Below are 72,089 nucleotides of genomic sequence, written 5' to 3'. Positions count from 1 at the left end.
TGGTTTTCGTTCTGGTTTTTCTACAGAGACTACCTTGTTAGGGGTTACAGAGAATTTACGTAAGCTTTTGGATAATGGTGACACAGTGGCACTGATTTTGTTGGATCTCAGTGCCCCTTTCGACACCATTTCACATTCCATCCTTATAAAAACATTATTTGACGTGGGCATAGGTGGGCCAGCTTTGGGTTGGCTGAGCTTGAGAAACGTACATTTCAAATTTTCTCTAACTCTGCTACCTCTAAACAACATATGTCTCCTTACGGTGTACCCTAAGGCTCTGTTTTGAGCCCACTTCTTTTTAATCTTTATGTTAATCAATTATCTTTTATAGCAGAACAGGAAGGCCTCACACTTTTCACTTACGCCGACGATTCCCAGATCGCATTCTCTCTCTCTAACACTGCTCAGGACTCGCCATCTCGCCTGCAGCTAGGGTTGAGGAGAATTGCTGACTCGATGAATCTCAATTTTTTAAAGCTTAATGGCGATAAAACTGAGGTGTTAATATTGGGCCGACATCATGACTTATGGTCTTCGAAACATTGGCCCACGGAAATGGGCTCGCTCCCTTGTCCATCTGATCATGTACGTAATCTAGGCTTCGTGATTGATAAAACTTTGACTATGCAAAACCAAGTCAACAAGGTCTCGGCCACATGTTTTTTCATTTTACGTTGGCTAAAAAAAATTCTGTGGATGTTGCCTGAAGACTCAAAAATCCGTAGACCATGCGCTCATACCCTCACGGTTAGACTACGGAAACATTATTTTCTTAGGGGCAAAGAAAGATGTAATAGGGCGATTGCAGTTAGTACAAAATGCAGCAGCGAGATTGTTGTGCAAACTACCTCGCTCTAGCCATATTTCAGGTCCTTTGCGTAGTCTTCATTAGCTCAAAATAGATAGCCGTATTAAATTTAAGACACTTACCTACATGTTTAAAATCAAAGCTGACCTGGCCCCCCCATTTCCTTAAGTCCCTTGTTCACATACATGTACCCTCCCGGAATCTGAGATCCTGCCCATTTGGCCTATTTTGTAGTGCCTAAAATTAGGTTAACCATAATGGGAGGAAGATCTTTCGCTCTGCTAGGACCCACTTTGTGGAATTCCCTGCCATTTCACATACGAACTTAAACGAATTTTGTGAAGTTTCGCAGAGCTACTAAAACTTGGCTTTTTAATCAGTAACTCTTTTGCAGTTGAAATGGAGATTTAATAGAACCTGCCTGTTCAGCGCCGGGAAACCCTTTTTGGGTAGCTGTTGCGCTTAATAAATTTAAATAATAATAATAATAATAATAATAATAATAATAATAATAATAAAAAGGTAAAAAAATAATTCCTTAATTCAAACAGACACTCACTGTGATCCTTGTCAAAAATCTTTAAGCCACACATGTTATCAAAAAAACATTTAGCATGGTAAATCATTTTACACACAGAGCACAACCCATTTAAATGAACACTACACTACAATGCAGAAACCTGACTCATTTTCAAAATACAACAGGAATGAAGCCCAATATGCTTGTTATGCTTCCCAAAACTGCAAACAGCACTCTCTCTATATTACTCACCTTTAAAATCGCTTTTGAAAATATAGAACAGTGTCAAACACACAGTAGATTTTCTTAAGCAGAATCTCTGAAATGCACCTCAGACACTGAAACCAGAAATGGCACACTTTCCCACTCTTTCTTCACACATATTTCAGGTCTTAACCAATGAAATCTCTTCCCACACTATTTCAAAACTAAACTAACATTTCAATTGTTTCTACATTCCCACAATTTCAAACCCACATAATATTCACCCATCCCCCTAGTGCTCATTCAACCTGTCACCATGGTAACTCCCACCTAAGGAAGAACAGAGTTTAAAAGTTAATTATACTTTGTTGCAAATGAATCCACCAAGGTTGTTAGAGCTTTCAAAATAACAGCTAATCATCTGCAATGTTCCTTTCAATGACCTTTTATGAACCAATAGAATTGCTTCTTTTAAAAAACAAACCATGCACCCTTATATGCTCTTTTCCATTTTCAGAAAGCACCAATAATTTCTTAAGCTTCAAGTGCAGTGAATGTCCTCCTCTTTTTTTTCTACAATGCAAGCTTTCCAACTGCCATTTCATTTACAGCCCTCATCTGAGTACAACCAGACCTGCCTTGAAGATGCCTTCAGTATTGGTTGTAGGACACAGTTTTGTATTCTGGTCTAAAAGGTATGGAACAAACAGAGGAATTTTAAACCGTGATTTACCAAATGTGGATATTTTATGGATTGGCCAGAGAGGATTGAGATGTCATTAATTGATACCATTGGTGAAATCCTTCATGCATCTCCCACATCCTGACCTTATAATTGTGCACTGTGGTGGAAATGACTTATGCACTTTGACTGGGGTTGGTCTGGAAATGCTATTGAAGGACATCTTTGGACAATTGATGTCACTTTTTCCTCAAACTGCCTTTGTCTATTCCATTATATGCCAAATACAAAAATGGAATCGGTCCAATCAATTTTGTCCACAGATTGAGAAAGCAAGGAAACATGTAAATAAATCTGTTTCTGCATACATGAGCGACTATGGAATGTGTTGTATATACCACAACAACTTGCGTTACAACATGCAAGGCATCTATAGGACAGATGGTGTACATTTCACTGATGAAGGGAACAGAGTCTATCTCTGTAACATCAGACTCTGCATTGGTACTTACTTGTAGGTACCCAAAAAAACACAATGAACACAACAGCTCTTTTTAGAGCCAACTAACATGTAAACACTTAAATATAATTTTTAACTTTATTTTTTGTATACATTTTAACCGAGGTCCGCGCACCGAGCACTCACCGTGCACTCCCCTTGCGCGGACCTATCGTGTTTTCTGTTATTTTTTTTTTAAAGACATTATTTTTAACATTAGGAGACCTTGAACGACCCCCTGAGAAGGCATAAGGGGTCAGGGACATTCTACCCTACCCCCTTCCCACGTTTTTAAGTAATATTTTTCACTCTTTTCTGAAACCACAAAATGGCGGCGATAGGGTTCGCACACCGTGCGTTTACCGAGCACTCACGGTGCGCGGACCTAGTGCAATTTAAAAAAAACAAACAAAAAAAACTAAATGGAAATGGACATCGTCTCCTCTGTAGATACCTTGTATGTTGTAATGCAAGTTATTGTGGTGTATTGAATCCATACTATAGTCTTTCAGGAAAGCAGAAACAGATTTGTTGACATGATTCCTTCCTTTCTCAATGTGTGGTCAGAATTGGCATAGGGGATCATGAGTTCCTACTCTGGTGAACCACACTTGCTGTTCTATATACTTACTTATGTTGTAAACTAGTGCATCAGAGACAGTCAGTGACAGAAAGGATACAGGACATGCAGAACACAAAATTGTATCACTTTGCTACTACCTCATAAATTACATTTAAATAAGTATAATTTTCAAAAAAAAAATTATTTACTAAATTAAAATTTATTTATCAGAATTTTCAAAATCTAAAAGAACTTGTAGGATTTCTTCATCAGAAATTTCATCCATCAAAGTGTCTGAAAATGATTTGTCAAACTCTACAACGTCTACACATTCCATTAATTCCATATCTAGTGTTTCATCAAAAAAATCTGCCATGGTATCTGCTTCATGTTCTTCTTGATTTGTTTCATCTATAGGATCAATATACACCTCAGAATAAGTTGCCTCAGTAAACGTTGCTGTTATTTCAAAGAAGATGTTGGTAGGCTCCTCATTTTCATTCATCATTTTATGTTAGTGTACTATTAAAAGAAAGAGAAACAGCGCTTACTGCATGATTTCCTGCTCTGGTGAGACACACTTGCTGTTCTTTAAACTTACTTATGTTGCAATCTTCTGCATCAGAGACAGACAGTGAGAGAAAGGACGCAGGACATAAAGAAGAGATGTCAAATACACATTTAAGAAAATTTTGGGGAAGAACGGAAGTATTTATGAGTAAACTTACTATGTAACACAAAACATTATCAGTTTGCTACTACCTCATGAATTTCATTTAGTTAAGTATAAATTCTCATACAATATTTATTTACTAAACTTACTTTTTTTTGTTGGGAATGATCGTCTAAGATTGCATCGTCAGCAATGTCAATATTGAAAATCTCCCAAAAAGAATCCTCAAACTCAATGAACTCCAAAGCTTCCATTAAATCTGAATCCAAGGATTCATCAAAGAAATCGTCCATGCCATCTCCTCCATCATAAAGCTCTCCTTCAGGATTACTCTCATCAACAGGAACATCCTCAATAACAGTCACAAAAATGTCTATAACGATGTCAAATGACTCTTCATTTTCAACCAATATTGATGTAAGTGTACTATTAAAAGAAAGAAAAAGACAGTGAGATGTTGCAGGGTAAGAGTGAGATAGGGCAGAGAAAAACTATTAAATTCTATAAGAAGAGTTACTACTGTGTAAATCTCACACCAGAAATTGGACACCAAAATGTCCACACAAAAGTACCTCAGACACTATAGTCACAAAATGGCCGTGTTTCCCTGGACAATGTATAGTATCAAGAATTAGAAATATAAAGCACTGCATCTGATGTTGCCCTACTCAATCCATAAGTATAACAGAAAAACATTAAATAACTAACAGAAAACATTTTTCCTATTAACTTAAAGTGAACAACAGAGTTCTCCTTACAAATTAACAACTCACCTTCTAGAAAACTGTTGTACAGTAAATTCTTTCTCAATCTCACACCTCAGAAGTATACCTCAAACACCAAAATCTCAAAATGGCTGTGTTTCCCTCTCATTTTTCATACATATTCAAATACCCAGCCAATCACATTTCATCACACACAAAATCAAAACCAAAGAAACATTTTAATTGGTTCAAGTTATCAACACATTCAAACTCAACCTACCCCCAATGCTCTCTACCAATTACCATACTAACTCTCCACAAAACACCTACCTAAACCCAAAGGTGAAAGAGTCATCACTCAATGTTGCACTCAACCAACATCTAAACTGTTATTTTACTGTATTTCTTTTTTGTCTTTTTGAGCCGCGGTCCGCGCACGGTGCGCGGACCCCGGGATTTTTTACATTTTTTTTTAAAAAATGTCAACCTTCTGGGTCCTTTACAGACACCATGACAAAACCTAGGGGGCTCAGGAATCTCTACCATGCCTCCTTGTCAACTATTACACTTCTGTTTACAACCACTATCACCTGCCACAAAAACAAGATGGCAGACAACACTTCCTCATTTCGACTGAATGGATTGTTGACAGACGTCCAACAGCCAATCAGAATTCCGCACGCGCACGCTAAGGTCCGCGCACGTGCAAGAACAGTGCAAGGATGGTGCAAGCCCGTGCGCGCACCGTGACCCGCCTATAGATATATAATTTGAAAAAAGTCGATTTTCTCAACAATTACTGGAGTGATTTTTACCAAATATACAAAATAAATTATTGCATATCAGTCTTTACAATTTTGCCAAGTTTGCAGTAATTCCATTCAGCCGTTCGGGCTGTAGCTGTGTCTAAAGGTCCAATGCAAAATTGCATTGGACTCATTTTCACATTCAATTTTCTCAAAAACTACTGGAAGGATTTACACCAAACATTCAAAAGGCACTGCTCCATACCAGGCTCTACCATTTTGCCAAGTTTGGTGTAATTCCGTTCAGCCGTTCGACCTGTAGCCTTGTCAGAATGTCCCTATGGAAATTAACATGGGGAAAACATGTTTTGGGACCCCCTTTTTTCTCGGCCCCCGCTTGACGAATCCCCCGGAACTTTAAGGGAAAGAGCGGAGCGCAGCGAGACAAATTTAAGGAAAATTACAGGCAGATCCCTCAATCAGCGCCAAAGTTATTCCCAATAGAATGTTCGCCATTTCCTATGGTAACTAGGTCCTAACTATAAATACCTACCAGTAGGTAATATATATATTCACTGACAAAGCTATAGGTTTCAGGCACGTTATAGTTAGAAATTATCATTTAAAAAACCTTTGAAATTCACTGAAAAAAAACATAGGTTTCAGGCACGTTCTGGTTATAAATTAGCATTTAAAAAAACCTTAATAATTCACTGAAAAAACATACTTTTCAGGGACGTTATAGATAGAAAATAGCATTAAAAAACCTTAGAAATTCACTGAAAAAAACATAGGTTTCATGGACGTTATAGTTAGTTGAACATTACACTCATAGAAAACTATAGAAATTCCCCTGTTTTAGTTGATTGAGCTAAATATAACTCGGGCCCAGGCACTGCACTGCTGATGACATCGATATTACATCATTCATGACATGGTCAGTGACATCACTGATGACATCACTGATGACATCTCAAATGACATCTTAAATGACATCACTGATGATATCACTGATAAAATGTAAATATGTTTTATATATATAGGCTAATGTGTATTGAAGAATGAATGGGTGTATAAGAGTCAGGATGGTTGGATGGTTAGTAGCTGTGTGACTGACTGTATAAGTGAGTGATTAATTGTGTCTTGCTTAATGCATGTGTTACCGACTAATACAGATATTCACTCAGTTTAGGTTGTCAGTTGTTGTGTAAGCGGTTGCATGGTTTGGTTAGCAGCTAAATGAGGATCTATATGAGGTATTGATTGCTTGTCTGAGTATCTGTACGGGTGCCAAAGTGTCTGTGTGGTTGGGTGGTTGGGTGACTGTGCATATATGTGTGACTGGATAATTCACTGGGTATATGTGTTCAAGTCTGTATCTTGGAAGGGCTGTATGGCTGGTGAGTGTGTGTATGAGTGTCTTGGTGAGTGAATTGATGCCTCAGTGGTACATGTGTGAGTAACTGCATATGTGAAAGGCAGTAAATATGAGTGTTGGTCTGTATAAATGACTATATGTGAGAGTGAGTGATTGTGAGAGTGCCTGTATGGATCAGTGTGTGCTTGTATTAGTTATTGTATTAGACTGTAAGTATGGGGTAGTATATGTTTAAATAAGTGTTGTGGTATGTTTATAACTGTACAGGTGAGTATAACTGTACAGGTGATTCATTATTTCCATTACTGACTAGGTATGTGAATAACTCTATGAATGAGAGGCGGTGTGTGAGTGTCTAACTAGATATGTGACTGGATATGATAATGCTGTATTGATGGCTGACTGTATGTATGAGTGACTGTAAGGGTAAATAAATGGATGGATGTGTGTGTAGACCTAGGAATTAGTGAGTGGATATGTACTAACTGGTATTGGTGTGTTCATGGCTTCGAATATTATAGTCTATATTTTAGAGTGGCTGTATCAAGTGTTATATTAGGGTCTGATGAGGTGCATCAGATTTTCATGTGGATGACGTCATCAGTGATGTCTTTTCAGATGTCATCAGTGATGTCACTGACCATGTCATGAATGATATAATATGTGACGTCATCAGCAGTGCATTGCGGGGGAGCAAGTTATAGTTAGCTCAACTAACTATAACAGGGGAATTTCTATAGTTTTCTACAAGTGAAATATCCAACTAACTATAACGGCCCGGAAACCTATGATTTCTTTTTAAATGCTAATTCATAACTATAACGTCCCTGAAACCAATGGTTTTTTCAGTGAATTTCAAATGTTTTTTAAATGCTAATTTCTAATTATAATGTTCAATAAACCTATCTTTTTTTCTGTGTTTTTTAATTATCATCCCATTCTCAACCTTGTGAAAACTGCAAATATCACCACTTTTCCATCGATACATTTCGCTATTGATATCCGAAGTAGGCATTCCCGTGCTATAAAAACATGAGAACACCACTTCCCCATATTTTCAACTACCAGCCAAATCTGCAATGTGATCCAAAAAGTAGGCGATAAGCCGAGTTAGCAGTAACAAGTTAACATCAAAGTTTAACTGGTGTAAGGAGGTCAACTATCTACTGTGTGAATTGGACCCGACTCACTGCCACATCTAAAGACCAACACATGGTAGAGCTACTGATCATGCAGCTCCGACACCCAACAAGGCCACAACACCCAATGCCACCACCACCAGAACCTCCCCCCCGGATCATCCCCCCACTACCTCCGAGGCAGCACAAAACAGGACAACGGACCTTACCAAAACGCCGTGGCCCCTCAGCCACAGCCACACAATAGATGAATGTTGGGAGATGTGGCAACCACCTATATATAAAGGACGCAAGTCGCCCATCAATAATAATGCACACAATACCAAGTGTAATGCTGATGTGCTGCACAGACCTCACTATGCTAAGCAAAACCCTCTCAATGTGGAGATATACAATTGATACTTGTAGTTTAGTGCACAGTGGATGCAACCATGTTACCTCAGGCAGTGGGGAAGATCTCGGTCATGTAGCTGTGTTGTCCCCCCTGAAAGCGGAAATTGAGTGGGCCACTCCAGTGTAGGAGTATGAATAAATAGGCCAGGCCATGGGCATGGTTCACTTGTGGGAAGACCAACGAGTCTGCCAGAACAGCGGCCCTCACCATGGCATGTGGCTGTCATCATGAGTGCGGACCTCCTCGACACAGGCCCCCTGCAAACTCAGTGGCACAGGTCCGCAGACTTATGTCTGTATCGGCAACTGCCTTCGATCTACACTGCGACTTATTAAGGCAGACTTCATTAGACAAAAGACATTTCTCCCAGTGCGACCCGTCTGGACCACGTATCATCGCAGGCTGCATGCACGCTGTGTGCTTCAGGTGCTACTAACTCACTGCACCATAAGTCATCGCCACATGGCCTTATCAAGGCAGGATTCATTAGACAAAAGACATTGCTCCCAGTGCGGCCCACCGGGACCACGTATCATCGCAGGGTGCGCACATGCTGAGTACTCCAGGTGCCACTAACTGTGCATCTCAACTCAACACCACGTGGCTGTGCACCCATCCTGACCGCTGCCTCTGCCCTACACTGGGGTTACACGTTTCCCAACTCAAGATTAGTAGCAACGCAAATTGTGTAAGGGACTATAATGGGTTCACCAGTAATCCCGAAATTTGCATACTGCTCTCCCGCTCGTCACAGAAAAACGTCCGGACACTCGTGCAAGGTGAAAATAGAGTCTTTAATGGCTCCACAAACAACGCGTTTCGGCTTTCGCCTTGATCACGCTTTCCACAAGTACATTCAAACAGCCATTTAAATAGTGCAAATAATAAACATGAAAAAGAGGACTGTCACAGAAAGTGTTTTCCAAGTGCAAACATAGCGGCCATTTTAACAGTGTGAAATACTCATAAAGTGCATGCATAGCGGTCCTTTAGCCATGGTAAATAATTAATTGCTAAATACAATCAATCTCAATTGTTGTTGCATATTAGAACCATTTCATAAATGACTTTGTCACCAATGAACAAATGATGCGAGAAATACTTAGTTTATCTGAACATACCAGCCATACATTTTAGATGCAATTTAGCCCAAGTGGCAATCACCAATTAGATCGTACCCATTGTAATTCGAATAGACAGTACATAATTGCTTACATCTCATTTACCCCTAGTAACAATGATACAATCAGAGTCCTGCCCCAGTGGTCAATTGCAATGATGGCAACCTTGAATCTTGATTGAACATTAGAACAAACATGGTGACTGTCAAAATAAAACTGCAAAACATACTTATGACCCAATGTGACAGACCTCCTTCCTAAAAGAAAAAAATAATAAAGGACTAAAATTCAGAATGTTTCATAAAAGAAACAGACATACCGTTTATACAAGTCAGATCCCACAAAATATCTAATTGTGCAAATGTACAGCTAACTCCTCACTTGAGTTTAATCCCATAGGCATATATATCAGAAATCCTTGTCTGCATGCTTGCATCTCATTCATGGAGAACGAACAAGAGTGGACCCAAGTTCGGTGCATAAAGTGTTTATTCTGCGCTCCCACCAATTCCACCATAACTCGTTTAAGTCGTTGCCGGCCTTGATCACATGACAACGCTGAATGGTTGGATCCCCCAATTTAAAGTGACAGTGCTCAATATGCAGGACATATTGGCTATCCTCATAGTAAATGCTTACATAAATGCATTATAAGGGCTCCAGGAGGTGGGCCATGTGTCCCCCATCCCATAATTTCTAAAGCCCCGGGGCAGTGTGGGGGGCTTGAACCCCTCATACTAATTATAATTATATTATAGCCCCAGGGAGGTGGCAGTCCCAAGGGTTTGGGGGGCTCATGAGGCCCCCCCACCCAATTTTAACAAAGCCCAGTGGAGATAGCGGTCCCCGTGGCAGGGTGTTCATAACGGATCCCCAAATTTTAATATTTAGTGCCCCAGGGAGGTGGTGGTCACCGGGGCAGTACAAGCCCCCCACACTAATTATTATATATAGCCCTTGGGAGGTGGCGGCCCCCGCTTCATAATTTGGAATTGCCCCAGGACCTGGGGCACTAGGGGGCTTAAGTAAAACAAATTGCTTCATTTTTTTTTTCTTTCCTGGATTTGTGCACCCAGCGCAACTTCAGTTGATTTGTAAAAAGCAGGCCTAGGGGGTAAGGATGTTTCCACCCTGCCCCCTTTTCTTGTGTTTCATCTTTTTTTCACCCTTTTTCTTGTGACTCGGTTACCGAGGAGTATTGGCAGCCAATCAGAGGGAAGCTCGTGCCCGGAAGGAGTTGAGACTCTTCCTCTGTGCTCAGATATCGATATTTTTATTTTTTCAAATTGCTCAGCAACTACTGAACGGATTTATACCATTTAAAAAAAAGGCGCTTTCTAAACCAAGAGCTGCCTTTTTGGCAAATGTGGTGTTATTCCGTTCCGCAGTTCGGCCTGAAGCCTGTTTCCAAATTTTCCTATGGAAATTAACATGGAGAAAACGCGTTTTGGCCCCCGCTTGACGAATCAACCAGAATCTTTGATTACAAGAGCTAACTGGAGCGCCCCATTCGTTTGAATAATTTCTCCAAGATTCGTCAAACGGCGTCAAAGTTCTCGCCAAATCAAAAACCTTTCCTATGGAAACTAGGTTCTAACTATCACAACCGAACCCTTGGACTTCCCATCCAAGGGTAAGAATGGAGATCGAATCCATATTCCGTGCTCAGTAAGTGTCTTTATTAGAAGCCTTCAATCCACCATGACCGCCATGATGCGTTTCCTCCTACAATGGCCTTGAGCACATGACGTGCTCTTGTACTCACATTACCATTTTAAAGTGCTCAGTCACGGTCACAGTCACAGTGTGAGGCGATGCAAGATATTGTACAATCTCACAATCTCACAATCGGCCGTGGCTAAAATGTGTCAAAATCCATCGCCGCCGACAATCTCCTCTGCTCCGCGATCTCCCGGACTCAACTCGAATGCTTCACGCTGCTCTCAGTGGTCCACCATAGGGAAATATTTTGAAGAGGAAGTAGTGAGTGAGTAGTAGAGAGCAGTAGAGAGTGAGTAGTAGAGAGTAGTAGAGAGAGAGTAGCAGAGAGTGAGTAGTAGAGAGTAGTAAAGTGAGTAGTAGAGAGTGAGTAGTAGAGAGTGAGTAGTAGCGAGTAGTAGAGAGTGAGTAGTAGAGAGTAGTAGAGAGCGAGTAATAGAGAGCAAGTAGTAGAGAGTGTGTAGAAGAGAGAGAGTAGTAGAGAGTGAGTAGTAGTGAGTAGTGGAGTAGTAGAGAGTGAGTAGTAGAGAGTAGTAGAGTGTAGTAGAGAGTGAGTAATAGAGTGAGAAGTAGAGAGTAGTAGAGAGTGAGTAAGAGAGAGACTAGTGTAGTATGAGTAGTAGAGAGAGTAGTAGAGAGTAGTAGAGTAATACAGAGTGAGTAGTAGAGAGTAGAAGAGAGCGAGTAGTAGAGAGTGAGCAGTGGATAGTGAGTAGTAGAGAGCGAGTAGTAGAGGGTGAGTAGTAAAGAGTAGTAGAGAGTGATTAGTAGAGAGAGTAGTAGAGAGTGAGTAGTAGAGATTGAGTAGTAGAGAGAGTAGTAGAGTGAGTAGTAGAGAGTGAGTAGTAGGGAGTAGTAGAGAGAGTATCAGAGAGAGAGTAGTAGAGAGTGAGTAGTAGAGCGTAGCAGAGAGTGAGTAGTAGAGATAGTAGAGAGTGAGTAGTAGAGAGTGAGTAGAAGAGAGTGAGTAGTAGAGAGAGAGTAGTATAGAGTGAGTAGTAGAGAGAGAGAAGTAGAGAGTGAGTAGTATAGAGTGAGTAGTAGAGAGAGAGAAGTAAAGAGTGAGTAGTAGAGAGTAGTAGAGAGGGATTAGTAGAGAGTAGTATAGAGTGAGTATTAGAGAGTGAGTAGTAGAGAGAGAGTAGTAGAGAGTAGTAGAGAGTGAGTAGTGGAGAGTAGTGGAGTAGTAGAGAGTGAGTACTAGAGAGTAGTAGAGAATGAGTAGTAGAGTGAGTAGTAGAGAGTGAGTAGTAGAATGAGTAGTAGAGAGTAGTAGAGAGCGTGTAGTAGAGAGCAGGTAGTAGAGAGTGTGTAGTAGAGAGTGAGTAGTAGAGATTGAGTAGTAGAGAGAGTAGTAGAGTGAGTAGTAGAGAGTGAGTAGTAGAGCATAGCAGAGAGTGAGTAGTAGAGATAGTAGAGAGTGAGTAGTAGAGAGTGAGTAGAAGAGAGTGAGTAGTAGAGAGAGAGTAGTATAGAGTGAGTAGTAGAGATAGAGAAGTAGAGAGTGAGTAGTAGAGAGTAGTAGAGAGGGAGTAGTAGAGAGTAGTATAGAGTGAGTATTAGAGAGTGAGTAGTAGAGAGAGAGTAGTAGAGAGTAGTAGAGAGTGAGTAGTGGAGAGTAGTGGAGTAGTAGAGAGTGAGTACTAGAGAGTAGTAGAGAATGAGTAGTAGAGTGAGTAGTAGAGAGTGAGTAGTAGAATGAGTAGTAGAGAGTAGTAGAGAGCGTGTAGTAGAGAGCAAGTAGTAGAGAGTGTGTAGTAGAGAGTGAGTAGTAGAGAGTATAGGGATTGAGTAGTAGGGAGAGTAGTAGAGAGTGAGAATTGGAGAGAGTAGTAGAGAATAGTAGAGTACTGCAAAAGTGAGTTGTAGAGTGAGTAGTAGAGAGTAGTAAAGAGCGAGTAGTAGAGAGTGAGGAGTAGAGAGTAGTGGAGAGTGAGTAGTAGAGAGTAGTAGAGAGTGAGTAGTAGAGAGTGAGAAGTAGAGAGTAGTAGAGAGTGAGTAGTAGAGAGAGAGTAGTAGAGATTAGTAGAGTAGTCGAGAGTGAATAGTAGAGAGTAGTGGAGTAGTAGAGAGTGAGTAGTAGAGAGTAGTACAGAATGAGTAGTAGAGTGAGTAGTAGAGAGTGAGTAGTAGAGTGAGTAGTAGAGAGTATTAGAGAGGGGGTAGTAGAGAGCAAGTAGTAGAGAGTGTGTAGTAGAGAGTGACTAGGAGAGAGTAGTAGAGAGTGAGTAGTAGAGAGAGTAGTAGAGAGTGAGAAGTAGAGAGTTGAAGAGTGCTAGAGAGTGAGTAGTATAATGAGTAGTAGAGAGTAGTAGAGAGTGAGTAGGGGAGAGGGAGTAGTATAGAGTGAGTAGTAGATTTTGAGTATTAGAGAGCAGGAGAGAGTGAGTAGTAGAGAGAGAGTAGTAGAGAGTGAGTAGTAGAGAGTAGTAGGGAGTGAGTAGTAGAGAGAGAATAGTAGAGAGTGAGTAGTAGAGTAGTAGAGAGTGAGTGGTAGAGAGTAGTAGAGTCTATAGTAGAGAGTAGTAGAGAGTGAGTAGTAGAGAGAGTAGTAGAGAGAGAGTAGTAGAGAGTGAGTAGTAGAGAGTGTGTAGTAAAGAGTAGTAGAGAGCCAGTAGTAGAAAGTGAGTAGTGGAGAGTGAGTAGTAGAGAGCAGTAGAAAGTGAGTAGTAGAGAGTGATTATTAGAAAGTGAGTAGTAGAGAGTGAATATGAGATATTGAGTGGTAGAGAGAGATTAGTAGAGAGTGAGTAGTAGAGAGTAGTAGAGTGAGTAGTAGAGAATGAGTAGCAGAGATAGAGTAGTAGAGAGTAGTAGAGAGTGAGAAGTAGAGTAGAAGTGAGTGAATGATACAGAGTAGTAGAGTGAGTAGTAGAGATTGAGTAGTAGGGAGTGAGTAGTAGAGAGTAGAAGTAGAGATTAGTAGAGAGTGAGTAGTAGAGAGAGAGTAGTAGAGAGTGAGTAGTAGAGAGTGAGTAGTAGAGAGTAGTTGAGAGTGAGTATGAGAGAGTGAGTAGTAGAGAGTAGTATAGAGTGAGTAGTAGAGAGTTGTAGAGTAGTAGAGAGTAAGTAGAAGAGAGTAGTAGAGAGTGAGTAGTGAAGAGAGAGCAGTAGATTGTAGTAGAGTAGTAGAGAGTAGTCAGTCTGTGTCAGTCAGTGTCAGTCATTGACAGTCAGTCAGTGTCAGTCAATCAGTGTCAGTCAGTGTCAACCAGTGTCAATCAGTGTCAGTCAGTCAGTGTCAGTCAATCAGTGTAAGTCAGTGTCAGTCAGTGTCAGTCAGTCAGTGTCAGTCAATCAGTGTCAGTCAATGTCAGTCAGTCATTGTCAGCCAATCAGTGTCAGTCAGTGTCAGTGTCAGTCAATGTCAGAGTTAGTCAATCAGTTTCAGTCAGTGTCAATCAGTCAGTGTCAGTCAGTCAGTGTCAGCTAGAGCAGCTCTGCTGAGCTGGTTCTCTGGCTCTAAAGCAGCTCTGCTGACCTGGTTCTCTCCCTCTACAGCAGCTCTGCTGACCTGGTTCTCTCGCTCTAAAGCAGCTCTGCCTACCCGGTTCTATGGCTCTGAAGCAGTTCTGCTGATATGGTTCTCTGGCTCTACAGCAGGTCTGCTGACCTGGTTCTCTGGCTCTAGAGCAGCTCTTCTGACCTGGTCCCTTGGCTCTAAACAGCTCTGCTGACCTGGTTCTCTCCCTCTACAGCAGCTCTGCTGACCTGGTTCTCTCGCTCTAAAGCAGCTCTGCCTACCCGGTTCTATGGCTCTGAAGCAGCTCTGCTGATATGGTACTCTGGCTCTAGAGCAGCTCTGCTGACCTGGTTCTCTCCCTCTAGAGCAGCTCTGCTGACCTGGTTCTCTGGCTCTACAGCAGGTCTGCTGACCTGGTTCTCTGGCTCTAGAGCAGCTCTTCTGACCTGGTCCCTTGGCTCTAAACAGCTCTGCTGACCTGGTTCTCTCCCTCTACAGCAGCTCTGCTGACCTGGTTCTCTCGCTCTAAAGCAGCTCTGCCTACCCGGTTCTATGGCTCTGAAGCAGCTCTGCTGATATGGTACTCTGGCTCTAGAGCAGCTCTGCTGACCTGGTTCTCTCCCTCTAGAGCAGCTCTGCTGACCTGGTTCTCTCCCTCTAAAGCAGCTCTACTGACCTGGTTTCTCTTGCTCTACATCATCTCTGCTGACCTGGTTCTATGGTTTTAAAGCAGCTCTGCTGACCTGGTTCTATGGTTTTAAAGCAGCTCTGCTGACCTGGTTCTCTCCCTCTAGAGCAGCTCTGCTGACCTGGTTCTCTCCCTCTAAAGCAGCTCTACTGACCTGGTTTCTCTTGCTCTACATCATCTCTGCTGACCTGGTTCTATGGTTTTAAAGCAGCTCTGCTGACCTGGTTCTATGGTTTTAAAGCAGCTCTGCTGACTTGGTTCTCGTGCTCAAGAGCAGCTCTGCTGACCTGGTTCTCTGGCTCTAAAGCAGCCCTGCTGACCTGGTTCTCAGTCTCTAAAGCAGATCTGCTGACTTGGTTATCTCCCTCCAATGCAGCTCTGCTGACCTGGTTTCTCTAGCTCTACAGGACTTCTGCTGACCTGGTTCTCTGGCTCTAGAGCAGCTCTGCTGACCTAGTTATTGAGCTCTAGAGCAGCTCTGCTGACCTGGTTCTTTGGCTCTATAACAGCTCTGCTGACCTGGTTCTCTGGCTCTAAAGCAGCTCCACTGACCCGGTTCTATGGCTCTAAAGCAGTTCTGCTGACCTGTTGTTCTGGCTCTAGAGCAGCTCTGCTGACCTGGTTCTCTGGCTCTAAAGCAGCTCTGCTGACCTGGTTCTATGGCTCTAAAGCAGTTCTGCTGACCTGGTCCCTTGGCTCTAAATCAGCTCTGCTGACCAGGTTCTCTCCAACTAAAGCAGCTCTGCTGACCTGGTTCTCTCCCTCTACAGCAGCTCTACTGACCTGGTTTCTCTGGCTCTACAGCAGCTCTACTGAACTGGCTCTCTGGCTCTAGAGCAGCTCTGCTGACCTGGTTCTTAGGCTCTAGAGCAGCTCTGCTAACCTGGTTCTCTGGCTCTTAAGCAGCTCTGCTGACCTGGTTCTTTGGCTCTAAAGCAGCTCTGCTGACCTGGTTCTCTGGCTCTAGAGCAGCTCTGCTCACCTGGTTCTCTGGCTCTACAGCAGCTCGGCTGACCTGGTTATCTCACCCCTAAATCAGCTTTGCCGAACTGGTTCTCTGCCTCTAGAGCAGATCTGCTGACCTGGTTCTATGTCTCTAAAGCAGCTCTGCTGACCTGGTTATTTGGCTCTAGAGCAGTAGTAGAGTAGTAGAGAGCGAGTAGTAGAGAATAGTAGAGAGTGAGTAGTAAAGAGAGAGTAGTAGAGTGTGAGTAGTAGAGTAGTAGAGAGTAGTCAGTCAGTGTCAGTCATTGACAGTCAGACAGTGTCACTCAGTCAGTGCCAGTCAGTGTCAGTCAGTCAGTGTCAGTCAGTCGGTGTTAGTCAATCAGTGTCAGTCAGTGTCAGTCAGTGTCAGTTAATTAGTGTCAGTCAGTGTCAATGTCAGTCAGTGTCAGTGTCAGTGAATCAGTGTCAGTCAGTGTCAATAAGTCAGTGTCAGTCAGTCGGTGTCAGTCAGTCAGTGTCAGCTAGAGAAGCTCTGCTGACCTAGTTCTCTGGCTCTAGAGCAGCTCTGCTGACCTGGTTCTCTGGCTCTAAAGCAGCTCTGCTGACCTGGTTCTCTCCCTCTAAAGAGCTCTACTGATTTGGTTTTTTGGCTCTAAACCAGTTCTGCTGACCTGGTTCTCTCCCTCTAAAGCAGCTCTGCTGACCTGGTTTCTCTGCCTCTAGAGCAGCTCTGCTGACCTGGGTCTCTCGCTCTAGAGCAGTTCTGCTGACCAGGGTCTCTGGTTCTAGAGCAGGTCTGCTGACCTGCTTCCTAGGCTCTATAGCAGCATTGCTGACCTGGTTCTCTGGCTCTAAATCAGCTCTGCTGACCTTGTTCTCTGCCTCTAGAGCAGCTCTGCTGACCTGGTTCTCTAGTTGTCGAGCAGCTCTGCTGCCCTGGTTCTCGCCCTCTAGAGCAGCTCTGCTGACCTAGATCTTGGGCTCCAGAGCAGCTCTTGTGACCTGGTTCTCTGGCTCTAAAGCAGCTCTGCTGACCTAGTTCTCTGGCTCTAAAGGCTCTGACCATGCAAATGTTTAGTTTTGTTTGATATGTACTACTTTCAAGGTAAGAATAAGTAATCCGAACACTATCTATGACAACTACAATCAGCTGTGCACTATATATATATAAACCTCTAATCAGCTACTTAGTAAAGTACTACCCATGCAACCTAGGAATCCTCCTGTCTGTCCCGTCCACTTCTCCAATCACCCATCCAGCACTATCTACGTATCCTATCACTCTGCAATACCTAAGCTCTTATAAGTTCAACATGTACTCTCTTTGCAGCACTGAAATTATTCTAGTTACTAGTCATGTACCTAAGGAATGACTAAGCCAGTAAAGCTAGTACCGCTATAATATTCTGTGCACTATGCATGCAGACCTCAAATCAGCTACATAGCATTGATTTAGACTTTTAAATACTCCGTTAGTACCTATACAGTCTAGGAATACTTCTGTCTGTCCCATGCACTTCTCCATTCAACCATCCAACACTATCTACGTATCCTATCACTCTGCCAATAACTAAGCACTAATAAATTTAGCATGCACTCTCTTTGTAGCACCGACATTTCTCCAGTTATTAGTCAAATACTTAAGGAATGGGGTAGTCACTAACAAGTGCAGGGACAAAATGTTGTACACTATGCATGCAGACCTTTAACCAGCTACATACTATTGATACACTCTTCTAAATACCCAGTCAGTACCTATTCAGTCTAGGAATCCTTCTGTCTGTCCCATGCACTTCTCCATTCACCCATCAAGCACTATCTACGTATCCTATCACTCCCCCAATACCTAAGCACTTATAAATTCAGCACACACTTTCTTTGCAACACTGAAATTACTCCAGTTATTAGTCGTATACTTAAGGAATGGGGTAGTCACTAACAAGTGCAGGTACAATATTTTGTACACTATGCATGCACACATCTAACCAGCTACAAACTCTTGATACGCTCTTTCAAATACACAGTTAGTACCTATGCAGTGGAGGAATCCTTCTGTCTGTCCCATGCCTTTCTCCAATCACCCATCCAGCACTATCTACTTCTCCTATTACTCCACCAATACCTAAGCACTTATAAATTCACTATACACTCTGTTTGTAATACTGCATTTATTCTAGTTACTAGTCATGAACTTATGGAATGGCCTAGCTACTAACACAAGTACAGCTATAATATTTTGTGCACTATCCAAGCAGACCTCTAACTACATACTATTGATACTCTTCTAAATACCCAATTGGTACTCATGCAGTGTAGGAATCATCCATTTTGTCCCATGCACTTCTTTAATCACTTATCTACTTATCCTATCACTCCACCAATACGTGAGCACTTATAAATTAAGTGTTCACTCTGTTTGCAGCACTGTCATCATTCCAGTTACTTGTGGTATCCTTATAAAATGACCTAGTCACCAACACAAGTACAAATACAATATTCTGTGCATAATCCCTACACATTTCTAAGCAGATACATACTATTGGTCCACTCCATTAAATACTGAAGTAGTACCCATGCAGCGTAGGATGCCTCCTGTCAGTCTCATGCAATTCTTCAATCACCCAACCAGCACTATGTTCCTATTGTATCAGTCTGCAAATACCTAAGCACTTATGGGGCAGATTTACAAGCACCCTGTGCCACCAGTACGTCACTTTTTGAAAGTAGTGATAGTGCCAGACACTTCTTCATATTTATAAGAAAAAGCCACCCTGCGTGGTTTTTCCTCTCCTTGTAAATACGACCCCTTCATACACAGAACTTTGCATTGAAAGGCCATTCCTTAGGTGTTGCTGTGGGTGTTCCCACGCAACACCCATAGAACAAGACACATCTCCAGATTTATGAGAAATCGTAAATCTGGAGATGTGTGTGAATACTGCAACGTCATAGAGTTGGGCTAGCAAGCCACAGCGAGGGGAATTATTTTCATTTCTCATAATTTTTTCCTCTTTCAATGCATGGTGCATTCCACAGCATACATTGAAAGAGGAAAATTCCTTTACTGATATTTTTTGTGCAGGAAGGTGTCCCTTCTTGCACAAAAACAATCTCCGCACAACACAGAAATACTTGCACCATGGTGCCAAGGTGCCTGTGTCACCACATGGCTGCAGTTTGTGCAGCATTGCAGAGGGAAGCACAGAGTTGCAACATATTCATGTACGTATGTCACATCCCTGTGCTTCAGAAGTGCCACAGTGCAGTGCAACTAAAGAGCTTGCAGAGTCACGCTGCAGTACTTCCTCATAAATCTTCACCTATAAATTCACCATACACTACTAATGCATTCTTTCAGTCAATCATGCTGTATACATATATTCAACCAAACTTTCACATATTACCTTGCAATTATAGTTCTTTCTTTAACCAGATATGGTAGTTCTGATAATATTTTTTTTTTCTTCTTTTTTCTTTTGTATTTTTTTTAACCAATTTTGAATTTTTTGGGGTGTTTTTTTCAAAAAATGAATAAAGAACCAATAAAACAGGAAACTTTTGCAATTACTTATCATTCCAAAAACAAAAATTAACAACGATAGTTACATGGCGCAGCACAAACTGCATCCACCGACTGCTCACCTAAGCATATGTTTCTTACACTTCACGCAGTGTTGCTCGAGAAAGGCGAATTCTGGCCTAATGTATTTTGCAGTTGTTCCTGAGGATGCTCCAGACGTACTTGCCAAAGCAGCTTGCCTCATTTCCTCTCGAGCAAGATTGAGAGGATGTGTGGTCCGCAGATTCTTGTACATAGAAGCAGTGCCACAAGAGTATTTTTTTTCACTGCCTCTTGACAGGACTCGGTCACAAATGTTACATGTCACCTTTCTCGCATTTACTTTCTTCTCTCCAAGTGGAAAAGTTAAGATTAAGATTCTGGCCTCTGTGGCCTCTGTGGACGTGGTGCCTTCTGCAAGAATTCTTCTACCTCCTGCTGCTGTCCAGATGCCATTTTGTCTGATAATTTTTGAAAAACACCAAAAAAAAAAGCAAAAAGGGTTCTTGTAGGAAAAGAGATGTCTCTCTAAAGATGCTCTAACAAGAATGATTCAAATAGGTGGGGTCCTTCAATAGTTACAGTGGGAAATGTTATGAACCAATGAAATCTTTTTTTTTGAGGTCACATGAGACCCGCGCACTCTGGGCTCACGATGCACGCACCCGACTTTGCAAAAATATATTTAAAAATAATATAAGTTTATTATAAGTACAAATATATTATTTTCATGAATATCTTTGATAATCTCTCCCCCTAATATATATATTATAGACACATATATATCATTTTAGAACATAAAATGTTTTTGTGTGCCCCAGCACGTATATGACCCGCCACCGCACAAGCGTCTCGTACTGTAAAGCGCATTTGTCACGAATGCCTGGGAGCAGGAGTCTCGGACTGGTCGCATACCAATCGCGCACATCACGTAATATTAAATGTATATGATGTAACTGAAAAACAAACACGCAGCGGTCACACACCGTATACAGATCGTTCACGACTTTTCTAAAATGGCGGCTAGAATCCGCCCTCCCACCGTGATGTGTACGCTTTGGGTACGCGACTCCGAAAAAAACATGGACATTTTTTTTTTAAAGAAAAGAATATAAATATATTACAATAAAAAATGAAAACAAAAAAAGTAATCAATATTTCAGTTTGAATTTTTTTAATTTTTTTTGCAAATTTCAGAAAAATATATAATGTTATTTAATGAATAAATAAACAGTTAAAAACTGTAATGAATCAGTACAAAAAAGGTATAACTACTATCAAACTTAAAAGAATTAGTATTTAAAAAACCTTTAAAATTCACTGAAAAAAAAACATAGGTTTCTGAGACGTTATAGTTAAAAATTAGCATTTAAAAAAGCTTTGAAATACACTGAAATGCCCATAGGTTTCAGAAACGTTATAGTTAGAAATTAGCATTAAAAAAACCTTAGAAATTCATAGAAAAAAACAAAACTCGCGGCATTGTCCTCAGCGAAATTCCCCAGAGTATTATAAATAATCGGTGAGATTCCAAAGAGTTTCACCCACCCTACCTAGCTGAAAGGTTTCATAATTTTTACACATTCCAATTATTGTTTAATATGTATCTGTGAAGTGCTGATATGGGTGCCCTTGCTTCAAATGATCACAGCCTCAAAGGTCAACTTTAGATGCCTTTGCTAACTTGGGTTTTGTGTAAACAAGTGGCAAAAAGAAAAAGCAAGGCAGCCAGTGGCCTCCTCGGAAAGAAATCTTGGGCCTTATTTATAAAGCCACTTGCGCTGCCAGAACATCACTTTTTGTTACGATCCATGGTGCAGGAGCCCCCCGCTTCATATTTACCAAGAAGCACTAAGCAACTTCTTTTGGCGTAACCCTTTCGCTGCTAGGCCTCCCCCCACCCAGTGCTAAGCCTTTTTTGGCTTTTTGGGGTAGTACGCGCTTAGGCCTCTGTAACCTTTTGACCACGTAAGATATCCACACCAAATTTGCATCCTTTTCTTCCTACATCATGGGAATTTTAATGTTTTCCAGAGTTTGTTGATTCCCCTGGAGGGGACCCAGAAATTTTCCAAAATACTGATATATTTTGTTTTTTTGTGAAAACGTGCTGCAGATGAAAGTGTCTGTTTTTTTCTGCAAATGGTATCAACAAAGGGTTTGTGGTGCTGAAATCACAATTTTCCCAACTTTCAGAGACTGACAGAGTTTTGTTAGAAAACCAACTATTTTTGCACAGTTTTGTTATTTTACTGGGGCATAGCCTATTTTTGCTTTTGCTTTCAACCACTTTCCAGTTAGTGGTAGAAATGTTTATGAAAGCAATAATGGATCCTGGAAAGCTTTACATTTCAGAAAGGTAGACAGAATTCTGAATTTACCAAGGGGTCATTTTTGTAGATCCTTCAAGTTTTTTTTTATAGAAACTAACAGTAGAAATTAGAAAAAATTGAAAATGAGTTGGAAAAAACAGCCATTTGTGCCAATGTTTTCAGTTATAACTTCTACTATGGCTAAGGCTACATTTGCTGTACCCTTTTGGTTGTGGGTATATATAAGACTTGTATGTTCGGAAAGAACCTGAGGAACTCAGAGCCAATAACTAAGCAACTTCTTGCAATGGTTTTTGTTGTGTACTGGGTATCTAGCAATTAATTTGGGAAAATATAAACAGTGAAAAATTGGAATGAACAACACCTACGTATTTCTGAGATGGGAACAAAATATAGAATGTTGAAACAGTAGCTATTTGCACATCTCTGAAATTGTAGGTACCCATAAGAGCATGTGAATTATCGGACATTTTTCAAAGTGACTTATTTTTTACACATTGTATTACATTTGGAATACAGAAATGCATCGAACGTTGATAGGTAATAACAGTTAGTCCACAAATCTGTGTTCCCCTAAGTCTTCTGATAAAAATGGTACCTCATTTGTGTGGGTAGATCTAGTGCCAGCAACAGGAAACGGCCCAAAATTCAACATGGACACACCATTTTTACAGTGAAAACTGACACTTTTTTTGCAAGTGCCTAGCTGTTGATTTTTCAACCTAGATCTGCCGGCACATAGGGAAACCTAGCAAACCTAAACATTTTAGAAAACTAAACACCAAGGGGAATCCATGATGAGGTGACTTGCCTGGCTCTCACCAGAATCTGTTACCCAGAATCCCCAGCAAAACTCAAACTTTGTCAAAACAAAATATTTTCCGCACATTTCTGTGATGGAAAGTTCTGGACTCTGCATGGATCCACAAAATTCCACACACCCTGCATTTCCCAAAGTCTCCTGATTAAAATGGTAACTCCCTTGTGAGGATAGGTTTAGTACCTACAACAGGAAATGGCTCAGAATGCAACATGGACACACCACATTTTTTACAGTGAAAGAGAATCCTTTTTTTGCAAAGTGCCTAGATGTAGATTTTGTACCCTAGCTCTGCCGGCACATAGGGAAACCTAGCAAACCTATACATTTTTGAAAACTAGACACCCATGCAAATCCACAATGGAGTGGCATGTCTGGTTTTCTCCAGGGTCTGTAACCCAGAATCCCTTGCAAACCACAAACTGTGTAAAAAAAAAACCTTTTCCTAAAATGTCTGTGATAGAAAGTTCTGGAATCTACGTTGATCCACAAAAAGTCCACCCACTCAGCATTCCCCAAAATCTTTCTATAAAAATGGTACCTCACTTGTGTGGGTAGGCCTAGTGCCTGCATCAGGAAACAGCCCAAAACGCAACGTGGACACAACACATTTTTACAGTGAAACCTGCCACTTTCTTTCCAAAGTGCTCAGCTGTGGAATTTGGACCCTAGCTCTGCTGACACCTATGGAAACCTAGAAATCCTATACATTTTTTAAAACTAGACACCCGGGCAGGTATGGCTTGTATGGATCCCCCACCGTTTTCCTACCCAGAATCCTCCACAAACCTCATATTTCTTGTGGAATCACAATGCCGGCGCAAATGTTTTATCACACAGGAAGCTCTTTCCCAGCTCCCGAGGCTGTTGGGGTTAAAGGGAATTCCTCTGGTGCCCAAACCTGAGGGATTCCCTGTGTCATGTAAGCACATGGGCACTGGTGCATCAGACAGCCTTAGACGCCCGACGCACCGAAGGGGTTAATACTGTCTCGTAAATATAATTCCCTTCGACACAGATTTCTGTGTTAAAGCGGGGTGCAATGGGTGTTGCTCGGGGAGTTCCCAGTAACATCCATGGCTTTTTGACACTACCCCTGATTTACGAGAAATTGTAAATCTGTAGCAGCGCCAAAAATGTACACCACCCAAGGGTAAGTGTAAGGGAGGCACAACGAGGCGAAATATATTTATTTCTCTTCGTTTCTCATTTTCTATGTGTGTTGCATTCTGCAGCACACATGGAAAGAGGAAAGAGTTTTTTTTAATTGTTTTTGTACAGGAAGGTTACCCTTACTGCACTAAAATATTCATCTGTGCAATGCAGGGACCCTTGAACCATGGTGCAAAGGTGCCTGCATCGGCTCACGGTAGCCCATTGTGCACCAGCGCAGTGGAAAAGGACAGGAATGCTGTATCTGATAGATATTTATTTATTTATTTATTGTACTTGTAGAGTGCGCTATCACCTCAAGAGGCATCCTGGCGCTGGCAGTCACAAAAGCAAAGAGAAAAGGCAGTTGGAGGCGGCTGAAAATTAAGGCAAGCGTGGAAAAAGCCAAGTTTTTAGCTGCCTTCTAAAAGCAGGCAGGTGATCCATCTGCCTGAGCTCCATAGGCAGGGAATTCCACAGCTTAGCCGAAGCCACACTAAATGCTCTGCCTCCAGCTCTAGATCTTTTAAACCTGGGGACAGCAACCACCCTGGCCAGGGAGGAGCGCAAATTACGGGCCGGAACATATCATGAAAACATCCGTTGAAGGCAAGCCGGACCCAGCCCATGAAGGGCTTTGAAGGTCAGACACAAGGATTTAAAGGTCACCCTCTCCCTCACTGGGAGCCAATGTAGCTGCGCCAAGGCTGTAGCAGAAGAGGATCTCGGCGGCCAACCTAAAGCCAATTTGGCAGCTGCAGACTGAAGTCTCTGAAGCCTATCCAAAAGATAGCTCGGGGACTCCAACAGAAGGGCGTTGCAGTAATCTAACCTGCTTAGCACAGTGCAACATACCACCTCTATCCGTGCCATCGGTGGTAGCAGGGGCAGGATTTTTCTCAGAGGGCGAATGATTGCCATACAGCTAGCTACCACCTTAGAGACCTGCGCCTCCAAGGAGAGATCACTATTGAACATGACACCCAGGTTCCGAACTACCCTCACCGGCTGGACCAATGTGGTGAAGTCATTTGGCCAGAAGTTATCAGGTAAGGAAGAACTTATCCTAGGCCGAGGTCTTCCCGGAGTTAAATTGCAGTGAATTGGCTTTCAGCCATTCTGCCGTGGCTCGCATGCAGCTGTGGAATTCCTCCAAGGAGGTAAAATGATTCCCCTCCAAGGACAGAATCAGCTGTGTGTCATCAGCGTAGTTGACAATTTCGATCTTAAAATGTTTGATGACCACTATTAAGGGCTTCATATAGATGTTAAAAAGAACTGGGCTAACAGCCGAGCCCTGTGGAACGCCATGCGATACAGTGGAGAAGGCTGATTGAAAAGGTGGAAGGGATACAGCCTGTTATCTGCCTTGAAGAAATGACTCACACCATTGTAGGGCATTCCCCACAACTCCAACATCTCTCAGCCTGCCCAGTAGAATATCATGGTTCACTGTGTCGAAGGCGGCAGACAGGTCGAGCAGGATCAGAACCCCTGCCTGCCCCCTGTCTGCCCGTCAAAGAAGCTCGTCCAGTACGGTCACCAGGGCCGTCTCGGTGCCATGAGATGGACGAAAGCCAAATTGCGCTTCATCCAGGAGCTTATGCTGTTCGAGATGTTTAGAGAGGATACCTGCCACCACCCGCTCTACAATCTTAGCTGGATAGGGAAGAAGCAAAATCGGCCTAAAGTTCTTAAGAGAGTCCGGATCAAGGGAGGGCTTTTTTAGTAAAGGGGTCACTATAGCTTGTTTCCATTGTGATGGGACCCTACCCGTGGCAAAAGACTGGTTGCATACCTGCCTGAGCGTCGGGAAGAGCTCCGGCTCATACTCCTTCCAGATTTTTTATGGGAGCGGGTCCAACGGGGACCCAGATGTTATACCAAGAGCCACTTCCCTAAACTCTTCCACTGCAACTGCGCAAATTCTGCAAGGGGCTCAACTCCTCCCAATGCAGAAGTGTCTGGCGTCAGTAGGCTACCACCGTCAGTTGTTACCAGAGATGTTAAAGGCCTCACTCCCAAGTCATCAATAATCAATTTGATTTTATCCTGAAAGAACCTAGCTAGGTTCTCGCGGAGCTCCTGCGTAGGGGGGAAGTCATTCTGCACACACTCTGGACTGATAAGCTTATTCAGGATATTGAAGATACTACGGGAGCTGTTTGGGGCCTCAAGGATCATCCTCGAGAAATGATCCACCTTAGCTCTGTGAATCTCCTTCTTATATTCCCCTCGCTTGTTTTTCCAGTTCAGCTTATCCCTATCCAAGTATGCATGCCTCCACTTTCTCTCTGCCTGTCTACAATCCTGCTGTAATTTTTTGAGGCTGTCTGTAAACCACACTGCAGAGGGTCTGCCCCTGCTCACATGATGTTTAAAAGGAGCAGAGGTATCCAATACTGCAGTGATCTTTGCGCAGAGAGCCGCATAATTCACCTCTGCCTGTAAGGCGAGAGAAAAGCCTTCCTCAACCATAAATGTCGGTGATATATCTTTCTTCCGCGCAAGGGCCTTCCAGTCCCTACTCACATATTCCCTTACTTGGCCGGCCGGCCCTGCTATAGACACATCTGACTTTATAAAAAACGTAATCAAGGAGTGATCAGTCCAGGCCATAGGTAACACATCCCCAACCGTGAGAAGATTGATCTCGGAAAAGATCAAATCCAACCGGTGACCTCCTATATGAGTGGCTTGTAAAATACGCTGAGAGAGGCCGAGGGCCTCACATGAATGGATTAAGTTGAAAAAACCTGTGTTCAAGGTACCATTAAGCCAGAGATTGAAATCCCCCAGAATAATCAAATGCATATGATTAACAGCCAGATTTGAAAATAATTCCAGCAGCGCCTGATGCTGGGCCAGCGTAAAGACTCCCGGAGGCCTATAGCAGATAATACCAGTCACAGCAGGTCTCTGCAAAATCTTCATGGAAAAACCAAATACCTCACAGCCATTACACTCTTCCAAATTAATGACGTTCAAACTAATAGTATCTTTAAAAATCACACCCACCCCGCCCCCTCTCCCACTCATCCTAGGCTTATGACACATTTTAAACCCCAATGGGCAGGCAAACCCGGCATCAACATCACAGCCGGGTGCCATCCAGGTTTCGGTCATGCATAAGAAGTCTAACTCGTGGGTCTCCCGCAGCAATTGAATGTCCACACAATGTTTGGGAAGGGACCTCACATTCAAGAGTCCCCCAACTAAGGAGTCACACTTTAGAATGTCTACTAATGGGGAGGCCGTATTGGACAACAGAAGTGTCCCTATGCCTCGACCCTTCTCACCAATATTGATAAGTTCCTCGCTGGAATACCTTAGTAGGTCACCCTCAAGACCCGGTACCCGTCCTGGCCAAATAGGAGCAGCCTCCCCGGCGCTGGACGCGTCCTTGGCACATTCTTGCCATTTCTTTTACCTAGGGCAGTGCAGCAGGAAGGTCTGTGGTGCTGCACTACGGCAAAACCGCATAAAGGAGATCCCATCTTTCTTATGTCCTCTTTTACCCCTTTCAGTAGCAATGTATTGATTTCACTGAGTGGAAATTGCTGTTAGGTGTGGGAAGAAAGCAAGATGGCGACAGCTTGAAGCTCTGCAGTGGAGCCTTTCCCCCAAGTTCCACACAGAGTGGTGTAAGAGAGGCCCGGGGAGTCTCCAAGATCCTGCTACAGCATCGATTGGAGCCTTGGGACCTCAGACGGTGCCGGTTTGCCAATTTTGGATGCAGTCCGCCCGGGTGCCCTTCTTGGAGATCAGGGCTCCGAGGACGCTCACACCAGGTGCACGCTATTTTACCGGCGTGGGATCCATGGAACTGCGCAGTAGCGGCTGGGAGACACAGCAGATTGTAGGAGAAAGGGGCAGGGGCAGGACAAGGCAGAGTGGCTGCCAGAACTCTACCGCCCAAGGAATGGGCAGAACTTTTGCGCTGCTCTCCTCATCTGTGGGGTGGTTTGATCTCTACTGCTGGTGGTGGATTAGTTGAAAAAGCACGAAGGGCATTTGGCAACATTTGGTCATTCACCGCTAGTAAAATAGCTCCTAAAATTACCAGATTGCAGAAGGAGCAGAAAAAGCAGCAGGGTCTAATGCTGCGCAACATAGGGAAGAGCATTTGCTTGCAACTGTGGACACTAGTTTGGGTAAACCTCAAGAGAGCTGTACTCAGAAAAAAACACAGGACACAACAGGGACGGTCAAACGGAGACTGCTGCAGTAAAAACAACAGGCAGTGGGCATAAAAGGTAGCGTCTCAAAAGCTCCGGATGAAACAGGGATGGCTCATGAAGTAAATAAATTGGTTTCTACGTCCACACAACCACAGATGGCTATAACTGCATTCTTTAAAGCCAGAGAAGGATTTGCAAATGGGGAGGTTGAGGCTGAAGCGGCTAATCTATTATCTAATGGGGACAAGGTCGGCATTGTTGGTCTAGAGAGTACTTCCCAAGGAAATGAGGATACCCAGGTCTTGCAGGAGACACAAGGGCTGCTGTTGGCCTATGAAGCTAATCCGGATATATCCTGTGTTGCTAGGGTTGTAGAGCAATCACTACCACAGGTGAACAAGTCGGCTGCCTTGTCCCAACTAATGAGCGGTCTATCTCTCCACCCAAGGCCGAGGCATTATGCTTACTGTCAGGTCAGGGGATTGACAAGAACATAAATAGGCCACCCCCTATAGAGAATATTTCAGAAGTTATCTCAGATGGGCCAAGAGGGGAGCTCTCTTACAGAAGACAGCCCATTCAGGGACTTCGGATTCCAATATGGAATACACTGACTCTGATCACATTGGTACTACCTTGGGGTCAAGCACAGTGGAAGCCCCCGATACAGCTCGAAGGCAACATAAAAAATCTCAGAGGACCTCAAAAGTCCCAAAGGGGCCTAAAGAAATACGGAAGAAAAATAATAGTGGAGCCTCTGGACTGAAATGGGACTATTCGGACACTGTAATTGCTCCCCCTTTAGGATCGGCTTCAGTCTTTGCAGATCCCTCCTTGTCGGAACATCTCGGCTGTCCCAAAGTAAAAATCACTGGCTAGTCTTATCCTGGAGACCATTAAAGAGCATCGAGCAGAAACCAGAGCCGATGGGAAAAAGACTAGACAAGGCACAAAAAAATTGGAGGGAGCTATTCGGAAAGTAGGTCGTACATGCGGAGAAATTTGCGAAAGGCTGGATGCTATGGAAGTTAGAACTGTGGCAGTTGAGAAGGATATGGAGGTGGTGAAGGAGCAGACAAAGACTCATGAAGCCCAACTAATGCAATGTGAAAATTGGAGGACATAGAGAACCGTCAACGCAGAAATAATCTTAGAGTTTTTGGGAATTAACGAAGGGATAGAAGGAGATGATATTCGGGATTTAAGCTTAGTTTTTTTAGGGCATTTTGTCCGGAGCTTAATGGTTGGGACTGGCAGTGAGAAATCCAGAGGGTTCATAGATTCCTCTTTGCTCACCTGAAGGTGTCAAATAGGGATACCAGTCAGCCTAGGGCAATTCTGGTATTTTTGGGCCACTTTGCACTTAGGCAGTCCGTCTTTGAAAAAGCTCGTCCAGCGGCTAGAAGGCTGTTTAAGGATGTCTCTTTCTTTGTACGCCCTGACTTCTGTCATATAACCTTGGAGCGGAGTTGGCGTTTGCAGCAAATAATAAAACCGTTTCAGGATGCAGGGTTTGAGGCGTACCTACTGGCTCCAGCAAGACTTAAAACGATTGTTAAAGGGGCGGTCAGATTTTTTACTTCCAAAAGTCAAGCAAAAGAGTATCTTGATCAGGTTTATGGGGAGAAACGAAAAGAATAAGAATGAATATGAATAGCCTTGGCTTCATGTAGAGTTCCTCCAGGCTTTTCCTCCTCAGTTTGGATATGGTTTTCTTTCGATGTTTTGTGTAGGGGGAAGGGGGTGCCGTGGCGCTGTGTGCTTTCTCTATCACTCGGACCTGGGAGGTCTGTTAGCTTTCATGGCACGGGGGGGTGGGTTTGGAGGAGGGAGCAGGTGGGAGGGGCGGGGGGACGTGGCAGGCTTGATGGTCTTTTTGCTTTCAGAGATCAGAACAAACTACAGTTGAATTAAGTTATATTTTGTAGCTTGATTTTTTGCCTGTATTTGATGTGTAAAAATGTTGAATTTGCCAGAATAAGCATTCAGGGCTCTCTTGGAAATTTGATATGCATTGCATGTTGTGGTGCCCGAAACCTTTGTTTAATTTTGCTACGATTCTTCAAAGGGATATTTTTAAGGAATAATGGCTAATATTCAAATTGCTACTATAAATATCTTTGGCCTCAACAATGGGAATAAAATAAGAAGGGTACAAGAAGATCTTAAACTTTTAAAAGCCGCATTGGTGTGTCTGCAAGAGATGCATATAGCTTGTAAAGACTTTAAAATACTCAATACTATAAGGTTTAAGCTGATTGCGCATACGACTTAGGATTTCAGGACTAAGGGAGTTGCATCTATAGATAAGTTTTGTCTATAGATAAAAATATTATTTGTGAGAGAAAGATTGTTGATAAGCATGGAAGGTGGATAATGATGGAAATCATGTGTGAGGCTGGGGCAGTCACTTTATGCTCAGTATATGCTCCCGTCTTAGATGATCCCTCAGTACTGACCCACTTATCCATCGAGCCCTCTACTTATTTGGTGTGTGGGGATTTAAATGTGAATGGATCCATGGGGTAGTCGGGGCAGCAAGCACAACTCACAAGCTGCAAGTCTGTACGTCACTGAAAGATTTATTAAGAGATGTAGGTTTGATTGATGCATTGCCTAACCTGTAGGGGCACTGTCCCGGGATATACTTATCATTCGGGCCCCCACCAAAAATTTGCTAGGCTGGATTATTGTCTGGTCTCACCATCTCTTTTGAAGGAGGCTTGAATAGAATTATTTCCTAGGGTAATGTCGGACCACAACCCGGTAGTGTATGAATTTACTCTAGAGGGGGTAATAAGGGCACAGAAAAAATGGACTTTTGAGAGAGCACTTCTTTTTGACCAGGAGTACGTAAACTATATGAGAGGGTGGATCTGCGTACTCTTCAGGTTCAATAAGGATAGTGCATCCCCAGGAATAGTATGGGATGCCTTTAAAGCTTCAGTTAGAGTGGACACCATGAGATTTAGCCTTAAAAAACAAAAGAAAAGGACTGATCAAAGTAAATGTTACTATCAGAAACTAGCTCACCTGAAGACTGAATTAATCTCTGTTGTGAATAATGGTGGGGATTCTTCTATAATCTCAGACTCAATTATGGTGACTAAAGCTGCCCTAAAGGATTTTTATGTAGACAAATTTGCCGGCATGTACCTCGCTAAAAGACAACAGTGTTACAAATATACTGAGACAGTAGGTTGACTATTTGCAGTCAGGTCCAAGCAACAGACAACGGCGGGGTATATAAAACAAATTAGGAATATGCAGGGGGACATTTTATCTAACCCTGGGCGTAGTCAGCGGCGTAGCACTACGCAAAGCTACACAAAGTGCACTTCGCGAGCTACCCGTAGCACTATGCGAACTGCGTAGTACCCTGTTCGCAATTTGCAAAATGCCGTTTTCAACGATTACACAGTGCGGACAAGCATCCGGCACTGTGCAATCATTGAAAACGGCATCTTGCACAGTGCGAGCTGTAGTTTTCTGCCACTCAAGTAGATTTTTACTCGAGCGGCAGCTTTCTCAATGCGGACTGGTAGTTTCTCATCACAAGTGGTCCCGAGCATACGCGACCACTCACAATGAGAAACCTGACCTCCCCGTGCTGAGAATCTCGACGGGAGGTTTATTTTCCACGCTCGCGATCGGCAACTTGATGTTGCTGATCGCGAACGAGGAAAAAGTCTTGCCGGGATGTCATTTTGCTTGCTCGCGGTCGCAAACTTGACGTTGAGGACCGCGAGCAAGCAAAAAATGACAGCTGCACTATGCTACGCGTGTTTGCACTGTGCTATGCAATTCGCGTAGTGTGAAGTAGCAGAAACTTCACAAACTACGCGAGCGTATCGTAGTGCTTTGCTCAGGGTTAATATTGTCTGATGCCACCGAGATTAGAGAAGCCTTCAAAGAATATTATTGGGTACTCTATACTGCGGCAGCCCCGACTGCCGAAGATGACATTACTTATGAGTCTGACTTTCCACCTAAGGTGAGGCTATCACAGGAGGAGGCTCTTTCTCTGGGTACCGAAATCTCTCAGGAAGAGCTTCAGAGGGCACGGCAAGACCTTCTCCCTGGTAAGGCCACTGACACGAACGCTATACCTCTTGAGTTTTATGAAGGTTTTCTCAAGGAGGATGTTCAAGAGATTTTGGATCTGTTTAAAGAAGTCAGGGTGGGGCTAGTCATCCCGCCTCATGGGAGACTGTAAATATTGTTATTTTTTTATGAAAGGGAAGGATTCTTTGAACATGGGGTCTTATAGACCAATAACATTGTTAAATAGTGACGTGAAATTATATTCAAAGATTTTTGCACCACGTTTGAATAAGGTTATGCAGCTTTTAGTGTCAGCATGGCAGCATGGCTTTATTCAGGGTAGGGGGACAGACGATCACATCAGGTGGCTCATTTCACTATTTGACACCGCAGACGTTTAAGGAAACCCATGGCACTGGCCTTTTTAGATGATGAAAATGCGTTTAACCGCGTGTCATGGAGTTATCTTTGGAGATGTCTGGAAGCTAAAGGCCTAGGCTCAGGGTTTATTAAGGCTATGCGGGCTCTGTATTAGAAACCTGCAGCCCGGTTACAGATTATAGGAGGCGAGTCAGAGCCTTTTGTGATTGCTATAGGCACAAGACAGGGGTGCCCATCTTCCCTCTTGTTATTTGCGATATATATGGATCCCTTTCTCAGGGGTCTTGATGCATCGGTGAACATCTCCCCGCTTAGTCTACACTGTAGAGACACAAAACTATTGGCATATGCTGATGACATGGCCATTGTTACCTCCGAGTTGGGGAGTGCTTCGATTGAAGTTGAGACACTGGCTGAGCAATTTTCTGGCTATCGACTTAATAGGGAAAAAAAACAGATTTTAGTTCATAGGCATATCTCTGCTGTAGATAGCAGGATTGTGGAAGAGACTACATATCTGGGTATACAAGTAAGAGCTAAGGTTGAGGATATTATAGAGGCAAATCTTAACCCCATAATCTGCAAAAATAAGAGCGATATGTGCCGCTGGGACAATCTAAAGCTATCTATAATTGGCAGATGTAATCTGATTAAGTTGGTGTTTCTGCCCAAACTGTTATATATTTTTAGCACGATTCTTTTGGAAATACATAATGCATGGTTTAGGCAGATTGAAAGGGAGATAGCCAGATTTATATGGTCTTATAAACGGACACGCAGATCAAATATATTTTTATCTCTTCCTAGGGAAAAGGGCGGCCTTTGCTTACCTAATTTTAAATTATATTACTTAGCAGCATTTTTAAAATATTATCTGCCTTTTTTCGTCATCACAGAAAATGGGGATACTGATTGAAATTACGTTCCCTTTATATTTGAAAATTTGATTGGTCTACGCGCTAATGGCTGTTTGTTGAAAATATATGAGCCCAATTAATTCCAAAAGACTTGTTTTAAGACTCTTATAGCAGCATATCGAAACTGTGCTTGGCTCAGAAAGAAATAGGGATTGGTAGATTTAGTAGATATACCCCATTAATGGATAATAATCAGATACCGGCGACAATGGCAGACGAATATTTACAGAGGTGATGGAAAACAGGGGGTATTTAGGATAGGTGACTTATTGGGAGGGGAACATATTGCTTCTTTAGATACAATCATGGCCAGATTTAATATTAATCAGCAGGACTTTTTTAAGTTCTTACAGATAAGGAATTTCCTTCTCAAGAAAGCGGGTGGGACATTGGCGTTTTCAGTGATTCCACTGCTGGAAGCCCTTACTGGTATATCTGGCCCGTCAATTTCGGTGTATAGCATACTGCTCAAGGGGGTAAATGATGATATTGAAAGGCACTCTGTGAAATGGCAGGCCAGGTTGGATGTTGCAGACTCGTGTCTCCATAATTCAATAGAAATGGCGAATGCTGTGCTTCGCACGGCGAGGTTACAGGCCCAACATTTTAAGACACTTTATGATCTATACATCACTCCGGCAAAAATTGTTAAATGGGGTGGTACTGAAGGTGTCCACTGCTTTAGGTCTAATAGGCATGGGGTGGATATGACCCACATTTTTTCTACATGTTCTAATTTAGACACAATAAGAGGCGAGGTCTCAGTGTTTTTGCAATATGTTTTAAAGAGAGAAGTTCAGCTGACTCCTAAGTTTATGTTATTTGGCGTAAATGCACAAGAAGACATTTGTATTTATAGCTATGTCTGTGCTTAGATTATGTATCACCTCTGTCTGGCTGTATCGCCTCCGTCTGGCTAGATCCCCTATCCCCAACCTTTGGGCAATGGAAAGCTCACTTTTTACATATTTTTAACTTGGAAAAGGCACTTAATGTACAAAAAGGAAGGAAAGGGAGACCTAAAGGGCTAAAGATATGGAACCCGCTCAAAGACTAGGTGGAAGGATTAAGCTAGAAAAGTAAGCCTTGAACCTAGGATGAATTTAATAATATTGTTGATGCTTTCAAACCCCCTATCTGTATATTGTATGTGTCTGGTCGTTATCTGTCTTTTGCACAGTTTAAATGTTCTCATCTTTATTTGTGTAAATGTATTGGCGCTATGACAAGGAAAAGCTAGCTTTTATTAACTCTACTGTAATTTGTTTATTGGTATTCTTCTGTATGTTTGTTCATTCATATAAGAAACAAAAATAAAAAATATATATTAAAAAAAAGGAAATGGCTGTTAGGAAAAAGTTAGAACAGTATTTGACTAATGCGTGTCTCTTGACTTAGACATCTGGTCGACTTGGTCGGACCACTACCTGCTGAACTTTGATATACCTAATATTTCTAAGACAACTAGTAGTGGCGTAGACTTCAAGTCTACGGTTTTCCGCCCCTATCATCGGGTTACGGCTGATATGTTGGAGCATTCCCTCACTATGCATCCTTGCCTACTCACGGGTAAGTAGGAAAACGATCTTGCCACTTTTCAATCATGGCTCCTTCAGCGCTTTGGTGAGTTAGCACCAATTCCCACTCAGCCCAAATCTGGACGACTTACATCGGCTCCTTGGTTCACCCCTGCACTTCTTGAGATCAGAAGAAGCTGCAAGAAGACTGAAGGAGTATGGCGTCGTAGTTATGATGAGGCATCCAAAGTTATGTATAAAGTCCTCATCAAGGACTATCATAAAGCTATTGTAGCTGAGAAGAAAGTGCACTTCGCCAGAAGAATCGATTCAGCGAGTAACATTAGCAAAGACATTTTTAAAATCGTTAAGGAGTTTACTTCACCTGCGGCCTTAATTTTCAATCCCTCTCCATCTGAACCTTGGGTTGAGAAATTGGCAATATTTTTTCTCGAATAGGATCTTGAGCATTCAGGCCTCCTTCTTGCTGGATACTCCTATGAATGAGGCTCCATTAATGCCGTCTGGAATATATCCCCTTCCTGACAATCAATGTTCCCTCTCTGATAATCATATGCTTACAACTTTTCCACCCCTATCTCTCCAACAGTCATTGGATATGTTACTAAAATTAAAATCCGGCTCCCCATCGAATCCTTGCGCGGCTAAAATCTTAGCCAAAATGGCCCATGTCATTAACCCTTTGGTTAATTCAATTCTTAACGCCTCTCTTAAAACCGGTATTGTACCTAATACATGGAAAAAGGCATACATTGTCCCACTGCTAAAAAAAACAAACCTTGACCCTTTAGAGCACTGTAATTATAGACCAATATCGTTGCTCCCCGCCTTAGCGAAAATAGCTGAGAAGCACGTACATTCCACCCTCTCCAGCATTCTTGAAACTCGAGACATCCTGAACCCTACTCAGTCTGGTTTCCGCTCAAATTTGAGCACCGAGACAGCTTTATTGGATGTAACCGAGTCTATCAAGGAGGTTACGGATAGTGGTGGGAAGGCGATGGTGGTCCTATTGGACTTGTCGGCGGCCTTTGATACCGTCCCTCACTGCCGTCCAGGAGATTGGACTGAGAGAGACGGTATTCAATTGGTTCAAGTCCTTTCTGACCGACTGTCAACAACTGGTCTGGGCCCCCCCTTTCTCAGCCGTTGTTCCTCCTCTGGCTGTTGGAGTTCCACAGGGGTCAGTGTTGAGCCCCACTCTTTTTAATGTTTATCTCTCTCCTCTGGCGGAATTGGCTGAGTCTCACGGAGCGCGTATTGTGTCGTATACTGATGACATGCAGCTCCTTTTCACCTGCGACAAGAATACTGACTTCGACGGCACCTCTATCAGGAGGTGCCTTGAGGCCATTTTCTTCTGGTTTCAAGAGAACCAGTTAAAATGCAACTCGGACAAGTAAGAGATTATTTTCTTTGGCTGTCCTCCCGATGTCCATTGGAAATCCTGGTGGCCGGCCGATATGCACCCTCCTGCATCACCTACTTCAGTGCCATGGAACTTAGGTATAAAGATTGACACAGGTTTAACTTTCAAGCCCCAGATTCTTAGCCTAGTTGGCAAATGTTTTGCCTTGTTGCGTACTCTTAGGAAATTTCATCCTCTTCTATCTCACACTCATAGGAGAATTACAGTCGAGGCATTGATTGGTTCCAGACTCGACTACTCTAAGATTCTATATTTGGGCCTTCCGGAGTACCTTCTTGCACGCCTCCAGACAGTTCAGAATTCAGCAGCGAGGGCCATTTTTGGCCTTAGCCGCAGGGCTCACACCTCTGCTCTCCTCGATTCGCTTCACTGGCTGCCGGTGCGGAAGCGTATTCATTTTAAAACTTTGATCATGGCCTTCAAATCATTGCACGGTATTGGTGCTGTATACTTACGGAAAAGAGTTCAATTCTATTTTCCTTCTAGATCTCTCTGCTCAGCCGCACAAGCTTTGACCATTATTCCAACTATCAAACATGCTCGCATTGGTGGACGCTCCTACAGATTGCTGGCCCCAAAACTCTGGAATAAACTTCCCTTGTCTCTTAGAAAGCTAGACAATCTGCTGTCCTTCCGGAAAGAACTTTAGACCTGGCTCTTTGGCCTATAGTTCTCTATATTCCTTGGTCTCTCCTCTTAAAATCTGTATAGCGCCGGAAAACTCTGCCCGAGTTGCCGTGCGCTCTATAAGACATCCATTTAACATAACATAACATCTGATTAGTCTGGTGATGAGCATTCATAAAGCCCTCTACCCCAAAACTGGATAATAAAAAAAGTGCGGAGAGACTGAACATTTGTTGCAGTCATTTTTTATTACATTTTCATCTATTTGTATTGCTCTAGATGTGTTTTTTGACAACTTGTGACAAGGGGCCATGAAAAACGGTGGGACCTACATTTATTGTTGTCCTCTAACACCAACTGCCATTTAAACATATGTTTCCTGCTTGTTCCTTCATCTCTGGGGTTCTAAACACACACAGAGCGGCACGCGTGCTCAAATAGACCTGTTATCTGAGCACAACTCACTCACTCAATATGTATCCCTGCATCATATATTTTGCCACTTGTGCCACTGCTGCATCACATTGCATGACGCACTGGCAGCACAACCTGCTGCGTGATATTTACAAGGACACATAAAGCCACACAAGTGGCTTTACATGTATTTGTAAATATTTCCCCTTTTTATGCAACACTTTGCATGTTAGAGGCATGCCGTGGGTGCTGCTGTGGATCTTCCCACGCAACACCCATGTCCACTGATGTATTTCCAGATTTACTAGCAATTGTAAACCTTGACATGCCTCAGAATGCTACGCCATCCCAGGGGTGGCACAGTGAGGTGCAACGAGGAGAAATATTTTAATTTGTCCTCGGGCTTATTTACAAGCCCCTTGTGCTGCTGCTGTGTCGCGTTGCATGACGCCTCGGCGGCACAACCTGCATCGATTTACATGTGTTTGTAAATATCACCCCTTTTAACGCAAACTTTGCTTGTCAGGGTTGAGACAGGGGTGTTGCTGTGGGTGTTTCCACGCAACATCCATGTCAACTGATGTATTTCCAGATCAGTGCACCAATCGTAGTGAGGTGCAACAAGGAGAAATGTTTCTCCTCGTTTTTTTCCTCTTTCAATGCATGATGCATTTTACAGCACACATTGGAAGAGAAAATCACCTCAATAGATTGTTTTTATGCAGGAGGGTGTCCCTTCCTGCACAAAAACTATCTCCCCATGACGCAGGCATCCTTTGCACCAAGGTGCAAGGGTTCCTGCGCTGGCTCATGGCAGCACTTTGTGCACCAGTTCAAGGAAGAGCACAGAGATGCAACATATAGTTGTAAATATGTCGCCTCCCTGTGCTTTGAAACAAATGCAGCGCAGCAAAGTGCAGCAAAATGACTTGCGGCAGCACGCTGTGTCAGTTTCTTGTAAATAGGGCACTGAATTTGCACATAAAATATCATAAGAGTGAAGAAAAAACTCTTCTGTTTCCTGTTTTTGTGCAATGACATATGAGGCAAAATCAGAATAAAAGCTGGCCAGCTTTAAACTTCGAAGTGCTTTTTGGAGCCCTGACATTTTTTGGGGTAGGCTGATACATACTTGTTTATTGTGGCTTAAGCTGGGCCCCTCTTCCTGATGCCGTTGAACTCTTGAACTGCCCTTGTGATCATCAATATCAGTGCCAGGGAGCCTTTGATCAGCCTTTCATCCTTCCAAACTCGATAATAGAAAAAACATTACATTGGCCATTGACACTAATGTCAATAGATACTTATAGCACCTAAACGAGAAAACTGTATATTAAAATGCTCCATAAAGACAAGTTCTCATTTTTTTTTTTTTTTCTCATCCTCATCTTGTGGATGTCTAGATAGCGGGGTTTTTCGTTGTGAGCTTTCACTGCCCCATTGTTCTCATCTTTTATCGTAATCAATAATTCCGATGTTCAGGGGAAGAGCTAGACTATTAGGCTACTCGGCAGAGATCAATTCTGCCTGGAATTATTGTCTCCGCTTTAATCATTGGATTTTTAATTTCAGATGATATGAAGGAGTTAATGGTTTAGCTGGTAATGCTGTTCCCAAATTTCCCAGTATCTTACTTTTCTGGAGTTTTTCCCATTTTTCCCTTTTCTATGTAATTTATTAGTTTTTATTATGGAATTTAGCCAGCTTACATGTGTAGGTGGTGCCGGCTTGACCCAATTAATGCAGATCTCTCTCCGCGCTAGCAGAATCAACGCGGAGAGAGTGGTGAAATTTTGGCATCATCGAAAATAAAAATGAGAGAAGTTCTCATTTTTATTTTCGATGACGCCAACATTTCACCACTCCAGGGCCGGTTGCCTCACAGCGGAGTGCACACCCAGGGACAGTAATGGAGCCGGTACCTGTCACTTCGCTCTGCCCTCTGTCATGGGGAGGCTCCTAGGAGCCAAGGTGAACGTATGACGCACAGGGCACAAGTGCTATAAAAAGAAGTGGGGGGACTGACGTTATGCAAATGACCTCATGACGTCACGTGTTGAACTTGTCCCGGTGTCTGAAAGTTACACCCAGACACCTTCAGCTTATTTCTGTGGGCCCAGCTTCTTGGCAGAGGGGACGGCGTCCACCCTGTGAAAAGAGTGCAGGGATGCCGTCCACCCCGTGTTACCACAGACAGCCTTGTGCGGGTCCAATCCTCTCTCTGAAAACAAGCCTGGGTAACACAAGGTGGAAACCTCGGAATCTCTGGAAATGTCAACCCTGAACCTCTAACAGCGCTGCAAAGCCATGCCAGTGGCAGGCTGTGCGCTATCCAAACGCAAGAACAACGTAAGAACATTGCTCACTGCCCACGAGAGGATAGTTCGGGTTCATTGGCTCCACAACCCAGACCCTGACTCTGAGAACCACAACAGAGCCCTCCATCTGCCACTAAAAGCCCTGTGCATGCTGAAAAAAAATGTTTAGCTACAAAACAGAGCCCGACCCTACTAAATGTAAGCGGCCCCAGCCATACAGTGGTGCCCCCTGGGCCCCAGCACCTGTGCAGGCCGAGGACAATGGATATCTGTCACAGCGGGCACTATCATGTCACAGAGGCTCCGTCACATAATAGTGCCCGCTGTCAGGGGCTATAACACTTGCAGCTGGTGCGTGCAGCACACAGGGGGCCATACCTGTTGCATTGTTAAACAAGGTATTCCTCTTAAACGTATGTGTGTGGAATAAAATAACCCAGATACACAGGAGGAAGAAGGTTGAAGCATCTGTGCTGGTGCTGCTTTAAGCAAAACAAACAACAATAAAACCAAAAAAAATAAAATAAAGAAAGCCTGATGTATGGGACACTACAGCCCAGTATACACGCATTACCAAGTGAAATGATAAGAACTTCATTTAATAGTGCAATAAATCAAGAAAAAGCACAAAATGAGCTGTCACTATTCTCCACTTAAAGGTGCAACGGCAGTGAATCGACTCGAGAAGAATGAAGCGTGATTCGAGCCCACGCCCATCGGAGTTCATACAGATCCCACCAAGAAACGCATCGACTCTTTCAGCTGCGTCACCAACAGAAGGAAGTCTTAAAAAATTAGACGGTGCACCCATTTCTCCGTGTGTGATTTTCTTGCATTCAGTTTGTCACATTCCACACGTTCTGTCTCGAGTCTTTCAATCGTGTTTCTTTAATTTATTTCACCCCTTGCTCCAATGCGCCTCACCGTGGCCACCTCGGTCAATCACCCTGGGCTCAATAGAAGCAAACATTGGTCCCCTCTTTGCGTAGGTGGAATTCAGAAATGGAAAACATATTGGCTTCATTTTTTCATTGTTCTTTGAATGTCAATCTAAGTAGTTTACTGCAATTCCATGCTGTTCCATTAGGGGGCAGCAACATGCCACTGTTGTCATTATTTAATTCCATAGTGCGACCGATGGCTTATGAGCAGTTCTGTCTTCTGTGCACTCGCATTACAGTCCAGACCGGTTCTGAAAGAGACGCTGATTTTGTCCTGGTCAAGCTTTCTGTCCGTATGACATGTTCTCGCTGTGCTTGTCTTGGCTTTGCAACGCCCTGCTTGCAGGTACAGCACTCAGGGACATATGTACAAGCCCCTATACCCACCACAACCTCACTTTTGCTACTTTTGCCGACGTCGTGGACCAGGAAAAACTGGGTCTTAAACAGCCGTAATGAGGAGAAATGCATTATTTCTCCTTGCTTTTGCCTTTTCCTTGCATGCTGACTTTTGCAGAAACAATGTAAAAAGCAAACTGCCAAGGATTGTTTATGTATAGGGCTTCCGGTTTTATGGTATTTATTTTTTCTCCATTCCGTCCTTATTTATCCATATTTATTTTTTGCACATTTTGTCTGTATTTATCCATTTCTATTTTGTGTTTTCTGTATAAATGAAGTTGCCATGGGTATTTTCCACATTTGACTGATAAATGTACATTTGCATTTCAATGTCCCAAAAGGTTTCAGCAGGATACAGTGCAATAGCGTTTTTTGAAAACACTTGCATTGCAGAATAGCACAAATAACTGTGGATCTGCACTTAATTAAGATCAATTAAAGCTTAAATAGGACATGTATTGCCTTTTTTCATCTCCCCTACCTTTCAATCTGTACACCTACTGACATGGCACTCATGATTGACAGTAGAAAAAAATCTAAAGAAGACATATTTTCCATATATTTCTGTATTTAAAAATAAATACAGACAGGAAAAAAATAGTTTTCTGTCTGAATTTATCTGTACAATTCAGTAAAAACGCAAAACTCGGAGCCCTATTTATGTACTAGCAGAGCCCCCATCCTGTACATAAACAATCTGTAAAAAAAAAAAGTCACATTTTGTGACTTTCAGGTGTGTTGCATGAAAGTGACAAAATGGCATTTTAAGATTGTTTATGTTCCGTAAGGGACACCTTCCTACACATAAACAATCCTCCCCTGCACGCAGACACCCTTGCACTCTGGTGCAAGGGTGGCTGCGATGGTCCTACACTGCTTAGTGTAGCGCCAGCACAAGGGGAAACACAAGTCTGCACCTTACCCTTGTAAATATGGTGCAGCCTTGCGTTTTTGAAGTGGTGGAGTGAGGCGCTAAGCCATGACGGCTAACACCTGTTGATGGAGCGAGTTTCAGAAATGCATTCATTTCAGCTCGTGAAGTTACACTTCCATAAATAATTAATAATATTAATAATGATGTGTGTTGTGTGTTTATCAAGAACTACCGTCCCATCTCGCTCCTCCCGTTCCCGGCCAAAGTCATCGAGAAGACCGTAAACATACAGCTGGCCGCCTTCCTCGAGACGAATGGATCCCTCGACCCCTCACAGTCTGGCTTCCGAGCGAACCACAGCACCGAGACCGCCCTCATCGCTGCCACCGATGACATACGAACTCTGATGGACAACGGAGAAACAGCGGCCCTCATCCTCCTGGACCTCTCCGCGGCCTTCGACACTGTCTGCCACCGCACCCTAGTACAGCGCCTTGGCAACATCGGAATCCAGGACAAGGCACTGGAATGGATCACCTCCTTCCTCGACGGAAGAACACAGAGAGTCCGCCTACCACCGTACACCGTACAAGTCAGAGGCCACCGAAGTCATCTGCGGCGTCCCTCAAGGATCCTCACTGAGCCCCACCCTCTTCAACATCTACATGAGCCCCCTCGCGGCCATCGCACGCCAACACAACCTCAACATAATCTCCTACGCCGACGACACCCTGCTGATCCTCTCCCTGACCAACGACCCCGCCACCGCCAGAGCCAACCTGCACGAAGGGATGAGAGAGGTAGCCGAATGGATGACGACCAGCCGCCTGAAACTGAACTCGGACAAGACGGAGGTCCTCATCCTGGGCTCCTCGCCCTCCGCCTGGGACGACTCCTGGTGGCCCCCCGCCCTGGGCACCGCACCCAAACCGACAGACCACGCACGTAACCTGGGCTTCATCCTGGACTCCTCCCTCTCCATGACCAGACAAGTTAACGCCGTCTCCTCGTCTTGCTTCAACATCCTGCGCATGCTACGCAAGATCCCCACCGAGACGAGGAAGACGGTCACCCAGGCCCTCGTCACCAGCCGACTGGACTACGGCAACGCCCTTTACGCCGGAACCACCGCCAAGCTCCAGAAGAGACTCCAGCGGATCCAGAACGCCTCGGCCAGACTCATCCTCGACATCCCCCGACGCAGCCACATCTCCGGACACCTGAGAGACCTGCATTGGCTCCCGGTCAACAAGAGAATCACCTTCCGTCTCCTCACCCACGCACACAAAGCCCTACACGACCAAGGCCCGAGCTACCTCAACAACCGGATCAACTTCTACACTCCCAAGCGCCTCCTCAGATCAACCAGCCACGCCCTCGCCGCCGTCCCCCGCATCCGAAGAGCGACAACAGGAGGAAGGTCCTTCTCCTACCTGGCCGCCAAGACCTGGAACTCACTCCCGACCGACCTACGCCTGACCCAAGACCACCTCTCCTTCAGGAAGAAGCTCAAGACCTGGCTGTTCGAGCAGTAACGGCACCCCCCCCCCCAACCCAGCGCCTTGAGACCCTACGGGTGAGTAGTGCGCTCTACAAATGACCTGATTGATTGATTGATTGATTGATTGATTAATTCAACCTAGACTAAAGTTGCATTCACGAACACATGGGAATAACATTATGTGCTTTATGTTGCAGCAAGTAAGTTTAAAAAAAAAAACTAATAAAAAAAAAAACTAATTAACTAACCTTGTTTGTTTGTCTATTTGTCTTATTAATTGCGGCTATTTAATTAATTGCATGTGCCTATTTTATGTATGTTTTTGTCTACGTGGTGTCTTTTATTTTTTACAGGTATGCGGAGAATCTTGCTGGACTAAATGAAGAATGGTAGATACAAATGCTGCTTTATTTGTTTGCTTCTGCTAGGTAATTTAGACTAAATGGGTTACATATTAGCCAGTGATGGGTGGGTAACAGAACGAATTTCATTTCTTGCATTAATTATTCTTTTATGTTTGTTTATATACTAGTTAACGTGAAAGCGTTTTTGAGGCCTAGTGCATTCGTGATTGAGGAAAATTCTGCTTGGAGAAAAGCAAGAGTCCAAATGTGGTCGAATCCCCTGCCAAAGTCATTGACGTGATGAAAAATGAAACGTGATGAGCTGACTGTTCTTTAGTCAAGCAAGGCCAAGGCCAGGAACCGGCAGAGGAGTATGACAAGCTGAGGAAGCTATGAACTCTGTTAATATAATGTTGCAAACTGGAGGAAGCCTCGCAATTTGAAAAACAAAGGACAATGGACTCTAAGAAAGAGACGGAACTAAGGTTCAGAAAAATGCAATGACATGATGGCCTGTCACTTGACAGCCAATCAGACTTCGACTTGAGCAGAAAAATTATAAGTTTTCATAGATTAGTTTAGCGTAGAAAGGTATAAAACTCTTCCCCCGGGGAAGAGGCTGCTGCTTCTTGCTGACCTTTAGATGGGAGTGTCGTGCTGACGGACTTCTCTTGGAGCACGTAAGAGACTCTTAGGCCCTAAAGATGTTTACCCTTTATTCTTTTATATAGCAAGAGTAGTCAGGAACTTAACATTTTAATGATGCCAAACTGCTATTTTCTATTTGAATTATGCTTTTAAAAATGTTCTTGAAACTGTCATTACCAATTTGCAAAGTCTTTAATAAAAAATGCTTTAATAAAAGATTCTAATACACTTTCTAAAGATTAGTTAATAAAACATTCTTTGAAAATCAAGCTGGCCTTGTTTTTTCATGAGTTTAGGTTACTAATAGCAGATTTTATCGCCACAGTGGCTTAATTAATCATAGAGTTTGTTGAGGTTTGATGAATTCGTTTTACTGCAGTTGTATATAAATGTATATATATTGTGAATAGGTTAATTAGGTCACATGATTCAGTTGGTCAAAATATGTCATGTTAGTTTATGGGCTTACGAATACATTTTGGTGAGTATTGTAAAGTTGGGTAGCGTTGCTTATGACATATTTCCTGTAGGCCGCTGGATCACTCTCTCCCCCACTTCCTCGTACATATGCCCCTCAGTGCCTTCATTGATAAAGTCATTATTGAGAATAAGCTGTGCTGAGAAGAGCTCAAGTTTATTGACTGCGTTATAAATGATGAATAAGAGATGCTGAACACGCAACAATATGTTCAATAAATGAGTTAGTAACACCATATGCTGAGCACAAAAAAGCATTCAATTAACGAGGCATGAGTGCTCAACATGAAATTCGAACCCAAAATGTATGCAATAAATTATTGGTGGGCGGAAATTTCCACCTACCTGTTAAAGGAGATTTTTGGCAGTTCGGGCTGGACTGTTCCCATGAGGCACAGGGTCAAGACTGATTTGCATATGGCCATGTCTGAACTGGGGTGGCTTGGTGAGCAAAATAACGATGGATTAAACCCAGATCTGTGACTGGGGGTGAATGTTTCGCCATTGTGCAACATTCCGTCCATCATCTTGTCTGTTTTGAAGGAGATTTTTGCTCAATTCCATGTTCCAAGAGGAGAGAGGAGTGGCAAAACTCTTTTAACTCCGCTGGCGAAGCAGAGTTTATCACTCAGGCCTAGTGGAGAATGGATTGGCATAGACTGGAAAAGCATAGAGTGGTGTGGCATAAAGTGGACTGAAAGATGATGCAGTGGTGTAGAGTGGCGTAAAGTGAAGTAGCTTGGAGATCAGTACCGTAGAGTGGAATATCATAGACTGGAGTGGCTCACATTGGAGTGGTGGACAGTCAAGTGGAGTAAAGTGGAGTGGTGTAGAGTGGAACAGTGTAGAGTGGAGTTCTATAGAGTGTCATACAATCAAGAGGCATTGCATAGAGTGTAGTGGAGTAGATTTTAGTGGTGTAGAATGGAATAGTGTGGAATGAGAGAGAGAGAGAGAGAAACTTGTTTATTTAGACCATGGTCTTTTAAACAATACAAAACAAAACACAATCAGGATCCAAAAAAGTACAAACAGACAAAATTCTACTACATAACAAATAGTTAAAATTCAATACATGTTAAAAGAGGGTTCAAAGAGGGTAGCACCCTCAAAAACACACAGTTGATTAAACCCAAGTTTTACGGAAGTCTCAAATCTCTAAAAGAATAAAAGGAAAGATTTTAACTTTATAAAAGGCTTAAAAGGACTTAAAATCAGTGTCCCTCCTTCGATAGCTCCCTTCCAAAATATGTTATGGCCTTCAGGAATTTACCCAATCCAATTGCAATTTCTAACGAATGCATATCTGTAAGTAAGCATATCGCCTGGGCACGTGAAATTATATTATGTGATAGGAAATTAGGACGTAAAAACAATTTCCTTATATCATATACAAATGTGCAATCAAGCAATATGTGCAACATATAATTTCTTAGGCCACTCCCACAGTTACATTTACCTTCTGGGCCAATCAGTACGGATTTTAATTTTCTGTCTATCTTCCAGGGGTTAACCCCAACCTGGGTCCTTAGTTTTTCATGTCTTAACCCTTGGTTAGTACCAAAAAGAAGTGGTCCGAGTTGCAAATCAATTAGTTTACAGGTTATTCTGTATTACTCCATACAGACAAACACCACATATTCATTTCACTGAATATAACCGAACAATTCAAAAGATGGAATATACAATGTTCAAATTCAAATTGCATTTATTTCTGCAATCGATTGTTTCTGTGGTTTGTTCAACATATTGGATCTCATATATTCAACAGCATTCAAAGTAATTGTAAAGTCATTACATTTAAAGTGCTCTCAGTGAAAAGGGGAAGGGAAGTGCAAGAAGTTGTGAGGGACTGGGTAAAGGTGGTGTAACATTAAGAACATCGCGTTAAAATCAGAAACGCCTTTACAATCAAGATATTATCAACGTTCCCAAATTGCATTACACATAGGCTAAGTACATTCTTTTCTTTAAATCCTATGGTGTGTTTCGGGTTGCCTAGTCTACGTTTCGACCCCCATGTGCTCTTAAGGGTTATTCATGCCTCATGTTGGGATCTTCGTCAGGACAGCGGATAGAGAGCATCAATTAACGGTCAACGTCTGTACCGTCGTGTCTTGGGCCTGGGCATGCTCCTTGAAATTTTGGACAATATTCCTCATGGAAGAATTGAAAACAGCATGTCACGTGTAGTTTCCATGGCCATTCTTTGGGTTCAGTGCACAACACGCACCGTTCTGTTCTGCGTTAATCAGCAGCCGTCAGTACACGTCGCTGCCTCGATGCATCTGATCCAAACCCCTGGTTAGGCAATATATCCAGATACGGGAACCAACCTTCATTTACCCATGAGTTCTTTAACCACTGGACCGATTTTTTCCCCCACATGTAATCTAGGTCCTGTGCCCTTGAGAACGACTGGCCTTGTTCCCTAAGTGATCTCTTTGTGAAGTCGGCTATCAGGGCGTTCTGGTAGAATCCCACATTAAGGTGCCCTGTTACTTTCTGGAGGGTTTTTCTCACATCCTTTGCCAAGCCGAGATTACTTATTTGGATTTCCTCTCCACACCATTGTGAGACCTTAGGTGTCACTCCTGGGTCTTGGCGCTTCCAAAATCTTACCAGGGCCATTTGGGATTGTACACTCCAAGAAGGTAGCCCTAGTTCCATTCTAATTGCTTGAACCATTGTACAATTCGGTAAAGACACTAGCATTTTTAAAAATGTTCCCTCTTCCTTATCCAACTCATGTTTACTGCTCAAGTATAATACCTCTGCCCCGTACAATACTTGGGGCGGGATCATTGCTTCGAATGCCTCTATCATTGGTTTGTGTCATGTTGCCATATTCTTTATTAAACTTTTTTAACCCACATGTGGATGAGAAGGCTTTTGCCTTTTGAGCCTCCAAATGGGTGCGCCATTTTAGCGCACTGTCAATCCAGACGCTAGGTATCTAACAGCCTGATTCATCAAGCCGAAATCGGCTCGCAAAGGGCCAGATTCTGAGAATCTGGCCCTTTGCGAGCGCTATTTTTGCATTTGGGATTCATCATCCCAAATGCAAAAATCGGTAATAGCGATTTCACTATTTTGCGAGGAATTACATTTAAGGAATCTCTATTTGAGATTCCTTAAATGCAATTCATCATCCATTTAAAAATTGCGAATTCGCAATTTCGGCCCGCTATTTACCGCGAGGTCAAACCTCGTGGTAAATAGCGAAAACTTAGTAAAATGCTTTTAAAAGCATTTTTCTAAGTTGCATGTTGCACACACACATGTCCTTTGGACATGTGTGTGCGCAACACATGTTTCAATTTGCATTTAAGGGGTGCTACAGGGTGTCCGTTGGACACCCCTGGCACCCTTTAAATCGCTATCTAATTTGCGATTAGCAAATTGCTAATCGCAAATAAGGAATACTCCCCATTCATTCCTATGGGCCTTTTGGCCCATAGGAATGAATGGGGAGTTATTCCTTATTTGCGATTAGCAATTTGCTAATCGCAAATAAGGAATGTGTAGGAATCGCATTTCTTTATGCAATTTCTACATGAATCCCGTTTTGCAAGTCCTTAATAGCGATTCGTTATGAATCGCTATTAGGGGCTCGCAAAACGGGAGAATGATGAATCAGGCTGTTAATTCCTTAACTGCCTCTAGTTTGTCATCACCCAAAAAACAATTGAATTTCTTCTTACTCTTCCCAAAACATAAGACCTTAGTTTTTTCCATATTTACAGTCAGTATTTTCCTATCACAATAGTGTTTAAAAACATTTAGTTTCCTTTGGAGTCCTATTTCAGTTTGGTCCAGGATCACTAGGTCATCAGCGTATAAGAGGCAAGGCACTTTGTTCCCATTCATTTTAGGACTTGCGCTTCTTTCCACTTCAAGTACCGCAGGAAGATCTGCCAAAAAGATTGAAAATAACAGGGGTGCCAAGACGCACCCCTGTCTAAGACCATTCCCTACTAATATTTTATGAGTTAGTGACCCGTGCGTATCTCTAATGACCTGGGCCCAATTCCCTCTATGAAGCTCTTTTAGGATCAACAACAAGCCATCCGGAATTCCATATTTTAATATATCTTCCCAAAGTTTATTACGATCCACAGAGTGGAATGCAGCCCGAAAATCAACAAAACAACAATGTAACTTCCCATTTTGTTATATCGATTTCCGGGCCAAGGCCCATAAGGTAAAGCAGTGATCTATTGTGGAGTGGCCTTCTTTGAAGCCACCTTGTTCCACTGGGATAATTGCTTTCTCTTCTGCCCAAATCTTTGACCTACCTAATATTATCTTAGCAAATATTTTTTCTCCTATAGCGAGTAGGTTAATTAATCTATAGTTCCTTGGTGCGTTGACGTCCCCTTTTTTATGGATCGGTCTAATTATCGCACCCTTCCAATTACTAGGTATTATCCCTAATTCTAGGATTACTGAAAACGTGTTGGAGAAAAATTCAGCCCACCAAGGTCTTTATCGTATTAAATACATTTTCTACTGAGAAGTCTGGTTTTAAATCGTCAACTAGACCTCTCCAGTCCCCTTGCACTTCCTCTTCAATTTCTCTCCCCGCTGGGTATAGTTCTTTCAGATAATCCTCCCAAGCACCCTCTTCTACCACACAGATAATTGAGGCAGCTGAGGCCTCTGATGCTGATCGGACTAGATTCCAGAACAACCGTATGTTCTTGGATTCTATTGCCTCCAGCAATTTCCACCAACAATTATCATTATGGGCTCTTCTTGTGCTATAAAGAAGCATGGTATAGTCTTTCTTTAATTTGGCGAGGTTTTCTGCTTTAGCCTTATCAAATTTTTTATGCAAACTGCGCTGTTCTCTCCCTAATTCTCTTTTCTTGTTTAGACAGTCTATGTTAAACAAGTTACCTTTCTTAGCCTGTATGTTTTGTTTACTCTTGCTGGCCTTTCATCTATTCTAAGTTCGACCTTGATACTTTGTACCACTTGTTTTATCTTTTTAATGTACCAGGCCAGATCTACACCAGCTGCACATCCTAAAGGTATGTTTTGTTTTGTGGAAGCCTGGTTAACTTTTCTATATGGGATAGTCCATCTGGTGTTTAATTACTTTCTCTGCAACAATTTTGTCGAAATATGCCAACTCCAGTTCTAAAATATTGTGGTCACTATCTTCTTTATTGTTGACCCTGAAGCCCTTTATTAAATTAAAATTCCATGCTTGCATAAAAACATAATCTATGGGACAGTTTTGTGACCCTTGTTTAAAAGTTTTCTTTGCTGGGCGGTCTTGTGGAAACCTGCCATTCAAACAGAAAAAACTCTTGGTGGCTAAATAGTTTTATTCTCTATATAGTGTTGTATGCATACATATATTTAAAACAGCTCAGTTACAGTTATTGAAAATGGAGCTGCAGATTTAAGTCAACATTGCAAGACTGGGGAGGAGGAGCTTCGCGGGCATCCATGATGGTCGCGTGAGCACAGAGCTCCCGAGACCCGCGCCGCCCTTCGCAAATATCCTGCTAATATCCTGCTTCTGAAGATGGGCTTTTGAAAGCGATCATTGGCTGACCCTAATATTCCTTTCAAAATTGAAATCGGATGTCGGGAGCCACTTTTACATCTGCTCGTGCTTTTACGGCCTGCCCCGGGACGGGGCCGGGGGCTCTGCTGATCTTCAGACCGGGGAGTAGTTGAACAACAACGGCCAGAGGGGTCTTTCCCCAGGCGGCCTCACATCAACTTTCAGTTTCACTTTCCTACTCCGGGCTCTGATTGACTGGCATTCTTTTTGATCTACTCCGGATCTGGCTGACTTCACTCTACTGCTGTGTGCCTTCTTCCGTGAGGGTCTGGCTTCCAACTCTATTGGCATTTTCTCTCCTTTGGCCCCATTTCGTGTACTTTTGGCCTCATCGTGATCGGCCATTTTCACCAGGTCTCGAGGGCCCCTCCGGGGCTCTGTTTTCAAGATGGCCACCATACCGGACACTGAGAAGCGCAAGACAAAAACGCCTCTCCGTAGGGGACTAACTCAATCTAATGTGATGGATCGCTACACCCATCCTAAGGGGTCCCCCAGCGGCACTGGCCGTACTCCTGAAGACCCCACGGTGGACCTTGCTGCGCCCACAGAGGTATCGCTTCAAGACGTCATGAGTGCCATCACCAGTATGAATTTACAACAAGGGGTGGTGATGGACAGAGTCTCTGAATTAAGCAGAGTACTCTCACCCAGTCAAGAGATCAGGGCTAGATCCAACACCGTTTTTTAGCTCATTGCACCATCCCAGTTTCAGAACCTGGCTGTATGCAAATTAGTCTGTCCCTGGCCCAGTGCATCATGGGAACAGGGCAGACCAGACTACAAAAGCCAATTCTTACACTGGGAAGGAAACAAGCTTCCGGGGACCGGTTTCTGCCATTTCAGGCGTCTTCGGCCCGGCTTGCTTGAATCCTGATGGTGCAATGAGCAAGGGACTCACATCTGAGTATACCCTTCCACGCTTAGGGTGGACAAAATAATTTACAACAAGGGGTGGTGATGGACAGAGTCTCTGAATTAAGCAGAGTACTCTCACCCAGTCAAGAGATCAGGGCTAGATCCAACACCGTTTTTTAGCTCATTGCACCATCCCAGTTTCAGAACCTGGCTGTATGCAAATTAGTCTGTCCCTGGCCCAGTGCATCATGGGAACAGGGCAGACCAGACTACAAAAGCCAATTCTTACACTGGGAAGGAAACAAGCTTCCGGGGACCGGTTTCTGCCATTTCAGGCGTCTTCGGCCCGGCTTGCTTGAATCCTGATGGTGCAATGAGCAAGGGACTCACATCTGAGTATACCCTTCCACGCTTAGGGTGGACAAAATAATTTACAACAAGGGGTGGTGATGGACAGAGTCTCTGAATTAAGCAGAGTACTCTCACCCAGTCAAGAGATCAGGGCTAGATCCAACACCGTTTTTTAGCTCATTGCACCATCCCAGTTTCAGAACCTGGCTGTATGCAAATTAGTCTGTCCCTGGCCCAGTGCATCATGGGAACAGGGCAGACCAGACTACAAAAGCCAATTCTTACACTGGGAAGGAAACAAGCTTCCGGGGACCGGTTTCTGCCATTTCAGGCGTCTTCGGCCCGGCTTGCTTGAATCCTGATGGTGCAATGAGCAAGGGACTCACATCTGAGTATACCCTTCCACGCTTAGGGTGGACAAAATAATTTACAACAAGGGGTGGTGATGGACAGAGTCTCTGAATTAAGCAGAGTACTCTCACCCAGTCAAGAGATCAGGGCTAGATCCAACACCGTTTTTTAGCTCATTGCACCATCCCAGTTTCAGAACCTGGCTGTATGCAAATTAGTCTGTCCCTGGCCCAGTGCATCATGGGAACAGGGCAGACCAGACTACAAAAGCCAATTCTTACACTGGGAAGGAAACAAGCTTCCGGGGACCGGTTTCTGCCATTTCAGGCGTCTTCGGCCCGGCTTGCTTGAATCCTGATGGTGCAATGAGCAAGGGACTCACATCTGAGTATACCCTTCCACGCTTAGGGTGGACAAAATAATTTACAACAAGGGGTGGTGATGGACAGAGTCTCTGAATTAAGCAGAGTACTCTCACCCAGTCAAGAGATCAGGGCTAGATCCAACACCGTTTTTTAGCTCATTGCACCATCCCAGTTTCAGAACCTGGCTGTATGCAAATTAGTCTGTCCCTGGCCCAGTGCATCATGGGAACAGGGCAGACCAGACTACAAAAGCCAATTCTTACACTGGGAAGGAAACAAGCTTCCGGGGACCGGTTTCTGCCATTTCAGGCGTCTTCGGCCCGGCTTGCTTGAATCCTGATGGTGCAATGAGCAAGGGACTCACATCTGAGTATACCCTTCCACGCTTAGGGTGGACAAAATAATTTACAACAAGGGGTGGTGATGGACAGAGTCTCTGAATTAAGCAGAGTACTCTCACCCAGTCAAGAGATCAGGGCTAGATCCAACACCGTTTTTTTTTTTTAGCTCATTGCACCATCCCAGTTTCAGAACCTGGCTGTATGCAAATTAGTCTGTCCCTGGCCCAGTGCATCATGGGAACAGGGCAGACCAGACTACAAAAGCCAATTCTTACACTGGGAAGGAAACAAGCTTCCGGGGACCGGTTTCTGCCATTTCAGGCGTCTTCGGCCCGGCTTGCTTGAATCCTGATGGTGCAATGAGCAAGGGACTCACATCTGAGTATACCCTTCCACGCTTAGGGTGGACAAAATAATTTACAACAAGGGGTGGTGATGGACAGAGTCTCTGAATTAAGCAGAGTACTCTCACCCAGTCAAGAGATCAGGGCTAGATCCAACACCGTTTTTTAGCTCATTGCACCATCCCAGTTTCAGAACCTGGCTGTATGCAAATTAGTCTGTCCCTGGCCCAGTGCATCATGGGAACAGGGCAGACCAGACTACAAAAGCCAATTCTTACACTGGGAAGGAAACAAGCTTCCGGGGACCGGTTTCTGCCATTTCAGGCATCTTCGGCCCGGCTTGCTTGAATCCTGATGGTGCAATGAGCAAGGGACTCACATCTGAGTATACCCTTCCACGCTTAGGGTGGACAAAATAATTTACAACAAGGGGTGGTGATGGACAGAGTCTCTGAATTAAGCAGAGTACTCTCACCCAGTCAAGAGATCAGGGCTAGATCCAACACCGTTTTTTAGCTCATTGCACCATCCCAGTTTCAGAACCTGGCTGTATGCAAATTAGTCTGTCCCTGGCCCAGTGCATCATGGGAACAGGGCAGACCAGACTACAAAAGCCAATTCTTACACTGGGAAGGAAACAAGCTTCCGGGGACCGGTTTCTGCCATTTCAGGCGTCTTCGGCCCGGCTTGCTTGAATCCTGATGGTGCAATGAGCAAGGGACTCACATCTGAGTATACCCTTCCACGCTTAGGGTGGACAAAATAATTTACAACAAGGGGTGGTGATGGACAGAGTCTCTGAATTAAGCAGAGTACTCTCACCCAGTCAAGAGATCAGGGCTAGATCCAACACCGTTTTTTAGCTCATTGCACCATCCCAGTTTCAGAACCTGGCTGTATGCAAATTAGTCTGTCCCTGGCCCAGTGCATCATGGGAACAGGGCAGACCAGACTACAAAAGCCAATTCTTACACTGGGAAGGAAACAAGCTTCCGGGGACCGGTTTCTGCCATTTCAGGCGTCTTCGGCCCGGCTTGCTTGAATCCTGTATGAAGGCCTCCATGGGACAGCAGTACGAGGCCCTCGCCTCTAAGATCGATACGGTGGCTGTTGATGTCACGCTGATTAGAGCGGACCTGGCAAAGACCAATGAAAGGGTCAAGGCGTTGGATCTGAAGACCTCCAGCCTGACGACTGATGTCACGGAGGTACAGACTGAGATCGGCAACTTGCGTTTGTCACAGGACTTGGTGGCCCGTCGGCTTGAGGAGTTTGAAAATAAGGCCCGGCGTAATAATGTACGCATTATAGGTGTTCCGGAAAATCCCGAAGACGCCGCCACCGACACTTTGGTGGAAGACCTGGTCCTGAATCACCTCGCCCCCTCCGGTCTCAGTAAATTCTTCGCTGTTGAACGGGCCTATCGATTTCCGGGTGGGAAGCCGAAACCGGGTGCCCCCCGAGACCCATTATTGCCACACTCTTCCATTTTCGGGACAGGGACGCTATCCTTCGGGGCTCCCGTGAGAGCGGCCCTGTGAAATTCGACAACACCACTGTGAACTTCTATCCCGATTTTACTCCACTGGTTCAGCGGCAGAGAATGGGGTAGATTAGTTTAATGATTGGGCGACAGGCACACTGCAAGTTGGGGTGGCTTCTGAGTCATACGTAGGGGTGCAGGGTGGGGGGCGTTGTAACGGGTTCATGTTGGGGGGTCGTGGGGGTGGTGTTCGCATGTTTCCTTTTTTTGTTCACAAGGCACTGTATTGTTTTTCGTCCATTCCTATCATTGGGTCCTGTGAGGGGTGTGCTCTTGCTCTTCTACGGGGATGGGGGGTAGTGAGTTGAGACTGCTGTCCTGGAATGTCAATGATTTGGGAGACAGGATAAAACATGTGGTTGTGCTGCAGTTTCTTAGACACCATTCCCCCGATATTGTTCTTTTGCAAGAAACGCATTTATTTGGTAACGCATGCCAAGCTATGAATAGACGTGGATACCGGCTGGTCGATCACTCTGGATTCACTTCCAGCTCCAGAGGAGTGTGTATTCTCATCCGGTCCTCCCTCCCCTTTGAAATTGATGATGTAATACTCGATGACAGGGGGCGCTATGCTGCGCTCACCGGTAGATGGGAGGGCAAGACGCTTTCCATACTCACACTGTACGTCCCTCCGGGCCTGCAGGCGTCCACTTTTGCTGACCTTGGCGGCTCCTATTGGGTCTTCCTGAGGGTCTTCTGATCCTGGGTGGTGATTTAAACTCCGTGGTCTCCGGCACTTTGGATCGCCACCCCCCTAGGGATTTGGCTAGATCTCAATTGTGGCTGGCCGACCTGCTGGACACTTTTGGCCTTATGAATAGTTGGAGGTTGATGCACCCTACGCAGCTACAATATACCTTTCACTCGGGGGTCCATGGTAGTCTTTCCAGGTTGGATTATTTCTTAATGCCAGCAGCGCAATTATCCTCTATCAAAGAGATTCGTCAGCTCCCGAGGGGCATTTCTGATCACTCCCCCCTGTGGCTTTGTGTCGAGGCTGGGGTGGGGGGCGAGGGTAGAGTGGCTCCTATAAACCCCTGGTATCTTCGCAATCCTAAAACCCGCTCTGCACTGCTGAAATCCATTGACCATTACTTCGATGAAAATGTGGGGTCTGTTTCTTCCTCTGTCTCACTGTGGGAGGCCTTCAAGACTGGTATTCGTGGACATTCACTGTCTTTGATTGCTGCTTCCAAGAAGGCTAAATGTGAGGAACTTGTGCGCATCAAAACTGAAATAACTGTGCTTGAAAATGCTCTTGAAGTTACTGTTACTCGTTCTACATTGCATTCCCTCAGTTTGAAACAAGCTGAATATAGGGCCCTTGTGACTGACGCGGCAAAAGCGATGAATAGAGAGCAACAGGGTAGGATGTATGACTTGGGCGACAAGGCCGGTAAACTAATTGCGTGGCTGGACAAGAAAGAGAGAGTGAATCGTGTCGTCCCTGTGATTGAAAGGCCGGATGGTGTGTGTGTTACTGACCCAGCTGGTATTGTCGAGTGCTTTGCTGATCATTTCCAAACTGTATATGCCTAGGTCAGTGATAGGGATGAGGAGGATTCCCGATTGTTGTTGCGAGACATAGCATTGCCTCACCTCTCTGATGATGATAGAGCCCTATTGGATGCGTCTTTTACTATAGATGAAGTCGCTGTTGCCATACGTTCCCTTCGCTCCGGCAAGGCACTGGGTCCTAATGGTTTGCCTATTGAACTATATAATCTACAACCCGACAAAATGGCACCCTATTTAAGGAATATGTTCCTTGAGGCTTTCGAATCTGGTTTTCTCGCCGTTGATCAGCGACTAGCTACCATCGTTGTAATTCACAAGGAGGGTAAGCCGTGCGATCGCTGCGCCTTGTATCGGCCTATTTCGCTACTTAATGCCGAACCTAAGATACTGGCGAAATTGTTAGCCAATCGGTTGATTACGGTGATTAGCGACTTGATCCATCCGGATCAAACCGGCTTCATTCCACACCGGAATACCGCCCTTAATCTTGGGAGAATTCACAGAGCTCTCGCGAGAGCTGGGACTCTAACTGAGCCGGCCATTTTGGCCTCCATGGACGCCACTATGGCTTTTGACACTATAGAATGGCCTTATCTTTGGGCGGCTCTCTCCAAATTTGGGTTTGGTCCGACATTCATCGCCTGGGTGAAGCTTCTTTGTGAAAAGCCCCTCGCCCAGGTGGTTGTTAACGGTAAGGTCTCCGGTGTCTTTACACTTGGGCGTGGCACCCGGCAGGGTTGCCGGCTGTCCCAGTTGCTTTTAGCTCTTGCTTTGGAGCCGCTGGCGGAGTGGCTCCGTTGGGAGCCTTCCATGAAAGGCATTAGGTGGACTCCCGACTTTGAGGACCGAATCTCGCTATACGCGGATGACATCCTTTTATATCTTACATCCCCCCAGAAATCCCTTAATGTGCTTTTTGATGTTCTGACCTCCTTCGGGAAGAACTCGGGTCTCAATATTAATTGGACTAAATCATGTGTCTATGTTCTGTCCGGTGAGCTTCCCACACTGCCTCGTAGATTCCCGATTCAAATTGCTGATACTGGCTTTAAGATCCCGCAGTACGCTATGAACACAATTTACTACCCCCTCTTCACCGGCTCAAGCTTGACGCTGCACAATGGCGGCAGTTGCCTCTGTCGCCACTGGGTCGTGCGGCCCTTTTCAAAATGATGTCGCTGCCCAGATTTTTATATGCACTCCAAAACTTTTGTGACCCCATTCCATCCGGTTATTTTCGTGAAGTGGAGCACCTGCAGAGGTGGCTGATCTGGGACAGGCATGCGCGAATCGCTCTGTCTAAGCTCACGCTTCCGTGGTATGATGGGGGCGTCGCCTTCCCAGATATCAAGCGCTATTATTGGGCTTCTCAATTAAGTGCTGTTAACCACGCAACTTACGCTCCTGGTCCTACCCCGGCCTTTGCCATGGACAAGAACCTCTTGCCCGGTGGGAATTTTAATAGAGCGCTATATTCCAAGGGGCTTCATAGGACGTTGACCGGGCCCACGAAAATCGCTGTAAGAGTGTGGCACGATGCGACTGCGGCCTTGGGATGGTGTGATAGGTTGACGCGTGCGACTGCATTGTATGCTTCCGAAGGTTTGGGCAATTTGTGGCTGACGAAAGGCTTTGATAAATGGGACATGATTGGTCTAAGTAAGGTAGGTGACCTCTGGACTAAAGGCAATGTGAAGTCCTTCGAGGTGCTAAAGACGGAATATGAGCTTGGAGACAGAGAATTCTTTAGATACGCTCAGGTACGTCATGCTCAGCTGTCAGTTTTTGCTGTGGGAACTGCTATTCCCGAATCCTCGCCTCCCGAGGACCGTATCCTGGACGGCCACGTCCCTGATAGTACAATTTCACTGATTTATAAAAAACTGATCAACACCAGAATTGACTTGCTTGCGCACCTCAGGGCTTTATGGATTGCTGACGGATTGGAACTGGACGACGAGGATTGGCAGTCCGCTTTGTCCTCGCCTAAAGAGGTTGCCATACCCGCCCGCCTTCGGTTTGTCCAACTTAAGATCCTTCACCGTGTGTATGTCACTGGTCCGAGTCTGGTTCGCATGGGTTATTCGTTGGATGGGCTATGTAAGCGTGGCTGCGGCGTGATTGGCACCTTCCACCAATCAGCTAAAAACCGTGCTGTTTCAGGAGGCATTGGGCACCATCTAGCTTGCTCCCCTAACAGCACTGTGTCCACCCTCTGCTAAGCGCTTAGAGACCCCTGGGTGAAAAGGCGCTCTACAAATCCAATATACAATACAATACAATACAATACAATACAATACAATACAATACATTTTGTGGGAATGTCCCGAAGTGGCTGGTTTTTGGTCCCGAGTGCATGCGATTATGGAAAATGTCACGGGGGTTCCGCTTCTACCTGAAGCCGGGCGCTGCCTCTTGAATGTATGGGAACCTAACGATTATAATGCTTCTCAGATCTGCTGGGCGACCCTCGGCAACATGGTTGCTAAGAGGGATATTGCACAGCTATGGGGTTCCCACAGACCGCCCACAGTACTGGCGTGGAAGGAGACCATGGACTGGTGCATGTTTAGGGAAAAAACAGTATACTTGTCCCGGGGCCGGCCCAAAAAGTGGAACAGAATTTGGTCACAGTGGAATGCTTAACGTGGAAATATATGTACTCCCCCACATGAGTCTACTCCTGATGTCTCCTTGTCCCCCTAATTGGCATTCCCAGTGATTTGTATTGACTGTATATATTGCACTGCTTCCTCGCTGCCCCCCCCTCCCCGCTATTGCTTTTCGCTATACTGTACGTTTTGAACTGTTCGGAGCTGCTCCCACATGGACTCAAGATTACCATCACTGTATTTTTGCCTTGTGTTTTTTGTTTTTATTGTTTGTTGTTAACTTCAATAAAAAAAAAACATTGCAAGACTGTAATAATATTAAAATATTAAAAAGCAATTAAGGAAAGAAATCAGTAGCAACTTTAAACATTTGATTGCAAAAAAAAAACAATTTAACAACATTACAAACAACAACTACATTAACAAACTATAACAACAACAAGGGGATTTGAAGAGACTCTTTTGCCACCTAGTCTGACAGAAAAAAGCAGACATTTCACTTGTTGTGTGATCACTGAGCACTGTTTTATCTTTGGATTCTTTATTTATATATTATTTCTGTATGTTGTAATATTATTAGATTCCGTTCCTTATTTTGTTTAATTCTTGATTGTACATTTCTAATTATTGGCTATTTCCAAGTCATGGTTTGATACCCCTTTACATTGGCCCTCTGTAATGTATTCAGATATTTTTTAGTGTGGCATTCCCCCCACTTACCCAGGTTAGGGGTTTCTCACTCGGTTTCTCTATCAGTCACAGATGTCCAGTTAGTTTAAAAATAGCCAGTCAGCACTTCACTTAGTTCTGTTCTATACGCATCTTCTAAGAGGGCATCAGGGGTCAGTCGCCAAAGGGGGACAGGTGTCCTGTCTTCTCCACAGTGTAGTCCAGTAGGAGTGGTTTTTAGTCTGAGAGAAAAATGGCTAAGTATGGCACCCCGCCCTCCCTGTGCACAATCATCCTAGTAAGCAATAAATGGTTCAGACTGCTGTTTGCATTATGACCCGGGTGTGCACGAGAATACCCTATTGTCAGGATGTATTACCATCCAAGCATCCACATATTTAATGCTTGTCATTGCTGCTTCCCTGAGTGTGGCAGTTAAGTTGGGTTGTGTTCCCTTTTTGCTGGGCGGGAAGGGGGTTGGATCTGCTTGGCCATCCAAAATACAGGTAAATCACCGACTCATATGAGATTCACATAGGGGAACAAATCCTCCCTGATTTTTACATAGAAGTCACGATTTGTCTATAATTGTGGCATAAAGGTTTAGCAGGCCCATTTCACAACCATCTACCTGCTATAACAGCTTTGAAGCAGTGCATCTGGAAGGGGACACTCTGCACGATCCAAATCAAAACTCCTCTTGCATAGTTAGAGAAGATTGCATAATATAATTCCCTGTCCCGCCCAGTTTCTCCGCAGAGTCTGTTCCTCCCCATCTAACAAGTGAGCTTTTTGGAGAAATTCTAATTGGACCCCCTGTTGTCTCAGAAACAACTGTACCCTATGTCGTTTTTGAATGTGTTTATTCCCAAGACATTCAAGGTGACCATATTAATTGCAAACATCATCTTACCACACCAAGGATGATGTTGAGCAACCTGAACATTTTCTTACTTCACTCCTCAGCTTAGGTAAACACACTCATTCCCCAACTGTGTCCTCCCACTGATAGTAATCCTAATTCCCATTCCCCTATCCACCTCATAATGTGTGATGCACTGTATAGCTTACCTTTCTTCTAGCTATGTAAAGCAATAGCACAGGGGTTATAGTCAACTACCCAGCACCTGTCGGTGTAGACGCCAGAGACTGAGAGTGGTGTCACTCCGGACTCCCTATTTTTTGCACCTAAACCACTATCAACATAAACAAGTCATGAGGTAACTCTGTATGAGTACAAATATTGTTCCAGTTGCAAATGTTGGGATTGCAGATTGTTGATTTTCTCTTGGGGGTACCCAGTTATTAGACTAGCCCCTACTCCCCTGCAAAGGGAGGAGGGCAGAGGGGGTTGACCAGCAGTGTCTGTCATCACTGCCCGTAGTCCACGGTCACAAGTGCATACAAATCCTCATTGGTGTCGAGCAGTGGAATCCACAAATTCTGATTGTCCATTTCACAGTCATGTTTGCCACATTCTGCTCCATCTGGAAAGGATCAGACTTTAATGTCAGGGGTTATTCATGTCGGTTGAGTTTGGCGTGGCAGCCAATTGTTCCTCTATTCTTTCAGTTTTAGTTGTGGCAATGACCACCTCCACTAAGGCTCTAGCTTCCTTTCACTCCATTTGTTGCCCTTAGAGGACCAATGTTTGTCCCTACGGGCCACCACTCAAGGCTCCCACTTAGTACCCTTCTGATTTCCGTGCATGCATCATCCAGGTGTTCGAATATATTGTGTTGAGTGGGTGGCACACTCCACTCGATCAAGGCTGGGGGAGATCTTCTTCATGGTTTCTATCCAGTCCCATGCCTTTTCTGGTGTGGTAAAGTAGTATGCTTTCCTTCCATGGTTGACCTTTAACTTCATAAGGGTAAGGAGCAGGTGCTGCACTGTCATAGATTTCAATTTCAGTTTGATCACAGTGTAGGACTGCCTAAGGCAGGGAACTCAGTTCCCTGTTTTGTCAAATAGCATGTAGTATTGCATCTTAGTCTCTCTAGCTAAGGGATTTTTCCATTAGTGCTCACAGCAGTATGCCTGGCAGGGGTTTTAGGGCCAGCGCTCTATGAGATCTTTCCACCACAAAGAGGTTGGAAAGTTCAATGGTGGTTTGTATCCATCACACCAGAAACAGTCCAGGACTCTCCCCTTCACTTCCTCAGGGAAGCCCACAGGGCAGAGTTTGCATTGATGGAGCAGATTTCATCTGCAGTCAGGCATTGTTTATTGTTGTGCTTCAGACAGACTGCATTTAAATTGCCACACACATTTTGGTGCAAGTTAAAAACATGGCACATGAAAAATATGAAAATGAGGCCTAAGTCAGTCTGAAATGCTTGTGCTGAATTAACATGTGTTTTTGCAGTGTAGAGAAAAATGGCCTTTTTAGCTTTGAAGATTAATAGAATGTGTTTCTCTCTTCCCAGCTCATCCCTTGCAATCTAAATTCACTATTACTGTCTAAAAAGACTTTGGCTTGTTGCATATTTTGATAAACATTTTCAGTTAATAACACCTCTTTTTATAATGTGTGTGAATTAAATAATGCACCAAACATTACACATGGGGCTAAATACTTTTAGCATGAAAAGCTATCTAAAACCTTAAAGCATGTTGCTGTGTGTGCTGTATTAACCATGTGCGCTGTATTAACTGTGTGTGCTGTATTAACTGTGTGTGCTTTTAAATTTTACACTAAATGCATAATAATGCTATGTTGCACATTGCACATTTATTTTGTATGTTGTCATAAATAATAGAAAAGCTGCTTGAAACTAATAGCTGGGCTAGGTAAACATGTATAAGGGGTATTAGTATGAGGGAGGGAAACATAATGGGCTGATTTACATGAAATGAATATTCTCTTTGTTTTTGTTTTATTTTTGGGGCCTAAGAAAACATTTTTTCTTAGGCCCCAAAAATAAAAAAAACACAAAGAATGCCTGTGAATCCAGCAAGGCTACGACTTGCAATTTAATGAGAAGAGAGCATGCACAGACTGTGCCAGCTTTCCTAAAGGAGTCAAGGCCACTGTGAACTGGACGTTCTTGTGATTGTGCCAATGTACCAGTAAGTTAAAGATATCCATCCTGCTGTGCTATGACAGGAAGGAAGGAAGAATTAGAATGAAACATTTTTCCTAGCAAATGTTGCAAATATATATAAAAATGTATTTACTCATGTATGCTTCTTTTGTTAAAACTGGTATAGTCAGGATTTTAGAATGAGTCAGGATTCTGAGACCTCTTGCCATCATGACTGACCAATCACGTACAAGTTTTCCTGAAGATGCAACATTTTTGTGTAGTCTGCCAAGAATAAAAAATGACCTCTCTGGAGGCGTGGTTGGCTTTTTGCTCACTGGCTGGCTTTCAGCTCACTTCTGCTTTTCGCTTCATTCACATGGGTTAGGTATGAGAACGTCACTGGAGGACATTGCTGAAGGGCGGAGATTGCTTCCGAGGAGAAGTGAGTTTTTTTTTTCAAAGAGCCCTGGCACGTCATATTTTGGCACTGCAGGCCACATTCCTTTGGCGCTTAGATGGTCCTCTAGTTCTCTACTGAGTTTGTTCTGGTGGCAACAAACTGGTGCATCTTTATTTGTTGCGCAATTTGGTTTGTTCTATACTTGCCCTTCGTGAGTTCTAGAGGGACTATCAGAAGATTGGGGCAAAATGGTCCCCATCTGCAGTTTGTTCTGACCATAGGGTCCCGACACTGGGTATGTCTCCAGAGGAGCTGCCATGAACATCCATCAGTCATCCCGTGGGGTCCTCCATAGGACACATCCTGCCAAGGGGCCATCCCATCCCACAGCAGTTGAAGGTGCCTCAGACCCCCATGCACATCCAGCTGGCCTGTTTCTGGCTGTTTCTACCTTCTCAAGCAGTGTTCATAGACCGACTCCGTCATCGGCTGCAGCTTTTTATATGACCCTGCAATGCAATTCTCTAGGAGCTGCTGCCCACTCGAGCTGCGCCCACAAGCCATTGGAGCTCTCATGATCCTCACTGTGTGGCTCTTTTATGGTCATCCTTCACTCAATGAATGTTCCAGCAGCTGCATAGAGCCCAATCCCAAGTGCCTTGGGTACATGTGTGATGCATAGTTGGTTCAGATCTGGCACTCCTCCCCTTCAAAAGGGCAGTGTCCCCAGACACTTCCCTACACTGGCCACCCTTTTCTATGCAGCTCAATCACATGATCCTTCCATAACCACTGTCCTTTCCTATGATGCCTTTGTGTATACCAAGGCTGGCAACAAGCATGGCCGCCGGTTTCTGGGGACTCCAGAAGGCCCCTTGTGTGTCAATGTCCCTTTGATGTGTCCTCGGTTGCGGCAACTCCCCAGTGTGGATCTACAATTGGGCCTCCATAAGCTTGAGTGGCGCTCCAGCGGTTGCGGCAGTCACCTGTTTCAAGCATTGAGCTTCCCTGCCTCGCCCTTGCACAGCTGGGTCAGATATCAAAGCAGCACCAGCACTTCTTCCTCTTTTGGCTTCTCATCTCAACTGTAGTTATTTTGGTTCATCTTAGGGCCGCTTCACGGACATTAAGAATTGCAGTCCCCTTCTTCATGGCAGGATCTGCTACCTCTCAATATAACCAGTCCTTCCATGCTTGGTGGTGGGCATTGGTGGCATTCAATTATTGGTCATTCTTATTTTGAGCCCTGGATGCTGCAGGATACCACTGGGGGTCCAGGAGCTCACAGGTTTAGCAGCTGTCCACATTCTTGTCAGCCACACTCTCCTGTACCAGATAACTGTTGAGTTTTAATTGTAGAATTTCTAATAAACCTTGTTTGATCTTCAGTTTCTTCTTTTGTATTATACATTTTTGAGTATGACTTTTTTCGCAGGGGCTCGTAACCAGTGCCTATTTCATTGATTGTGTTACCTAACATACACTCAGCTTTCTCTGCTATCTCCAGAGCCTCTGAGGTATGCAAGTCAACGTGGTGGCTGCCGTCTCTTGTATCTCTATTCTCTACAGTAAATCTCCTGGCATTGTGACAGTTTAATGTTTTGACATTTTCAATAAAAAGTAGCAATAAAATTGGATAATGTGTAGAGTTTATATATGATGGGTTAACATGCACAGTTAAATGCTGACTGTGATCAAATCAAGGTGTCCAATATCCTTGCAATGTTACAGATTTTGTTGTCCATATTGGAGATAAATGTGGCAGTAAGTTAACTTTCAACTCCAGTTTGTGTTATTGCCAGGTTTGAGTTTGAAGGCTGCAGTGTTTAGTTGGTGGTGAGTAATAACTTATCGGAGAAGTTATAGATATGTTGTCTAAATTCAGATTACTATGGTGTACATAGGCAACAGTCTCAACTAATGTTGTTTTTGTTGTGAATGTTTTGAAGGCAGAATTGAATGGACTTTGGTACATTTGTCAAAACCTTGAAAGGCAAAGCAGTTACTTTATTTTCAAAAGTATGGGGGGAGAAAGGTTGCTGGTCTTTTTCACTGCTGCTCCTTGACTTGGGAAGATTTTAGGGATGAGATAGAGTTTTACAGATGAAATACTACATCACAAATGTGACAGCTATCCTGTCTGCATTTTTACAAGTGCTGTATATGCTGTGGTCATTACAATATGCCAGCTGGGGGGGGGTCCATCACGTTTGTAATGGAGTACTCTATCTGCCAAACTCTAATTATGGCCCTTTGGGTAATACTGCAATATAATGAGCCTTTTGAGGATGTAAAACTGATGTTTGACTGTTAGGTCACTAGCAGCCTTTATGGTGAGTGCATTTGTATTTACAAATGCCATTAGTAAGTCAATATATGGTTCTTGTGCTCACTGTGCCACGAGAACCAAGCTGTGTCTGACTCATGATCCCTAAACATGGGACAACCTGTATTGGGTTGCTTGTTGTTGCTCAGGGAGGACCTGACCTGAAGGTTTCTCCTGGACTTATCCTATTGAAGAAATGGCAAGAATAATTTGCATATGATTGGGTCTAAACTGAGATGGTCTGGTCAGTGAAAATGTATGGTCTGGGATACTCCCCGAGTGATTGTCAGTGGCTGAAATTAAATCAAGCATTTTATACATCACCTTGCTGTTGTAGGAATCTATTTGTGGAACACGTCCATGTGCCCTATTGGCAGCCTTGCCCTAGTTTAGGGTTGCCTAACAAAATTATGCAATGCAGCAATACAGAAATGGAACCCAACTGTCCCATCTTTGTAGTGCTGACCTCTTCCTCCACCACTCATGAAATTTGTGGCATACAGATTTTCATTCCAAATCTTAACATAGGATTGGAAAATTCAGACCTAAGTTTAGATATGGCAGTCAGTCAAAGGACTGTACATGTCAATGCTTATTCTAGGGGTGACATGGGTATGAACCAAGAACTTCCTGGCATCAGCAAGCACCCATTACCGTGCGCACATGGCTTATGAGAGCCAATATATAACTGAGCTTTGAATCCACTGCTTTGTTATGTAGGGAGGGCAGAACATTACGCCACAGCATATCCACCTAGTGCTCTCACCTGCTCCTTTCACGATGGCCTGATCATACATCAGGAACTGCAAGCTGAGAAGCTACATTTTTAAGGGGGAAACTGTACTTTGCAAATGTTTGACTATAGCTCACTGAATCAAGATATTTTTGTCTTATACTTCCATTGATAATAACACCAGCCTGATCAATTTTCAAAGAAGTGCAGAAATGTCAACATATATGCAGCAATAACGTTCACTACATGTGTCATAGAAGAGAATGTCAGAGGTAATATCCTGGCAGGGGTTTAACATGTGTAAGTTTTCTTAGATGGTTGTCAATGTGAGCAACTTTTTGTAATAACCAATATGCATTATTTCCACATGTTGCCCGTACAAATTCAAAAGGTTGCTCTTACAAATTCCACAGAATCCTATATGGGCCCTGTTCTTTGTATGTGACACATTTAACAAGTACATGCAGCAAATTGTCTCTTATAAACACACATACACAAGAAAATATAAGAGACACATCTTCTCAGAAACCCATATGTAACACATCTCGCCATCTCGGATGATAGTGGAGGCCTTGTTACGAGTTTGGTCATCCGACCACCACAGAATTGCATATGCCCCCACCAGCAGTCACAGCGCTGGCAGTCCAAAGACTGCTGTTTTATGAGTTGACCACTGGGCTGGCGGTGTGGATGCTGGGTTCTTGCATTGGTGGTGAGTACTTATTCCAAAGATGTCGATGCCTGTGTGAATTTCAACTGCCTATGTGTTGAATGCACACATATGCATGATATATGTTGAAAAATACCATATACCCACTAGGGCTGTCCTGGCAATGGGTATATGGTACAAAAAAGAATCACCTCTATATCGCCACACACAGGGCCATAATTCTCCAGGTGAAAATCCTGCTGTGAAGGGGGACCTGGAGACACAGATCCACGTCAGATCCTGCCTGGAAGAAGTAGAAAGAGGTGAGTACCTTCCGCAAATCCTCTTTCACCACCACTGTTGGACTTGGCCCTTCTGGCAGGTTCACCCCTGAACTTTTTGCTTTTAATTGTGACATGGTATTAGCGGTTCTTGGTTTCTGCGCACTTTCACTGTGTCCCAGTGGAAAGTGCGTGCGCACTTTGAGTGTGTGTGGAGAGATAGGCCTGCCCTCCCATAGGAATGCATGGGGAATGTATGTGTCCATGTTAGTTCCTGATGCATGGGGAGTGCAGGCTCGAGTTTGCTATGTGTAAACTCGTGAGATTGAATGCTGCGCGATGATGTATGCGGCATGTATGTGTCTAGTGGGGAAGTGCCACTTCTAGACGTGGGTATGCATGTGCAGTGAGTATGCTGGCGCGTGATTGGCTGGAGCTGGCTGGTGAGCCTGGCTTCAGAATGTCTGGATGGGTCTGCCCCGGTGGTGAATGGAGAGATTAGCATGCTGATGTGAGGGAGGGGCTGCACTTGGGTCTTGAATAGGGCTGGGCTTTTCCCACACAATGCTGGCTCCACCCCCCTGTGGTGCGTCTGATGGCCCTAGCCTGCCTGGTGAATGGAAAGGGTGGCTTGGGAAAACAAAGTACTCCAAAACCAGCTGCAACAGGTTTCTCCCCCACCCTGCACTTTTAGACAAAGGGATTCAGTGTATAAAAAGGGGCTGTGTCTCCTTACGAAATGTTCTTGTTAGCCAACTTGAAACTACCAGGGGCGTGCTGCTGCTTGGGCCCAGGGGAAGGCTTGCCTCCCTGGGCCCTGCCCAGCCCCTGGACGCCTGGTGGATTTTCCTTTGTTGGGAGCTGCCTGCTCCATCTTTCTAAGATCCAGTTTTGACCACGACAAACCTCTGCCTGACTAGAAGGACCAAGAGAAGCTGAAGGACGAAAACCGGTCTGAATCCTGTAAGGCTGGCCTGCAGTGGTGCCTTGCTGAGAACGGAGAGGAAAGGACCAGAAAGGACTTTGTAGACTTGTGCCTGAAACGATCTCCAAGGGCTTGATCGAGAGATTGCCCCCTGAACGGAACCACAGGACCATTGGGTTCTATCTGTTGTACCCGTCTGCTGTTGGGCCTTAGTTCTTATTCCCTCGCCGGAGTTGTGACTCAGGTGCCTTCGCCCCCTCCCAGGTCGTGACAGCTTGGAGCCTGGTCGCCCCGCCATAGAGAGCCCCGCTCATTCCTGAGTCGCTCTCCGCTTCAGTGCCGGGCCGCCCGCTCTCCTGTCACCTCGCCGCTAAGGAGCGCGTTGGGCGCCTCTCATCTTCTCCTGCCGGAATCTGCACGGATCGCATCCCATAGCCTCGGACTGTCCGTACGTCGTGACGTACCCGACTGTCTTGCTTTGCCCTCCTGCATACCAAGACCCGTGCCGCACCTCAAGAAAGGCCTCCCCGTACAGTGGTACCGGAAGCCTGGTGTTGCACTCGTCTGCCATAGAACGTGACGACACTCACAGATCCACGAGTACGACCTGGCGTGCTAAGAAGTAGTACGCCCCGCAGGCCTGAACGGCGCCTCGCCCCATGAGCTGCATCGACCCCGGATCGCCACAACCCTCCACAGTCATGCTCCTCCACATGGCACCTCGAGGGGGACCTGAGCCGGAGAGATCCTCTGGAGAACCGCTGGCCTCGTCCGGAGTCCGCCCTCACCAGCCGCGCCTGAAACGCCTCTGACTTCCACGAGCAAGGTACACGTGAACTCCGTCCCGAGTTCATATCGGATCCAGGGTCCGCAACGTTCTTATTTCCCTGTCATCGTACCTTGCTGAACTGTCATATAGTTACTGCTTATCTATATATTGTGTTAAGTTAGCATGGGCTTATTAAATGTTTAAACGCCATTTTTCCTTTTGCTGCTTCTGCACACGGCACATAATTGTTGATTTAGCTTTCAACCTAGAGGAGCGATGTGATTTACATGAGAATAATATGTTATTGCTCTGATATCAGCTTTGCTTAATAAACTATGTCTGTACAGAGAGTGCTGAAGCTTCAAGGATAACACGATACAGAATTGTTATGAGGTCTGATCTCCGCACCTTCATAGACATAACATAAGTGCAGCTCATGCCAAATTCTGGCTTTAGGCGCGTTTTATATTGCTTTGCTTAGAGCACACATACACACTTGATGCGGTTTGCATGCAGAGAGCTGGTGGAAGTTGATGTGATCTCTTCATACTAGGATCTTGAGGTATGGGCCCGCCCTTCTAAAACCCAAAGAGACCTTCTTAGATATTAATATAATATGCTAGTTAGGGAGGGTGAGAATTAGGTGTTGTTAACGCTTATTCATTACAGCATATTAAAATGCTGTCACCTTTTGCTTTCTATGGACTAGTAACTATGCTGATAACTTTGCTTCTGATAATATGTTTCCTTGTATTATCTCAGATATATTCCTTTTTAGAAAAAGGCATTAGTAAATAAATATTTCAAATGTGCACGTGTCCTCATTTACTCCACGTTCTGGTTTGAAATGATTGTATAACGAAAGAGTGTTCATGTGTTCCACGTGACCTGAGGTATCGTAAGTTCATGTTCTAGTTTGTCTAATCATTGGAAGTTTGTTATGACCAATAAGACACTGTAGCTAGCCTGGTGAGGGGATTTTGGGTACTGAGGTGAGTTTTAGGTCACCCTAATTTGCCGAGGTTCCAAATCTCTATGCACAGTTCTGTGGGAGAACGGAAACCCTGCTACAAAACAACGAACATTCAAAGACTAATCTTGCCTATCATAATCTGGTGGCCTTGAATCGCTAAACGTTACATTGTCTTGTGATAATCCTGCTTGAATCTATCTTTTATATAAAGTATACGTATTTTTGATACAACTACACGACTGGTGTCCATTTGTGGTGGGTCAGTGGGTTTGCTGTGTGTGATCATAAATGCTTAACTTACTATCGCCCTGAGGATTAGCCTTGTCTGCTCGCGCCACACTACCTAGAGGGTGAGCAGGGGTTATTCAAAGGTGTAGTTCCCTTGCCCTGACGTGGAGCTGAGGGTCCCTGCTTGTCACGAGTGCCTACCTGTGCCAACCAGAGACCTCCGGTTCCAACAACCACCTTGAAGCAGGTGGTTGGACAGCCACAGTCCGCTTATGGATCAGGCAAATCGTACCATGCACAGTGGTGCAGCACCCCGTACCACCCGTTGTTGGCTGCCTTTCCCTTATCACGAACCCGGCGGTCTGATGCTGGTCTAAGCAGCCCAGCAACAGTCTTTCCAAAGCCAATCCATCCAGGTCATAATGCAGCAGTCAGACCACAGAGCTCTCCACTTTCAGACCACCGCCGCCCAAACTGAGCTACATGGACCCCCAGGTTTGAAATAAGGCCCTATTTCTTGACAACATGCACATAATCAAAACTGCATTTGAAAGTCTATCTATAAAGCATTCTTTTTTTTAAATACATCCCAAAATTATTGCATATTTGGTGAACCCCACGGTAAATATGTGGTTTATAAAATTTAATTATTCTGCTTGCTCCTGATTCTAGAATCTTCTGTGCATCCTTCTCTTCAAGGCATCTTTGAACTCTTTGTTTTTAAGAGTGTAGATCATGGGGTTGCAGCATGGGGCCATTCCAGTGTAGAACAAGAAGAACTTTTTGCTCTCAGTCACTGAGTACATGGATACAGGTTTGAAAAAGACAAACATGATGACTCCGTAAAACAAAATGACCACTGTGAGGTGAGAGGCACAAGTGGAGAAGGCCTTATATCTCTGAGTGTTAGTATGGATTTTCAGAATGGCTGAGATAATTTTGATGTAGGAAGTTATAATTAAAATCCATGAGAATATCACCACTATTGCATCAATAATGAAAGTCATTCTTTCAATTGTGAGAGTGCTGGTGCAGGAAAGTTTCAGCAGGGCGATGACTTCACAGAAGAAATGGTTAATTAAACGAGTCTTACAGAAGGACAATCTGGATATAAGAACGATATGAAGTACTGGTGCAAAGAAGCCAAGGATCCAGGCTCCGCTGGCCAAACGCATGCACACAGACTTATTCATGATCAGTGTGTACTGCAAAGGTTTACAAATGGCTATATAGCGATCAAAAGACATGATGGTCAGTAGAAAGATTTCTATTGCAAGCATGGCTAAGAAAAAGTACACCTGCAGAAGGCATTGCAGAAAAGTGATGTTTCTTTTTGAAGGAAAGTAGCTGGCCAGCATTTGAGGAAACGTGACAGAAGTGTAAGAGATGTCTAGAAAAGACAGGTTTGTAAGGAAAAAATACATGGGAGTTTGGAGGTGTAAATCTGAATAAATAACTGTGATAACAGTAAGGTTACCTGAAATGCTCATAAGGTACAAGAGCAGAAATCCAATAAAGATGAGAACTTGCAATTTCAGAAAATCAGAAAAACCCACAAGAATGAACTCTGTCCATAAAGTTTGATTGTCATTACTCATCTATAATGAAAAATAATAGTAAGTGATATAATGTTTAGAATCATGGAAAGTGTACACATTTTAAAAAATATATTACTTTGGGCACTTTCAATCAAACAAATGCAGAATAGAAGTAATTGTAACTGTGCGCTTTTAGTGTGTACATTTGCAACTTTACTTTTTAAACTTTGCAAGCTTTTCACCATACAAAACTCACAAAATTAATAAAGATTATTGTGTGAGTGGACTTTAAGCACAACAACTGGTCTGTAGTTGTCTGAGTGAAGTTCCTTATCAAATCCCTGAAAACTGACACACTTTGGAGCCCACCATTAACACCTCTTGTGGTTTGTGAGTTTGTGCTGATCTACGAGTGAGGAAGCTTTCCAATGGCGAAGTTCACTAGAGTCCAAATCATCTTGCTTGAATTTAAAGGAGAGGCTCTTCTTTTGCTTTCCACTTTGTTGCATTTAATTTTGGTGGGTTATCTTGAGGTATTTTGTCATGCACTT

The sequence above is a fragment of the Lissotriton helveticus genome, chromosome 7 (genome assembly GCF_964261635.1).
Source record: "Lissotriton helveticus chromosome 7, aLisHel1.1, whole genome shotgun sequence".
Classification (NCBI taxonomy): domain Eukaryota; kingdom Metazoa; phylum Chordata; class Amphibia; order Caudata; family Salamandridae; genus Lissotriton; species Lissotriton helveticus.
This window is presented reverse-complemented; position numbering follows the sequence as displayed.